The sequence below is a fragment of the Parasteatoda tepidariorum genome, chromosome 7 (genome assembly GCF_982258835.1).
Source record: "Parasteatoda tepidariorum strain Cologne lab strain chromosome 7, Ptep-v5.0, whole genome shotgun sequence".
Lineage (NCBI taxonomy): Eukaryota > Metazoa > Arthropoda > Arachnida > Araneae > Theridiidae > Parasteatoda > Parasteatoda tepidariorum.
Genome location: NC_141761.1, coordinates 35,364,316 through 35,434,517, shown reverse-complemented (window position 1 = coordinate 35,434,517; position 70,202 = coordinate 35,364,316). Strand labels below are relative to the sequence as shown.

The 70,202-nt window shown below is 30.4% G+C and overlaps 2 protein-coding genes across 3 annotated transcripts; both read left to right on the top strand.

Annotated features, from left to right (window-relative positions):
* The first annotated feature begins 14,034 nt into the window (after positions 1-14,034).
* On the top strand, positions 14,035-34,626 carry LOC107445560 (enteropeptidase). 2 transcript variants are annotated; one of them, XM_087167658.1, is made up of 11 exons: positions 14,035-14,192; positions 15,638-15,792; positions 17,277-17,502; positions 18,331-18,441; positions 20,553-20,778; positions 23,119-23,245; positions 24,236-24,392; positions 26,727-26,845; positions 30,624-30,788; positions 32,770-32,850; positions 33,386-34,626. In XM_087167658.1, the coding sequence occupies exons 1-11, from the start codon at positions 14,150-14,152 to the stop codon at positions 33,569-33,571; spliced, it is 1,596 nt and encodes a 531-aa protein (XP_087023784.1). In that variant the 5' UTR covers positions 14,035-14,149; the 3' UTR covers positions 33,572-34,626. The 2 variants fall into 2 exon arrangements, with proteins under 2 accessions (XP_087023784.1, XP_087023785.1); XM_087167659.1 differs by lacking the exon at positions 32,770-32,850.
* A 4,285-nt stretch (positions 34,627-38,911) lies between these two features.
* On the top strand, positions 38,912-59,077 carry LOC107436205 (chymotrypsin B). The gene is made up of 9 exons (XM_016047814.3): positions 38,912-38,978; positions 42,823-42,977; positions 43,640-43,865; positions 45,512-45,622; positions 47,787-48,012; positions 50,370-50,496; positions 52,513-52,669; positions 54,963-55,081; positions 58,835-59,077. Exons 1-9 carry the CDS (start codon positions 38,936-38,938, stop codon positions 59,018-59,020), a joined length of 1,350 nt encoding a protein of 449 aa, XP_015903300.1. The 5' UTR covers positions 38,912-38,935; the 3' UTR covers positions 59,021-59,077.
* Positions 59,078-70,202: the final 11,125 nt, after the last annotated feature.

Here is a 70,202-nt window from a genome sequence, read left to right as displayed (position 1 = left end):
AATTACAAATTGATGGATTCTGATGGCTCAAAATTTTTAATGGAAACATTGAAGGGTTTAATGAAAATTCTGTTTTCCAAAGTCTTTCTGCATTAATTTATTTTTATCATCAGGCCATTTTCAAAAGAAAAGAAGAGGAACAATTTGAAAAAGTGACTGGCTGTCTCATTAATTTTACTCGCCATTTTTTTTTATTGATTCACCACATGTCGAGTTATTATTTTCAGGTCTAACGGTAACTGACTAATCAGACAGTTTGAACTCGACAATCTTGAATGTCTCAAAGTTCACTCCGACTTTTATCTATAAATATATTCAGTTTTATGTCTTTATTGTTTTATATCATTGCAACATTAAGCAATATAGATTCAAACAGGTTTCTTACTGAGGGAAAAAATTGTAAGTATTTTGAATAGATCGGTAAAAAAATTAGCTTTTCTATCTTGCTATAAGGTAATTCCATGTATAGAACAAATACTGATTTACTGTAACGAACAATTCTTTTAGTATAAATGCGAAAAATGATTTGTATACAAACTTTGTATATATATTGTATATACAAAGAATATTACATATACATATTTGACATTTACATACATATACATATACTTTGTATACATATTTGAAATTATATTAGATTTGAATAGATATGCAAAAACAATAAAATTTGACTACAAAATGCTGTTTTTCTTTTTTATTTACAATGCGGCGAGAAGAAAATTTTTCATTAAAAAAAAAGTCACTAAATAGACATTGTTATGAGCAAAAGAAACTGTAAGCACCGTAGTTATTTCAATTCGACTTAGTAATAGTTTACAATCCACCTATATAAAGAGTCCTATATAAAATTTTGATAAAGTTGTGGCCCGCCATTTGACTGGTGTTTTTAATTGTGACCCCCGGCCTCATGTAAGTTGGAAACCCCTGATCTATATAATTCGGGATGCAACAATAAGGAATCATCTGAATTACTTGAAATAATATCATTTATATTGATTATTAATAAATTTTTATCTTTTTCTTGGTAAGTATTTTTTAATTTTGAGAATGATAAATTTAAACTAGAATTCAGTTATTCTGTTTTTAACTTACAAATTGAAATTCATATCGAGATCTTGCAATTATAAAATTTTATTGTGTGGTATGTCATCTTAAAGTAATGGAAGGATAATCTATGTATGTACTATATAAGAATAAAGTTTTCAAATGAAAATATATAATTTTGGAATTCTCTGGATTTGTAAACAGGTACGTGTTGCAATTTTTATAATAAATTGTTTTTTTTTTTATTTGATAGTAATTTTCTTTAGAATGATTTTCTACGTCCGATTATGAATAAAAGTAAAACAAAAAGAAACATTAAAGTTTTTTATTTTAATGTGAGGAATTTTTAGAATCGTTTTTTTTTTGTTTCGTAAACATTGTTTATTTTACGTTTTTTAGTTTCTAAATAATAATTTCTATTGAAATGTAAAATTTTTTGATAAAAATTGTTGTCAAAAAACTTTTTTTGCAAAATTAAGCTATGTAAAATTATGAGCTTATGAGTACTTTTTGCATATTTTAATGTTTGAAGTAATATGATTCTTAAAACTATGGAATGTGAAGTTTAAATAGGCCTTTCATGTTCTATGTTTAAATTTAATAAAACTAATTCTCAGGCATTAGGTTTTAACTCTAATGAGAAGATATATATATTTTTCTGTTTATTTACAAATATTTTTCCGATGTGTTTTGGATGTTCCTTTTCTAAAAAAAAGAGATACCATTTTGTTTTCGCTCGCATAAGAAAGAATCAAACATTTTTCTTTTTTAAATTTAATAAGTCACAATCAAGAAGAAACGTTACATTGCCGCATTGAAAACATTTCCAGAGCAACTGGATGACTGCTCTTATGGAAAGCGCAGGAATTCATCTCGTACAACATTGCCTCCTACATTTCGTTGCGAACGCAAATTCAAGAAATTAACCAATATATGTGATAAACCAATCACGTAGCGGAAAAGAAAGAATGCAGTAACCCGAAGGTGACGTCAAAGAATATCACGGTAGAGCACCTGTAATCAGAAACGGGGTTTCAGCAAAATTATACAAAATTTATCACCAAACCAAGGGGCCGAAGATTCTTTACCTAAGCCTGTATAAACTTACTAACTGACTTACTTCGCTAAGTGGCTGTGAAGAACTTATAACAAATATAGCTTATATTTAGTAGTTGTCACCACGCATCAGAACTTATTACTGAAATTAAGCATCACTGGCGTCAATAGTTTGCAGTAGTAAAAAATATATTTAAGTTACGTACTAAATGCCAGGTCTAATCAATAATATATGCAATGATCTTTATAACACGAAAAATTGGAAAATGCGACAAAATTATGTTAGTTTTATTGTATTCTCCTCTATTACAAATTTTTAATACAGTTGACATGAATTTCAATATTTTATTTGGAAAAAAAATTGCGCTCAAAGTAAAGTGTAAAAGTAATTCGAAGACACGTAGCTCGTAACTTTTAGTTACTTTTACCAGGTGTGTTAACAGTTTTCAAGATGTGTTAACCTTGAATAAAATTATTTTTTAAATAACAACTATTATCAGTTTTAATTCGGGAATTTTTTTTTTTGTTGAATGCCTTGCCTTTCTAATTGATAATTTTTTTTTTTTTTTTTAAATTTTCTATTTTACTAAAGTTTTCACAAAAAAATGTAAAACTAAGCTGCATGCGTTTCTGGGAAATTACATTATATTTATTAATAAAGTTTTAATTAAATTAAAGTTTTAATTTAATTAAATCGGGCCAAATTTAAAAAAAATGAAGCAAAGAAAAAAGGAAAAAAATATTTATATATAATGTTAAAAACTATTTTATTGCTCTTCAGTATTTTCAGCACTCCAAGCGAATATAACGCAACAAAATGAAGAACCCGTGTAAAAATTCAGCGTGTTCAACTTTTTGTAAGAATTTATCTAAACACTTTTTACAAATTCAAAAAAAAAAAAAAAAAAAAAAATCTTACCTATTAGAAAATAAAAATTTTCTATTTTTAATTTTACGATAATTTTGAATATTTATTCACGCAGGTCCACTTTCCTAGAATCGACCAGGTTCGCATTCTAATCTGAGCTGTTGATCTGCCACGTTACCGAACCAGGTCCTCCTCGGTTACCGAACCTCAATTCACTGAGCTTTTTCTTCCCGGTGCTGAAGTATTCATTGTACGAAATGTGATGTCAGAATCCGATGAGCAACTGCAGTAGAAAAGCAGGCTTAAAAACATCAAAATCTGATTGATTAAACAAAATTAACAGCACCTCGATTTATCTAATGAAAAAATTGAATTTTTGTTCTTCAGAAGTACAGATTTCTGCTTTGTAAGTAACAAAAAATTCTTGGAAATAAACACAAATCTGTGTAACCGCTTTGGAAATAGACCTACAAAATTATGAATAAATGAAATAAATATAAAATCAAACGTTTTGCATCCAATATATTAAAAGCAAGAGGAATTAAAAACTATATTCCTATTCTCACGGTTGCAGTAACAGAATTTTAAAGTTTTAAAAGAAGTTGAAAAAAAGCAACTAATACTTTTTTTTCTTCCTTTAAACGTAACCACCACAATTAAAAAAAACTTCAAGAGAAGAAGAAACAATATTTTCAGCATAAAAAAACGTCGGTGCGAAGTGGAGATGAAAAAAAATAAATTCCATACATTTTCAACAGAGAAGCGATTCAGCTTCACTGAAGGTGGTCTGACGCGATGAGAAACAAACCCACGGCGATTGAGTCTTCTTGTCCTTGTTTAGCGTTGTCACTATCCATGCAAAAAATACCGTTCTAATCCCATTTTATGTTCCGTGAGGGATCCACGTTTTTCAATCTGAATATATTACTTAAATTAATTAAAATCATTGGCATCAATAATAATATAGCGATTTTTTTATATTTCTCTTAAACAAACTAAGAGAAATAAATATTTTTTTGATCAAATCGAGCTATAAACTGGCAATTACCACTGATGTTACTTTTGAAATATGTTAAAAATCGAATGGTCTATAGTTAAATTTTAAACAATGGCTAATGCTTAACCAAACAGAATATTCCTTTTCGTTGTTTGCTCATCTTTCTCGAACAGTCCGTCGTAGAATGTTCTAATGTCGACAGTGACCTTCCTCGCATTTTAAACTATTTGTATGCCAAATTTCATCGATTTCTGTTGAATGATTTAGGAGTCTATAAAGAAAACCCTCCACAAACAGACAAACATTCATTTTTTAGAAATATAGTTATTAATCACTAGCCGCCTAAGGCGGCCAGCTGTCCGCCACGCTGAAGGTTTTCACAAATAAAGTTTTTTAAAACGTAGCAGGAAATCTGAAGATTAGTGGACAATTAAAGTGTTCCTGTCCTGCAATTTTGTCTTCATATCCAGTTCTGCTGCAGATGCGTTATAGCTCTTGAGGATGTTTGAAATTATATAGTTACAACGCTTAAGAAAAAAAAAACTAAAATGCTAAATACATGAAAAGAACACGAAAACGAATAAATTTTTTATGGTATCAATTTCTATTTCTATATAATTTTTTATGGTATCAAATTCTATTTCTATATCTGTTACGTCAAGCACTCAGGTATTATAATTTGATCTAGTTGTGCTTGTATAATTTTGATCTAGTTGCGCTTTCTACGTCATTTTGTTAACATCGTTTGGTTTGTTATTTAACATCGTTTGGTTTGTTATTTCTAAGTTAACTTTCAAAAAATTGGCTGGCATCAGCATTTTTATTCTTTGAGTTGCTTATTTTTTCTTTTGGAATTCGTTCCTTTTTAGCAAAATGTTTTTCAACCTTATCGAATTCTTTGCCGACTGTTCACTGTTTATATAAAGAAAATAAAGTAAATATTTTTAAAGTGTTGTGAAAAGAATTTTTAGTTGTACAAAGTACTACAATATCGCTACAAAAATTATCGTCTTCGCTTAAGAAAAAAAAAAATAGAGCGTGGAAAGAAGAAGAAAAACTTATTATAACAATTATGAACAGCGACAAATATATCAAAGCGAAGCGTTCTATTTACGTATCGAATATGTTGCCACATTTTTAATACAAAAGTTAAACTTTTCTCCACTTTAATAAATATAAACTAATGCGAACTTTACAATTAAATTATTAATTCCTTCGTATATCATTGGTTTAAGTTGTCGAAAATTAATATTTCAATTGTAAGGTTCGCATTAGCATACATTTATAAGAGTGGGGAAAAGTATATGCATTTTTTAATAGTTTTTTGAATATGGCTCTTTGAAGACGAAAAAGCAGACGAAAAGCATAGACTTACAAAATGACTGATAACTAAATAACTAATCCAAATTTTTAAAAAAGAAAAAAAATACTTCTTCATTATGTCAAAACACAATTATGTGCCGAGTTTCGTGCCTGGGCGAGGCTTCTGGGGCGATATATTGTGATTACAGACACACACACACACACACACACACACACACACACACACACACACACACACACACACACACACACACACACACACACACACACACACACACACACACACACACACACACACACACACACACACACACACACACACACACACACACACACACACACACACACACAGCCGCTTTTATTATTATGTATAGATTACTTTTAGACTATCAGCTGAAAAAATAATGAAACATTTATTTAATTGAGTTTGCTTATAACAATAATCTTATGAATTATCACGTTCTAATGTCTTGTTTCTAATTGATAATGATGAGTAAATTAATTATCAATTTTTGGAGCTTTTCTTTTCGACCTGAAAGAAATTAAAAGTAGAAAATTGAGGTAAAAAGATTACAAGTCTGTAGCTTTCAAAATATAAGTTTATAGTTTTTTTATTTATGTGAGAAATTTGGACAATATAATTACATAAAATTTGTAAATTATATATAACTCCTTCTAGTGGCTCCTGTTAGCATTCATGACCTCGTGAAGATTTTTATCTTTTTTTTTTATTCTCAATTTGTGCTTTCATTTCGGCCACGTTAATTGAAAATCTTTGCATGGTTTCAATTTCCAGATTTGACATTTTACAACCTAGTATGATACAAATTATTTGAAACACAAAATATGCTTTACAAAGCTTAATCTGACTCTATTGAAATTATTGTTTCATTTCGATAAAATGAATATTTCAACATTAAAATATTAAAATGTGTACTAAAATAAAAATTTAATTTACATCGTAGCTCTTTAATTTATGTACAGTCCGCAAAAAAAAAAAACGAATCACCCTGAATAACTTTCGTTCTAATGATCGGATTTTCACGAACTAAGTGTCAATCTTAATGGTTCCTGAGGGTGACCTCAAATATGCTAATTAATTAGTGCTAACTATTAATTAAGTTACGAAATCAGACACAAAAACGCACTTTCTCTGAATAAACATGCATTTTTTTTCACATATTTGGATTTTTAACCTTCAAAATATAGGGGGTAGCCGCAATCTGGGAAAAATGGTCCCCATAGTTTGGTCAGGAGAGCGATCCAAAGTTCGTACCCCTTAATGTTAATTTAACTTTTTACGTTTTTTGTCATATTTTCAAAACTAATAAAGCAATTCAAATAAAATTGCACCCACTCATAAAACTCATTTACCCAAAAATAATTTCATGAAAAAAATAATTTTTAATGATTATTAATTATTTTTTATTATTTAATTAAAGAGAGGATGAAAAAATTTTGAATTATAAGGTATGAATTTTTTTATACCATATTAATCTACATATTTTTCAATTGAAAAATCTAAAGTTTCAACTGTTTTTATTTATTAGAAGCTGAGAAAAATTAAAATTAATTATTTTTAAAAAATTAATTTGGCGACAATAAAAAAATGATTAAATGGGGCGATTAATATTAAAATGTGATAAACTTGCGAGGAAGTTGACTTCGCGAGCGTAGTGTAAAATTTCATTCATATTTTTTTCGCTAATAATCGTTTGCTAATCTTTTAATTTTTATTGATTTCTAACTATAAAATAGGATGTTTTTTTTTTAGTCGTTTAATAATTTATTTGCAATTTAGTAAAGAAATTTGAATAAAACATTTTGAATAAAAAACACTTTATTCAAGGAATGTCTAGTTTTATAAAATAGGATATGATATGATCTTCTGATAGAATATGATTATACACCAGATTGTGCTTATTTAATGTGATTATTTTTTATTTTCTGATTTTGTTTTTCAATAACTGATACATTTTCAATAATATACATACGTATGCATAGATTTGGAATAATATGTTTATCAATTTCTTGAATATATATTTTATAAATATTAATAAAAATACGTAGTCAACTTTTTTAAGTATCTCTCACAACATCACAAATTTCTCAACATCTTATAGAGTAAATTAACGAATGAAAGAACACTTAAGCTTAGCTTGCCTTTAAGAAAAAATCATAAAAATTTCAAAATTTGTAATTTTAGCTAAATGATGGTGTCGACATATTTGTTATTAAATACAAATTATGTAAAAAAAAATAGATAACTTACATAATATTGTTTTAAGCTTTTGGTGGTTTAAATAATAAGTAGTAAGATAACCAATAAGTAGTAAGATAACCAAGTGAAGGAACAGTTCTTACCAGTGAATAAACACTAAATTTTCCAGTGAATGAACACTTAATTTAGAAAATGTTTGATGCTCGTTAGGAATCCATTGGCCACACAAATGTCTAAAAACAAGATTTTTCTCGGAATTACAACATATAACCACAGTTAACGCAGAAAATGTTACTTTTTTTCCGTCATGGAATGGAAAGTAAAATATGTTTGAATACATAATTTTAAAAAAAAATGTTTTTCATTTTTTTTTTCACAGTTTAATAGTCCGTTCTAAATTATGAATGTTTATCATTGCGTAATCCGATGATGCTTTTATTATTATTATAATTAGATCACTTTTTTGTTTACTCTTTTGATGGTTTATTATCTTTGGTGGTTTATTTTGGTGGGTTTGGTGGTTACATTTTTTAAGCTATTTTTTAATCTTTTTAAGTATTTTTTTTCTCTTTGTCATATTTTCTGCTTTAACTTTTTTTCAGCCCTTTCAATCTCTTTAAATTTTCGTTCTTTTTCTGAAGTTAATGCAAAAAAGTAATTTTTTTCTTTTGATTTAACCCTCCTCTTTTTTCCAAATTTTTGGCCAATGTAAATGTATCTTCGAAATTTCTTCTGATTTTCCAATACCATTTCTAGAATTCCTCACTGGATAATAAATGAGAAAAAGGAGTTTCGAAGTTTGAGTCAAATCCATCTCTCATTGACTTATATCTAGTGGGTCTTCTGCAGTACTTACCATTTATTTATGGAACCAATTATTTTTGCCACTAACAATGCCTCAAGAGGACTTATATCAAAATCAGTTTTCAAGATACTTTCATTATCAATGTTAGTTGTATCAGCTTCAGTGCCAAAATTTGATTAACCAAATGTTCTTTTTGAAATAAATTCTTCAATATTGAGCAAAGCCCAGGCTATTGGATATTTGGGAGATTAAACTTTTCTGTCGTCAATGTTCCTTTAAAAATTTGCAACATAACTTGTGAGATTTCCCTCTCAAGTTTCTGAAGAAATAGTGCATCGTAACTCTCGAAGCATGTATTTTGTTGATAAGTTGTCTTGCTCATTAACTCTTGGTGTCTGTTTTGCATGCATTTGTTAAAGTCAACGTTTTTTACATCGAATGGAAAAATATCGCATTTCATGAAAGCATTTTAATTTCATCAGTTGATTCCTCAAAATCTTATTTAAAAATGGATGTAAAATTTTCTCGGCATATTGCTTTACAATTCTTTTAAGATCTAACGGGAGATTTCCCTGAATTGGGTAGATAACTAAACTAGAAAATTTGTTTTGATGAACATAACTTGCTCAGTTTCAAATTAATATGAGATTTATACCTATCCAAAACGAGCAAAATAGGGAATTTGATAGCATTTTTAATTAGGCGTGGGTAGAAACATTTGCAATATATTTGTGAAATGTTGCTGCGGTCATTGTTTCATTTCATGAATCGCTTTTTCCAATGAAATATATAGCAAGGACTGATTCTGTAATATCTCAAAGAATTCTTCAGTAAGGAAAAACTACCAATCGAGGTACTTTTTCTTTCCTAGGTACTTAAGAATATAAATCCTTATAACTTTTAGAGCCAAGGACTTTTCCCATTTAAGGGCAGTATTCAACTCTTGTTTCGTTCACATTGTAAATGCAATCACTTTCTAAAAGGATGCCAGGGCTACTTCATCTAAAGTTCTTAAAACCAGTATTTCGAATATTATTCTCTAAGGGAAGTTTTGCCTTTTGAAATTATCTTCGCATTGCACTGAGTTATCGGTGGATGTCGCCTTAAAAAAAACTTCTCCCATTTTTCACCTGGATGATTGTCTTTAAATGGATTTTTCCTACCAGTTCCTGTCTGGACGTTAAAGACCGCAATAAGATAATAACTTAGCTAATTATTAGCACAAAGGCCTGCAAAGAAATTTTCTATTCAAGCTTTTATTATTATATTTAGTCAGTGAACATAGCTTATTAAGGTGTCTAAGGTATGATGTAATAACTAATCACTATATTTATAACGATAAATAATTAACATATTATTATTATAATTCTTTAAATAAATTTAGCAATTAAATTTGCATTTTGAAATGAAATTGTTATAGAAACTATTCATACAACATTTAACTGAATTTAAGGTGTTCTCTCACAGAACTACTAATTATCCTTGTAAAATCATATTTCACACATACTGTTCATTCACTGGGAAATCTAATCCCAGTGAAGAAACATGCCTGTTCCTTCACTGGTTAGAAGTTGTTTTTTGTACTCTTAACATAATTTTGATGTATAATATGACTAAAAGTACAGAAAAATTAAAACTTTTCTTTTATTTTCATTAACTTGAAAAAATCCCAATAAAGGAACACTTGTTTATTCATTGGTTTTTCATCGTTTGGTAATCCAGTTAATAAGCACCCCCTAATCTCAGTACTTGCTTATGTTATGATGCTTGAAATAAATACAACGTAACTTCAATAACCATATTTTGAATTCTATTTTTCACAATGAAAAAAAAAGCATTATTATACGCAATTAATTGTACTTTAAACGGATAACTACCACCACTGACCTTATAATTGTGTCAAAGAAACAAGGCGTTGACCAGATACTAACAAATTCAAAACTTTTTCCAGTAAAGACTCTAAGACCAGGTAACTCAATGCGTTGTTAGATGACTTCCTATTGTTAGGTAGTAAGCTACTGTTACCATTCAATCTAAATTAAAACGTTTAAAATCTTATTTCTAAAAAATATCTATGAAATGTTCCTTCACTGGGGTGTGTTCCATCACTGGTTGGTTTACCCTATATCGTCTTAATCTTAAAAGAAATTTTCGGAAGTGTTTCACAAGTGTTTCGCAGAACTAGTTTACCCATTATTTAAGTAAATTTTGACATTTTTAAGAATCTTATTCTTTACCCTTTTACGTTTATTATTTCTTCATTAATATACTAATCAATTTTTTCAGTCCTTTAATTTAGGTTTTCTTTAAAGTAAAGTTCCTTTCTAAATTATAGTCAAGTTTTCTTGAAAAGAATTATTGTCTGCTAGCTAAGAATAAAATCTCGTAATGAAATAAAAAACATTCCGCTGCTTAAAATTATTTAATGCAAAACAGTTGATTATTTACTAAGCATACTATTTTTTTTTGAAAAAAGAGTATAAATTATTGATTGTCTTTCTTTTGTTTCTCGTGACTTCAACATAGATTATCTAAAATAGCGTTGATGTATTTTAAGTCAGTACAAAGAGTATAAAGATACCGAACATAAAAAGCTGTCGAATTCGTAGCCAAAATTTTTAAGTGTCTTAAAATATCTCAGTATCCTAAATGTCGTTCTAACATCTTAGTTGTGAAATTAAATTTTTAATTATTGGACCACGAGTGATTCACTTATTATTTCATTATATATTTTACTCTTTCTTTATGATACGAAGTAGATTTTTTTCCTGATAATATACTAAACTATTTTGTTTTATTTTTTACTTTAGCACGATTCCCGAGATATTATTGTAGTATAATTTGTTATCAGGAAAATGCCTTATTTCGTTAAGCAGGAAATACTAAAAATAGAAATTTGTAAGAAGATTCCGAAGCCGTGCCAATTTTAGAGTAATCTGATTTTAAAAAAATGCTAAGAGAAATACGCAATTTCCGAACTCATTTTAATAAAAATAAATAAAAAAACGTGGTAAGAAGGCGAACATACTTTTTACAGAAACTGTGAAAACTAATTTTTCCCATATTTCGTCAAAAGAGGATAAGAATGATATTGCTCCAAGGGACCTACTCAATAATTTCGCTACTTCCAGAATGAAATCTGTTTGATCGAAACATATTATTCCTTGAAAATTAAAACGAGGAAAAATTAGCTTTTATTATTTATCTAAGCTTATTCCATTTATTTAATGATAGCGGTATTAAGGTTAAGAATATGCGATGGAAGGCCCGTTTTATAATATAAAAGCATTAAATCATGTAGCTTGAATAATTTATTTTAAGCAAATTATTTAATAATTTAAGCAAATAAGGGTGTAAAAATAAACTCGATCAAAATACTCCGAAAGTATAACCTAAAATATATGTAGAATAAACTTTGGCATTGATATATATAAAAAATACCTTTTCAAAACTTATTTTAATATCGAGTGAAATAATTTAATATGTTGTGTAACTAAATGGATAATCCCAAGAAACTGAATCGAAAGTATAAAAATTTCATTGATTTAAAAAAGTAATAGATGGTAATAAAAGTAGACATGTTTTGAGCGTCCAATAATGAAAGTCACAACTTATTCCAGCCTGACAAGTCTTGAGAATGGGCGATTATATTTGAACGCTCAAAGCATGTCGACTTTTACTTCCCTCTTCATACGTTTTGAAGTCAGTTGAGTTTGTATCGTCAATTATGCTGTTTTACATTTGGGTCTTGATCATTATTTTGATAAGGATTTTACACTCGTTAAAGTAAACATATGCATTTTAATATTTAACAGGATTCATGTGGTCTTTAAAAGCGTAAGAGCATCAATATTGTAAAAGTTATATTTAACTTAAAAATTAAAATTTTGAGTTAATGAAATTAAATATTTTATCTTTTAAGTTTTTCAGTATCTTAAGGATCTTACTAGCTCTGTTTAAAAGGAGAGTATCAGATATATATAAGAAAACATAAATAATCAGAGTAGCAGTATTTGGTGGTAAATGTAGCTTATCGTAATTGAAGAATATGCTGTGCAACATTGTATGGTGAATTTGCGAACGTAAGTTTCAGAATGCATCGAAACACGAGGATGCAATTTGCTAATCATCTTTATCCAAAGAAAACCATGTAACCTAAATAGCTAGCAGAATGAAGCGATTTTATAAACAACGAATCATACAATATGCAACATATTATTTCAATATCTTATTCATAAGCATAACATATTTCAATGTCTTTAAAATGCCACTAAACATTCAGCAATTCCAGTTATAGAAAAAAGAAATATCGTAAATTACAGAAAACCTTGTGAATGTGCATTAGAATTACTATACAATCTACATTTTATTTTTCAAGCACTTTTTTTCATCTTCAAACTTTCTTGCCTAGAAGACTCGATTAACCCTTTCGCGCTGACTGTCACAAATACGTGACAGCATAAAACAGTATCTACCAGGGTAAAAAGATAAAACTGGTGAACAATGTAATTCTTTAGCAGTTTATTTGTGGGCGGGGTTATAATTGTTTGATTTATTTAATTCACCATTACTTAGTTCAAAATAAAATTATTTAGTTATACTTTGAACTAGCATTGATTATATATATGATTAAACTAACAATAATTAAATTCAAGGCAGAGTAAGTCCGTGAAATTAGCAAAGCCTGCATTTAAGCTACCGTTTTTTATTTATTTACATCCTGATTCTGATTTTGTACGAATGCTTTCATGAATCACTGGCCCCAAGGGATTAAAGCTGTAAAAATGATTATCCCTAAAATTTTGTATATAGCTGTAATAAGTTATGTCACTTTGATTTTAGTATGAAATACTCGAATAAATTTAGTAAAAACAGCATAATCTAAGCAATATCAGATAAAAAGTTCATGTATTTAAATTCTAACAACTTAGAAAATCATAAATAATTTATAAATCGATTCAAATTTTCTTTTCAAAGGACATTAAAATAATTTTTTTTTGCTTTTTAGACAGAAATCAGCTTAAAAATTGTCTATTGCCTAGAAACTTCGAGAGATTTTCTATTAACAATGAATTAAACCTCTCTGAGCAATCACAAAACATTATTTCAATTTTTTACAGTCATAGTATGGTTGCCTAGCAACCTAGTAAAACTAAGCATTCCTCTTTTGAATTAGTCAATGGGTTATCTTAAAATATTCATTTGCGCAGGCGACTTTATTTGGCGGTTTTCTGGACTATCGCCAAATATATAAACCTTTATTGCTACCCAATTTACCACCCAATATTTTTGAAATTTTGTCTACCCCCCTAATTCAAGTGTCTAGATTCCAAATATGTAAAAAAAAATATATGTTTATTCAGAGAAAGTACGTTTTTGTGTCTGATTTCGTAACTTAATTAATAGTTAGCACTAATTAATTAGCATATTTGAGGTCACCCCCAAGAACCATTAAAATTGACACTTAGTTCGTGAAAATCCGATCATTAGAACGAAAGTTATTCAGGGTGATTCGTTTTTTTTTTGCGGACTGTACGTCATCCTTGAGTATATTAATATATTTTGTACGTTCATTTTGGCAATTCAATTTAGCAATTCGTTAAGCTTGGTATAAGTAATCACTCTTTTTTTAAATCGATTTCACTATAATGTGGCATAAGAATACTTCGGATAAATTATATTTTATATAATGCTTAGATTGGTGCTTTTAACGATAACACTTTTCCTACACAATCTGTTCGAGATATTGTGAGAACATTTTCAGCTGCTTTCAAAGAACAATTAAAGTTCGTTCACAATTTTAAAACAGTTGCTTGATTCCTGGATCTCGTTAAGATGAAGTCGTTAATTTGCATCCTATTTATAAGTTGCTATATAGGTAAGAAAAATTTTTTATAAAGATTTTCAACTATTGGAAGGATAATATACTTTTTAAATGTTTAAACGTAAAAAGAGGTACTTATTTATTTTTTGCTAAATTTTGAAATAGCCTGTTCTAAAATTCACGCAACAAGTAACAGGTTTTTAAGCAAAATTTGAGAATTTTTAATTGATTCGAAAAGTATAAAGCAATATAGAGTTATGCATTGATTATCGGATAAATGACCTCCATGTTTTTGCTGACATATATGCTTTATTTTGGCGAAATTTTCAGTTACCATTTTATACAACAGTGGCAGTGCTCATTTTACAAAATCATATTTTTTTACTTCAGAAATGGATATTTAGTGACTTGTTGGCATAAACATTAGACTTGAGAAAAAAATTCAAAAAAATAGTTTATACAATTTAAAATAGAGAACAACCAGGGATATTTAAAATATTGCACATCAACAAAAGCGCGTTTTTTCCGTGGAAATCCAATTTTATTGAGAGTTGATAATTTACAAATTATCAACTATCTATTTTTGAAGGCACGATTTTATTGAACAAATTTAACGAAACTAAATTCTTGTGTTTATTTTGGGAAACTATTAATGTTTTAGATGAGATGTAAGAATAACTTGAGAAATTAAAGAAAAACAAAGTAAACGATAACAAATAGAGTATATCGTTTTTTGTTGTATTTTTCAATAATTGCTTGATTCTTTTAATTAAGAATATCTACTTTATCAAGAATTATCTGAGATTAAGATAAAGTGAGTAGTGCTAGCAAGATTTTGAATTAGATAACGAACTTTTATTTAATGTATGATTAGTTAACAGTTGTTTTTAACAATTTAATTGTTGAATTTCATACGTTTTCATGCCGTCCTACTCTCTGTACTTCTTTTCTGTATACCTTCTTAGTTTCAAATTTCTAAGTCTAACAGATTTTCTGATGCAAAGCAAAATGCAACGTAAAACGAAAAAAGTGATAAAAAAAATTCGTGAAAAAGCATTTAAAATTACAATTGCTTTCAATTAAATTATAATTTTGAAAAGAAAACTGTGCTAAGTTCAAAAAATAAACTCCTTTTCAGCATACCAAATTTTAACTCTGAAGTTCCATTCCTGTGGCCTGTAGAGCGGTCCGTATGGTGTTTATTCTTACAAGTTTAACAGTTATTAATTTTCGAACTAATTGTTAATGTTAAATTTTTTTATTACACTGTACATTTTTCTTCACTCCTTTGTAATATCAAGTTTTTTACAGTTTTTGCACCACAAAACAAACCACACGGTTAAGTTGAACAACCAAAACAGCGGAGGCCGATCTAGCGATTTTTTAGTATAAAAATGTTTCTCATATTACTACTGAGAAACGGTCTAACAACTTGTTGAGATGAAACACATAAAATGTTGATTTAAATGAGTACTAAAATGATATTTCTTTTGTTACAGCAATTGTTTTGAGCATTCCGTATGATCGACAGTGTCACATACTGTATGAACACGATGCAACTATTAAAGGTGAAGTCATCAGTCCCTTCTATGATGAAGGAGCTTATCCAGATGATTTGTGGTGTGAATACAGGATAAGGGCACCACAAGGACACGTTAGTATATTCGGTATTTTTCCATTATACCGGCGCAAATCTTGCCAAGCAAACTTTTTGGTGACAGCACACAGTTGCCGGAACAAATCACACAAAACAGACTTTAATGGCTACAACACACAGCATACACATGAAAAAAAAACAGTTAATAAGTGGTTGAAAAAAACTTCGGAGGCATAAATACTTTAATGTCGCTTAAAATTTTTTAGAATGGGGCTTCCGTTTGCCTTCTCCACATAAATTACGCAAGATAACTTTCGAGATGGTGCGTCGTTCCTCTGTGTTTCTTAATTCGCCATTTCGCTCTAGCCCACAGTCTCTCTATTTTTTTGCGTGTGTGTTTCAGTTTCCGGATCTACAAGGATTGTATTTATGGTTCACTTTGAAATGTTCGAAACATTCATCGTCCAGCTTACTAGTGCAGTATGATTTCCATGAATCGGAACACCATTTAACTGAAGTTAATTCTTCGCTGCTACAATAAATAAACCACAGACACTTCAAAGAGCTCATTGCCATGTGCTCACCATGTGCCTTTACGGATACTTCTATTGCAGTGACAAGATGAAAGGTTGCAACGCCATTGAATTTCATCTCCCATACACAATTTCATTTCATGATTCTTATCTCAAGTTGCGATTTCAACCAAAACGTCTTTTTCCTGAAAGAATCTGGCCGCTTCTTCCTCTGTTTTGGGCAAATCCCAAATTTTCCTCTCTTTTTCGTTAATTTTTCGTACTAAGAAAAAGACGTGACCGATAAAAAAATGGCCGCGACTTGCTTTGAAAATGTGGTGACAAAAGGTTACCAGCGGAGATATTCAGTTTGGCATTGGTTGCATCATTATTGGAGCCCTTATCGCCTGCGCCGGTATAATGGAAAAGTACCCATTTTACTATATATTATTTAAATAATACAAAACGTTGACGAAAAAATTCGCATTTTAGCAATTTGAAAATAAATATTCAATATGTTGAATAAGAACCTCCTTTAAATATTCATAATTAGAATGCATCAAATATGATATAAAAAAAGTATACACATAAGCGGTCATAAATTAATAATTGTCGGATCGCTAGTGTGGAACGAGGAAATGAAAACTTCTAAACTGTATGTTTGCCGCAAGAAGTTTGATCCCAACTCTCCATACGGCAAAGTTAAAACTTCGTAAATGTCTTCTTCGTATATACAAAATTTGATAACGAATCGTATACGCATAAGAGATCACAAATTAATGTTTGGCGAATCGCTAATGAGAAGAGCGGCAATTCAAAAGCGCCTTCAAAACCAGTTTGATTGCCGTTAGAAGTTTGAGCTCATACTAATTTATCGTTTTCAACACCTCTGTGCTTTTTCTGCAATGTCAAAACTTCTTTAGAGCTTCCCATGTAAGAAATCCTATTGCAAGAACTAAATAATTTGAATGTCATTTTTATTTTAAAACTTTACACTGAAAAATTATTTTTCTTTTTATTTCAACACAGAGAATTAAACTAACCTTTAAGGATCTAGATATTGATCCTACTGGTGACACCTTAGTGGTTTTTTCAAAAGCCAAGGAAAGTATTTTGGCTGAATTTAGCGGAAGCCAACTTCCAAAGCCAGTTCTCTCGAAACCTGATGAAAGTGAGATAATGCTTCTGTTTTTCACTGACTTCATGATTGCAGGCAGAGGATTTATAATTCAATATGAGTCAGCGCCTGACATGGGTAAGTACTAAAAAGAATTTCTATTAATTTTAAACAAAAGAGAAAATAGTTTTTTTTTCCAATTGTAATTCTTTTAATGTTATTTATAAATAAAAAAGCAGCCAATAGCAAAGATAGCATATTTAGTTGTGTCGATTTCTAAGATAAAATGATTTTTATGCTATGAGAACAATTGAGAAAGTATTTTTAGCAATACTGTATGCTATGCTTTGAATACTAAAATCAAAGCTATTTCGTGTCTTTCAGAAAATTAGTCAGTGCAAATATTTTTTAAGGGGATGATAAATTAGCATAATTTAAAACAGATTTTTCATTGAAAGGATTTACATTAAATGTTTCAAGAGATTACTTTTGCACATGTGCGTATCAAGTGTACACATTGATGTGTAAAGAAAATTACAATACTAACAATAAACCATCATCAGATTCTCAATTCTGATACAGTGCATTACGACTCAACATTTCTTGTGGTTTACTTAGACATGCAAAAAACAGATCCAAGAGTTATTGAGGCTAGTTGTGAGGATTAATCTTAATGAACATAAAAGATAAGGAATTTATTGCTTTTGGGAGGACATTACTAAGAGCTTCAGGTTAAGAGAAAATATTGCCCAGTGTATTTTCAGTGTCCAAATAATATTGAAACAGCATCAACTGCACTAATCGTGGAAAATGAACCTGGTCCATCAACTTAATCCAAAAGTGCATGTTCGAAATTAAAATTGCCTTAGGAAATGTGTATAAGATTCCTAACACCATTGGTGAAATGTCTTTTGTACTTGATCTTTTGAAATTAATATTTTCACTGCTATCATTTTTTCTTTTCAGAGCTCTGCAACAAAAATGAAGGAGTTTGCAGGAATCGCAATTGTTACTCTCTATCTAAAAAGTGTGATGGTATCGATGATTGTGGTGATGGGACAGACGAGGAAAAATGCGGTAAATGAGGAAAATTATTTGAAAATATTTCTGACAGGCTTTCTTTCTATCTTTTCTGACAGGAGTAGCAGTTTAGCTATCTTTTCTGACAGGAGTAGCAGTTTAAAGTTTTTAAATAATTGAATTAAAACAGACTCGTTGGAAAAAATTTAATTTTAAAAGTAAGGTAAATTTTAATTTCAAAAATCAAAAAAATTGGAAGCGTTAACCTAAATTGCGATTTTTTAAAATAAAACTTGATTTTCAAAATGATTTAAAATACGCATATGAAAAAAATATTTTCCAATCTTCAGATGTTTTTACTCGTTTTCATCATAATTTTAAATAGTTAAGGAAATTAATTATAAAAATTTAAGCAGTCTTAATGATTCTTAAAATTTTTGTCCAATTTATCTCAAAACTAACTGCTCGTTTACCACTGATGCAATTTTTTTTGGATGAGGAAAATTTCTATTTTACATATTTCCAAATAAATAAGTGATACATTTACAATTATGTCACAGAAAATATTTTAAAAATGCTGCGAAAACGAAGATTTATCCGGATCAAAAGCAAATAAGTCCTAATAAAAGTAAAACTTCTGCAGGCTACGAGATCTACATTAGTTTTATAAGTACATGCTGTTAAACGAAGAAATTTGGATGAAAATTATACTCATATTCGAAATACATTATTTTGAGAAAACGTAATTTAAAATTTGTTCATGTATTGTATTGTAAAACCAACAAAATGCGCAGTATCCATGAATACGTTTGTCGCTTAAATTAAGTTTTAATTTATATGGCTTCAGATTCGAAAATTAGCAGCTGGATCATAGTTGTTGTTCACAGTTAAGTACCATTATTCTAACGGTATAACGAAAGATAACTAATTATTGCAGTGTTGCTTTAATCTTAAAATACGTATGAATATTTTGGGGCAATATAATCAGAAACTGATATTTTTGCATAAACTTTTACTAAGCACCGTTTCTATTTAGCAGTTATTTTACCAATCTGCAAATATTAATTCCATTAGCTATCAGATCAAGATTTATTTTCCTCACGGGAATTCGGTTTTTTATCAATATCACTCCCAAAATATGATCCCCTGAACAATATGAAAATGTAACTTGCTACATATATTGCTCAAGTGCTTCGTATGCAGCGACATTAAAATTTCCTAGTTAATGTAGTATAAAACCAAATCTGATTCAAAAATATTTTCCCCTCCTAACTCTTCATAGGAAGACTTTTTTTTCTTTAATTAAAAACAAGATTATTGAAAATAAATATTTATTGCGTTTGAGGAATACGTGGTATCTGCTCTTGATGTTCACACTCTATGGGTCATTTAAGCCAATGCCAAGTGTCATCTAAGCCTTGTGCCTCTATGTGCCATCGAGGGTATTTTTTACCTGCACGAATATCTTTACGTTGCACAAATGATAATGAAATAATTTAGTGCAGAAATGTTCCAAGAGATATTTTTTTTTTATAAAAGTTTACAATTTTCAAGAAAATGATGAATGAAACGGTTTGAAGGTTTACTCTCAAGAAAATATCTTTCTTTTGATTTACATTACTTAAACACATTGGTTTTGCTGCCAAGTCTTAATATTTTGCAGATCTCAGTGAATAAATATATATAGCAACAATCGTTGAGTGTTTTTGGTAGTGAAGAAGATTCCAAATCCAGGTGACGGTAAAAAGTGAACGATTAACTTGATAAAGCGTTTCTTTTGGTAGCAAATTAAAATGTAAAATATGAATCTTTGTCACGAACAATTCAAGTGAAAGTTATGGTTTTACAGATTTCACTGATTGGAAGCTTGAATTCAGAAAATAAGGACAATGCATTATCTTTATTTGCTATGAGCAACGAGTGAACTTCGAATATATTCTATAATATTTCCCAAAAATAGCACATAGAGTCTTCATTCACTCATGCAACTTCACACTTTTTATGCTCTTATTTATTTTTTCGTATTTAAATACTAATTTTTGTAACCTACACAAATCTTTGATTTCATTTTTACAAAGATTCCTAAAATATTTCTGAAGACAGTCTTTACGAGACACGTTTCATAGGACCAAATTTATTTAATTTATTCTTATTTTCACCAACTACAGGAAAACCAGTAGCTCTACCATCTGAAGAGTGTGGACAAACTCCTATCACCCCCAACACCATGTTCAGTTCTCCTGATAGGCAGGTTGGGGGTATTCCAGTAGTTCCCAACAGTTGGCCCTGGCAAGTTTCATTGCAACACACCTACAAGGAACCCAACGCTCATTTTTGTGGAGGTTCTCTCATTAGTCCGCAATGGGTGCTGACGGCTGCTCACTGTGTGGTTGGGTAAGATAAAACGCAGATTCAGAAAATTTGACTTTGACTTTATTTATGCAAATAATACGATGAAGGATTTATTACTTTACTTGCTTGTTGAATACACTTCATTTTTGTGCAGGTGCTTCAGTACTGGATTTTACATACCGTTTCGGAACGTGTTGAATGAGAATAACGCTATCTTAATATGGTGCTAAGTTGTACCATAATATCGTAATTCTTAAATTTTATTGCATGATATTATATTATTTAGAGTTCAACTTTAACAAATAAGCACAGTTAAATTTATCATCTTATTCATGAAGCAGCAAGTTTGTACGCATTATGGTTCATAGCACCTAATTATGTGATCGCAGTTAATAGAATAATGTCCGTTGTCATTCTAAGTACTATCCGCTGCTGAGGGACATAGATTTCCTGTTGAGAGACATAACAATGATTCAAGAAAGGGGGAAAAAGTGTGCTTTAGTCAATGAATAAATGATGTCATACATAAAAGAATTTATTTCAAAGTTTATTTCCAAATTTCGAATTAAATTTATACTAACTAATTATATAAATTTTGTGAAACCCAACGCCATTAAAACCATTAATAAGTCTTTTTTTAGAATATCTACGATAATTTTACCAATTGTTGTTTTTTTGGAGCAATCCTATTTGCTCCAAAAAATAGCTGTTTAAATGGCATTAATTTAGTTTTCGTAGTAGAAAGTAGGAGTAGAAGTTTTTTTTATAACAACAAAATATTTTCAGAATCTCCAGAGCCCAAGGTCAAGAAAACTGAGTTTAGTTTTTAGATGCCCTATTGAACTCAAAATTTCCCAAAATTCTTAACTTGATATTTCCGAAACTAAACAGATTAAATTCAATAAATAAAAAACTTGCATCTAATGGAAAACACATTAAGTGTATACTTTCAATGAATGCTTCAAGTGAACTGGGTAAATTTAAATGAGTAATTGGGTTTACGAGTATAAAAGCTGGGAGAAATTCAATGAATGCTTCAAGTGAACTGGGTAAATTTAAATGAGTAATTGAATACTCATTTAAATTTACCCAGAATTACCGAGTATAAAAGCTGGGAGAAATCCAATGAATGCTTTAAGTGAACTGGGTAAATTTAACTGAGTAATTGGGTTTACGAGTATAAAAGCTGGGAGAAATTCAATGAATGCTTCAAGTGAACTGGGTAAATTTAAATGAGTAATTGGGTTTACGAGTATAAAAGCTGGGTAAAATTCAATGAATGCTTCAAGTGAACTGGGTAAATTTAAATGAGTAATTGGGTTTACGAGTATAAAAGATGGGAGAAATTTGTTTAAAATTCGCGAAAGCTTACTTTATCCATAGACGCGACATTTGCATAAGAAAAATAAAAATTATTTCATACCTAGATGAATTACTACACATTTTAGTTGTTCTTTTAACATTTATACTCCAGAGATATGTAACAATTAAACACTCCAAGGATGTTCTCAATTAATTAAATATTACTTCGATCGCAATGGTTTCTGAACAAATTGTAATCTCTTTTTTAAAAAACAAATCACCTGCATACGAAATAAGATTACATGGATGTAGGCTAAGTTATAAAAACTACTGATTTCAAGAGCACTAAAATGAAGAAACAAATTTTATATTTACGAAAAAAGTAGGACGCATCAATTTCCTATGCTGTGAGAGGGATGAATTTCGTAGATAATAATTAAGATTTACTAATAGTTAAGATTTACTAATAGTAAAGATTTACTAATAGTTAAGATTTACTAATAGTTCAGATTTACTAATAGTTAAGATTTACTAATAGTTAAGATTTACTACTTAATCTTAATTAAGATAATAATTAAGATTAATAATTAAGATTCACTACGAAAGTGATACGTTTTTCGTCCAAGAAAAATACAATCATTTTCTTCCTTTTAGTGAGCCACAAAAATGTAATTTTTTAAATTTTATTTTATTTTGATATTATTTTGTGCGTATCTTCTTATTTTATCGATTCAAGTAATGTTTAAAGGTATTTTTTTCTTTAACAAATTATTTTGCGTTTTGAAAAGAAAAATATTGTTCCGTTGGAAAAAACATTTTTTTTCACTATATCACGAAGAACACTCGATTGTTGAGCTAACGTAAATGTCAAAAAGGATTATTTTACTCATAAACAACTCTAATTTATTGTAAGTCGAATATTTTTCTAGCACATAAATAAATTTTTTTGTTCTGCTATTTTGATATTTCCAACAGTATCTAATGCGAAGACCACAAGGGAGTTCATATTACTCTCAATTTGTTTTGTCTTTTGATAAAAAAAATAATTTTACTTGAACAATCATTACAATCACTTTTCAGAAAATCACATGACCCTCATGATATGAAGATTGTTCTAGGAAGTCATGGTAAATATAATAAAACGAAGTACGAAGTCGTAAGAGTGGCAGAGAGGATTATATCCTATCCAGATTTAGAGGGAGAACAGGTAAACCATTTAAGTTTCATATGGACTTTTTTCTGAGCTTGAGTTAAAAAAACTTTGTATCCCGAGCTTATTCAAAAATTCTACAAATAAAATGCATTTTTTAAAAATTTAGACTTGTTGAACATGCTATTCTATTTTTTATTTCAGCTGAGATGTATGACATTTACTCAGTTGATGACATTAAGTTACTTTATACTAAGTCATGACATAAGCTAAGTAAATGAAGTTACTTCTTACTAAGTCATGACATCAGCTAAATAAATGAAGTTACGTCATTTACTCTGCTGATGATTTGAAGCATACATGAAGCTACGCCTCTGAATCGCTATAAGCATCAGCAGTAAATATTTTTTGCAGAAATATGTCTGCAAAGATTATTACTGTAAGCTGAAGAACTAGAAAAAAATCGAATTCTTTTTGTACTATTTTATTTTATGATTCAAAGTCATTTTTCCTGATTTTAAGTATAAAATAAAATATCCATTCTAAACATTTGGAGAAATAAACAATGTACAAACATTTGGACAAAATAACAAATAAAATGTACTTTTTAAAAATTTACACATGTCAAACATGTTATTCTATTTTTCATTTCAGCTGAGATATATGACATTTACGCAGAAGATGACATGAAGTTACTTTATACTAAGTCGTGACATAAGCTAAGTAAATGAAGTTACTTCATACTAAGTCATGACATCAGCTAAGTAAATGAAGTTACGTCATTTACTCTGCTGATGATTTGAAGCATACATGAAGCTACGCCTCTGAATCGCTATAAGCATCAGCAGTAAATATTTTTTGCAGAAATATGTCTGGAAAGATTATTACTTTAAATTGAAGAACTAGAAAAAAATCGAATTCTTTTTGCACGATTTTATTTTATGATTCAAAGCCATTTTTTTTCTGATTTTAAGTATAAAATAAAATATCCATTCTAAAAATTTGGACAAATTAAATTATGTTATTCTATTTTTTTAAAAATTTCAGATGAGATACATGACACTTACCCATGACGTAGCTTTAGTGAAATTGAATGCTCCAGTAACTTATAGTGATGGCATTCAACCCGTTTGCTTGCCGAATATCGGTTGGGAAATTAAACCAGGAACGGTATGTTATTCCACTGGATGGGGAGAAACCAGAGGTAATAAAGGTTTTATTTTTCGGTTTAGGTGAGTCTTAACTATTAAACCACGGAACAATCTAGGTCATAAAGTCGATTCTTTTGCTTAACGTAAATTTCACATACATTCTACTTTTTTTTAAGCAAATCTGAAAAGAAATTTGTGCATACAACTTAAATCTAGAGCCACCAAATTATTTTATCATCGGTTTTCAGTAAATATTGCCTATAAATTTTAAAGGAACAACATTGATATTAATTGACCCCTAAATAATTAATTGATTAAAATAAAGGCTACGTAAGATTAAAGTTAACCATTTTAATTCATTTCCTCCTTATCGAATTTCTTTTATAACTTTTTGTATTATAGAATGTCAATTCACGTTCATCTTCCAAATACCGTGAAAAAACTAATGGCGGAAGCATGCAAAACATTTGCAAATATGAAAGCTAAAAATAAAGTAATAACTGCATTTGTCACTGTATTAATAATTTCATATATATAATGTAAAATAAAATGTAAAATGTCAAATATGATGTAAAAAAAAAGATTACATTGTGATTGAATTTTTTCTTTTTATTTAAGTGTAGATTTTTAAAGTGTCATATTGTCATTAAACTCTTTTTTCTAAGTAAAAAATTTTAAAGTACCATTTTTTTTTTCGCTTGTGAAATGGCTGAAAACAGACTAAATGATAAACAGGGTTTCTACTAAATAATATAACACTCCAAAAAATATTGATTAATTTTAATTGTTGGGAGAAACAATTGTTCTCGCATTATTCCCGTGACTGCACTTTCTATAAGTGCAGACGATTTTTGTTTAAAGCAAAATATTTAGAATCAGTTTAAAGATGGAATTGAAAAGGTTGATGTTTGAACAATTTTTCGATCGTGGATTTTCTGCAGGGAGAATCTTTAAGCAGTTAAAATCTTTTAGGTTTAATAGAACATTTATATATAGAACTATAAATCGATTATTAGATACTAATAGCTGTAAAGATTGACCCAGGTCTGGTCATCTATGTTCAGTTCGTACAAAAGAGTGTACATTAAAAGAATTCGTTAAACGATACGACGATATCCACAACGTTTTGTTAATGAAAAAGCTGCAGAAGAGAACGCGAATTGGAGAACTATGAAAGTTATATTAAATGAAGACCTGGGCTTTTGCCCTTATCACAAATGAAAAGTTCAAGGTTGGAAAACTGCACAAAAATTAACAAGGTTACAAAGATGTAAGATATTGTTAAACCAGAGCTGTAACGAAAGTATTGAGAAAATAATTTTTTATGGTAAGAAAACATTTTGCTCAGAGTAAAGTTATAATGCTAAAAGTAATGATATATATTCAGCAACCTTCGGATGTATCTGAAAGTGTTCAAATTGTACAACGCTTTCAGAACAAGAATACCGCAATGCCTTGGGCTGCAGTGTCAAATAACGGAAAATTTCATCTGAAATTCATTAATAAAGGAGTAAAAATCAATGCTGAATATTACAAAAAGAAAGTATTGACTGCGCATTATTGCCACGTGATGACAGATTGTATCCCCAAAAGGATTGGATATTTCAGTAAGATTCTACACCATCACACTGAGCCAAAACAGCACAGGCTTGGCTCCATGTCAATTGCCCGAAGTTCATCAAGCAAGAAGATTGGCCCCTTTCTTCATTGAATCTAAATGCTTTAGACTCTTATATTTGCGGAAGTTTTGAGTTAATGCCAAGCAGCACAGAAGTTAAGACTTTCTCAGTGCTTCTATATTGCATGAATGGGACAAATTACCTATTAAATTGTTAAACTGATTCGTGCTGCCATCGGACAACAGTGTAAGAGATCATCTTGAAAAATCAATAAAGATGGTGGTCAATTCCAATTTTTTTTTAAAATTTTAACTTCCATTTATAGCATTCATCATATTTGCGTATTTATCACTTTCTATTTAATATCTGTACAATAAAGTGATTTGATATTTGTAACAGTATTTTGTAGCCACCACTCTGTAGTTCTAAATTCCTTGGTAATTTTCTTTAAATTTAGATTTTCAATGAGAAAACATTATAATTTTCATCAATATATTGTTATCAGATTGATTTAAAAACAAATCTACATGATTCTAAGCGATGGCAAAGAAAATATAATTTTTAAGCATCTTTTAAGACTTCGTCCTTTCATCTATTTATACCAATATTGCATATAGTTTTCTATTTTTTTTTAAAAACAAGATTACCTAGATGATATAGGCTCTGTTCTCATATGCCTCTATCCTACTGTGTTTCTCTATAAGACTTGATCGAAAAGACTAAAAATTATTTTCCTCAAAATCGTTATGAGTATAACTTATATTTCAGGCTCTGGATTTGCAGCTGTTCTTAAACAAACTGAGCAAATTGTACAGTCAAAAGATAACTGTTCATACGACTTAAAAACACAAGTGTGTGTGTCTAAAACCAACCAATCTCCTTGTCACGTAAGTATGTCATTCCTTCTACAAACAGACTAAACTACTTAGAGAAAAATCTTAGAGAAGTAAATTGCTTAAATATATAGTGCCTATTAAATAAATAAGAAACTGAAGTAGTAAGATATTACCAGATAGAAAGCTTCATGCTCTTCAAAAATATACGAAATTGAAATGACAATCGACATGTTTCAAGAGAATTATTTTAGAAATGGACACCTGCTTTTGATGCATTTGAAACATATCAACTATCATTTCAATTTTGTAAATTTTTAAAGAGCATCAAGTTTTCTATCAGGTAATATAGACCCTAGCTTGCGTTTGCATGTAATATTACAACAATAACGATCAAGTAATCGTTATTCTATAGAATACATAGTTAAATCTTGACATAATCAATAATTTTATAAACTTTAACTAGTTCCATTCATTAAATTCCTAGTTATTCTATGAAATAACTCATTTCACATTTTAACGGTAACATATACATATGAAAATAGTCCAATTCTAAAAGATTTTGGGGTCACAGAAGTTAACCTATCTCATTTAAATGATCCAAACAGTTGGGCGAGAGTTGAATTATTTTTAATGATTCTATTTCTCATTACCATGTACAGGTTTCTAATGATATGATTAAACGAATGTTAAATTAGTTGCATTTATCGTCTGAAGAAAAAAAAATTTTGTTGAGGAAAAAGAGAAAATTTACATTTTATTGGGATGCGATTTAATGTGGAAATTATGTAATGGAAATAAATTAGAACTTTTTATAAGGTTTTATTGTGACGAAACTTTATTCGGTTATTGTATTAGTGGAGTTACGCAATCTATGAATTTAGGAATTCATTCAGTCAATGTATGTATTTTGGTAACGAAAACCGTAACGAACTTTGATGATGATTTAAATATTAGTTTAAGGAAACTTTTGATGTATCTTCTGAAGATAAAAATTGTTGTTCATTGATCGATATTTTAGAGGCAGATTTAAGTCTTAACCCTAATTTGTTAAATCTTTTTTTTTTGCGATTTCGAGAGAATTTTATTGGGATTATAACAGATATAGAGAAGGCATTTTTGCTCATTTCTTTAAATGAAAACGAAAAGAAGTTGCCTGCTCATTCTTTGGTTAAATCAGATGCCGTCAAGTGAGATTAGGAATTTTTGGAACACTAAAGTTACATTCAGGGTTAAGTCTTCGCCATTTCCTTTGTCCGCTACTGTTAAGCACCATATAAAGAAATTTAAAGATAAGATTCATACGAGTTATATAATTAAAGATAAGATTCACTCTATGTTGATGACCTAATTACAAATGTCAATAATCTGGAAGATGCTATTGAGTTGTGTAAGGAAGCAAATAACATTATTATACCAGTCAAAATGGACTTACGTGTTTTTAAAACAAACTGCTTTGAACTTTCGGAATACTGGCAAGAAACGAAATTCCAAGAACCTTCAAACATAGTTTGATTCCTAATAAAGGATTAGGCGTCATATGGGAGGGACTCCATAAAGGATGAACTGAAATTGGATTTATCTTCCAAAAACTTTTTTTTCTCTAGCCCTATTTCAGTGGTTCATGCGATTTTGCAACTATCATGCATAATTTTTGACCCTCTTGGTTTGATAACTACATTCACGATTCGAGCAAAGATATTGTTGCAACTTACTGGGCAAAGAGGACTTGGATGGGAAAATGAGTTGCCTAATGATTTGAAAAGAAAATGGAAGAAATGGACGCTTAAAATACAAAACTGAAACACATTTTCGACTTGAAAACTTCGATTTTCATATACAGATTTTCTGTGTTGCCAATGAATTAGCTTTCGGAACTATAGTCTACCTCAAATACGTCAATAAGTGAGAACTTTGCAAAGTTCGTTTCGTCTTTGCAAAGGCTCGAGTTGCACTTGTTAAGCAAATTTACGTCATCGAAACTAGAGCTTTAATCCGCTACCCTTGGTCCAAGAGTGGTTAACTCCCTACGAAGAGTTTTCACATAGCGAACAATTATATTTATAGAATGATTCTAAGGTGACTTTACACTGGATTGAAGGGTGTGTTAATAATTGGAAATCCTTTGCCAGGAACAGAGTAATGTAAATCCAAGCGAAAACTGAACCAAAAAATTGGAGACATTGTTGTGGTATTGATAATCCATCTGATTCGTTGACACGTGGTTGCAAATCAAGCGAACTGAAAGAAGGCGATATATAATGGCATAGACCAAATTAGTTTAGCATTGAAAATTCAGAATGGTATGGTAGTAAAGGTTTCAATTCTTTGATTAGCGAAAACTTGAACTACGAAATTCTTATTGAGAAATGAATCAAGATCATGAACTTTAATTTGAATGCTTGAAAAGAAGAAAGCCAGTCTAATATGTTGAACGTCATAAATAAAATTTCCTCATAGACTAAATTGCAAAGAGTATTTGCCTGGTGTATAAGATTTGTTGTGAATTGCAAGTTTACACTACTACCGTTAGTGGTTGTTTAACGACTGCAGAGATTCGAAACACTAGTAATTCTGTTGTGAAGATAGTTCAGGAATATGCTTTTAGTACTGAAATGGAATATCTGCGGAAGGAGAAGATACTTCCAATAAATAACATACTTTGTTTGTTACTGCTTTATCTTTGAAATTAAAGCTTGAATGAATGTAAAAACATTTTATGAATCCCTTAAGGATTCACGAGAGGGATGTTTCTGTCTGAAATAATTCTCGATATGAATATAGATGGTAGATCAAAGTCACGTGATTAGGCAATGCTTATTTTTATGTTTTATGCATTTTGTAGTTTAGGCGTCTGTGTCGCAATTATGTGTCTGTGTCGCAATAAAGTTGCCGTTTTTGAAACTGGCATGGAAATTCTCGAAAAATTATTTTCCCGAGAAGGAATCTTTTACAAAGCTGATTGGTAAACATGTTTTTCCGTAACGCCTAATTTAAATACTTGGATGAATAAATTATTAACTAATTTGTAAAAGTCTATTTTCGAAATAGGTGGAAGGACTTCTTAAAAACTTAGGTATTGTATCTTATTAAAACTTTGCACACTTCTCTCTAAATATAATTGATTACTAATTACATGATTGATTTTCGTTTCCCTTAATCACAACTTATTGTACATGGCCATACAGTCTAGGTACCTCCCCCCCAAAAAAAAATCACACTTTCTTGCATATAATTCTATTAGCAGTTCAAACGACATTTAAAAAACCTTCTTCTCATTATGAGCTACACTTTCTCTCTAAAAAGAAATTATTGTTTTTTCTTCTTAATAATAAGCTATCACTAGTTATTCTGTCCAATGTGAGGCTACTTTTATTAAGAAGTATCCGAAAATTAAATTAAGCTATCATGTGTTTTCCTTTCTGTTGCGAGGTTACTTTATTTAAGAAGTATCAGGAAATTAACTGTCAAATTCTAAACTTTTTGTGCGAGAGTTTCATAAAATATCAAGCTTTTAGGCGAAATTAAAGTTTGTATGAAATCTGGTGTTTGGGAATTACACCGGGAATTACTGTATAAAAAATATTGAAATAAAAAAAGCTGTAATAAATATTTCTTAGTAATAACATTTGTAATTTCTTAGAGTTCTGTGAAAATTTAATGAAGCATAAGTCGGAGTCGTACTCAAAAATTTAAATTTACCGACTCCTCAACTCTGAATTTTACATAGACTAGGCTCCAAATTCCAGTTTTTGTTAAAACTTATAACTCCAATTTCATATAGAATTTCACATTATAATAGTAATTAAATTGCAAATATTTTTAATTTCAGGGAGATAGTGGGGGACCACTATCATGCAGATTTGGTACTAAATGGTGGGTGTTTGGAGCTACAAGTTTTGGCACTGACTCCAACATGATGACCAGTCTCTGTGGAACACCCAACGCAAAAGGAGTTTTCTCAAGCATAGCAGATAAAGGCGATTGGATTCGTAAAGTGATAGAGAAGTTAAACTGAATGTTTTAAATAGTGTTATAAATTTACAGATAAAATAAAATAAATTATTGTCTTCTCTGTGTTTTTTTAAATTATAAATTGAAGAGTTTTTTTTCTTTTTTTTTGATGCTAGAGTTTGAGTGCCTGAAACTCTAGCACCCGTATTCACCACCACGAGTTATCTGCGGGTTATACATGGGTACGAGTTAAACCAGGGGTTAAATACGAAACGTTATTCTCCATCCAAAATCCACGGGTAACTCGCGAATTCTATCGTCAAATCTGGCCCGTAGTTTACTTTCCATTTCAGAGGAGTTATCGCCAAGTTAACCACAGATCGAGCTTGTAAAAAAACAAAATGAACAACTGTTATCACTGCTTTCGAGTTAGAAAATATTGAATTTCTTGAAACTGTTGTTAGGAGGAAAATGTATGTCCAGGCTATAAGAAATAATAATTTAGAAGAGTTAAATGACATAGATTTTTTGACAGAAAGAATTTTTCCTCTTTGAAAGAATTAATATTCATATTTCACTGTCAGTCGCAAATCGCTACAGAAATTGTTTTATCTGTTGTTCCTCTTTATTCATTTGGCAATCTATACATAATAATAAACGCGGCTGTGAGTGTGTCTGTCTGTCTGTAATCACAATATATCGCACATGAAACCTCGCCCAGGCACGAAACTCGGCACATAATTGTGTTTTGACATAACGAAGAAGTATTTTTTTTTCTTTTTCAAAAATTGGGATTAGTTTTTTAGTTATCAGTCATTTTGTAAGAAAATCTATGCTTTTTCGTCTTCAAAGAGCCATATTCAAAAAACTATTAAAAAATGCATATATTTTTCTCCACTCTTATAAATGTATGCTAATGCGAACCTTACAATTGAAATATTAATTTTCAACAACTTAAACCAATAATATACGAAGGAATTAATAATTTAATTGTAAGGTTCGCATTAGTTTACATTTATCAAAGTGGAGAAAAGTTTAACTTTTGTATTAAAAATGTGGCAACATATTCGATACGTAAATAGAACTCTTCGCTTTGATATGACAATCGCTTTTCTGCTATGTTTTAAAAAACTTTATTTGTGAAAACCTTTAGCGTGGCGGACAGCTATGAAATAAATATTAAGGATACTCAAATGAGAGATTGTTCTAGCTATCCTATATTATATTTCAATGCATTTTATTTAACAAATCAGTTTAAAAGCATATTTCAAAGTATATTTTATTCAAAATCAAGTTTCAAAGTATATTTCATAATAAAATATAAATGTGATGATTATTAGATTCACAAAGAAAAAGTCGAAGTATCGCCTAGTGTAAAAATCTATTTTTACAAATGCTAATAAAGATGTATTTTTTATGCAACAAGAGCCTTTGGTTTCATTTTTAAAATTGAAAATTTTTATCATTGTATTTATTACAGAAATAAATCTAAACAGATGTAAGATAAGTTCATACTTTTTTGAAAGTTAAATAAGAGATGCATGTATAATAATTTTATTGTAATTATACTTTATTTTATATAATTGGAAATATTGACTTCCTAATGTTCAATAATTTAAATAAATGTGTGTTCTTCATTATAAACTATCAATGGTATTAAATAAATGTATAAGCTTTAAAATAAATTATGATACAACATAATCTTGATTACATTGAAGTAAAATTCCCCAGTTTCTTCAACAAAAAACATCGATTATGTTAGAACGATAAAATATCAAGCACATTGCATGTTAAATTTCGAAAGTAATGTAAAATGCGTTTAAAATCTAAGTTTTTCAAATAAGGAAATAATGATTCTGGCACCAAATATATTTCAAAACACGTTGATAACAGATTTTTGGTGTCGATAGAAATGGGGTACCCAACGATTTTCATATTTGCTATGTCAAAAATAAAATTATTTTCTCCTTTTCAAGTGCACTTGAAAAACTTAGTTCTTAAAGTTTGAATCTCCTTTCTCTTAGAGTCTTAGGCAATCTCATTGTTTTAACGCTTTTGATGTTTTGATACCGAAGAAGGTTCATGCTTATGGAGCCGAAACTGTAGTATGCACATTCATTTGTTCTTTACGTACATTGTTTTTATTGCATTAACTTTTAATTAATATATATTTAGGCGAGTTTAGATTGTTGTAACAGCTTGATTAGATTTTTTTACAACCTAAATTATACGTTTAAAGCTTTCATTTAATTATATTTGAAAAAAATTAACTATACACATGATGCCAAAGTTGTAATTCTTAACATTTTTTCTTATTTTTGCGATTTTTATATTTTTTTTTCTTATATTCATAGATCCTTATATTTCTTAAAAAAAAAAACTTAAAGATGCTTAAATTGTGTAAAACAAAGGTTGCAACTAAAATTTAGAAAACTAAATTTTTTTCCTTTTTAAAAATTTTTTAGTGTTTAAATTATGTCTTTAAATTTCAGTGCAAGTATTGGAATATTTCATTGAAATATCATGCTAGGACGAAAATAAATATGGAAAAAAAAGAATTAAATGAGAAATTTGAAACACGTGTTTTCTGAAATGAGAGTGCTTTAATTAGTGACATAGCTTCAATCGTTATTATTTTAGGGTGACAGTGGCGGACCCCTTTCCTGTAAACTAGGAGATAAATGGTTTTTGATGGGAGCTGTAAGATATGCCAGTGCCACCAATTTCATGAGCGGCCTCTGCGGATTGCCAGAAAATAGAGTTGTGTTTGCTGCAACAGCTGACAAAGCTGATTGGATAAAGAACATTATTAATAAATATAACTAAATACATTTTGTATGTATATCAGACAGTCAAATAAAATATTTTCTTATCTATGCGCATTTTAAAATATATAAGTGGTTTCCCTTTACTAGACTAAACTGTAGACTGCTAAGCTGTAGACACTAATAACTTAGACGTCATATTTTCTTTAAGCCTAATGAGTCTATGACAGATATCGATAGGTTCTTTTAATTTTAAAGCCACACTTAGCAGGTTTTTTTTTGTTGCTTGGAATAAATTATATTTTTAAAAAATCATATTAGAAATAATCTACGGCTATAAAAAGTTAATTAATCAATAAAATATTATGATTAAAAAATTAGTTAGTGCGTCAAAATTTAGTTAATCCGCGAACTTAATTTTAAAATATTTCAGGAGCCATATATACAATTTTTGCAATATGTGAGTAGTTAAGGAATTCTCATTCTACATGAACCTTTCAAATTACAAATTGATGGTTTCTGAAGGATCAAAATTTTTAATGGAAACATTGAAGGGTTTAATGAAAATTCTGTTTTCCAGAGTCCTTCTGCATTGATTTATTTTTATCATTAAGCCATTTTCAGAAGGAAAAAAAAAACGATTGGAAAAAGTGACCTGTTGTCTCATTGATTTACCTCGCCACTTTTTTTTATTGATTCGCCACATGTCGAGTATATTCATGTATTTTCAGGTCTAACGGTAACTAACTAATCAGACAGTTTGAACTCGACAATTTTGAATGTCTCAAAGTTCTCTCCGGCTTTTATCTGTAAATAAATCTAGTTTTATATCCATATTGCTTTATATCATTGCAATCTAAGCAATATTGATTCAAACTGGTTTCTTACTGATGAAAGTTTTTTTAAGTATTTTGAATTCATCGGTACAAAAATGGGCTTTTCTATCTTGTTATAAGGTAATTGCATGTATAGAACAAATACTGATTTACTGTAGCGAGCAATTCCTTTAGTATAAATGCAAAAAATGATTTGAATACAAATATTGCATATTTGTACTTGAAATAATATTACATTTGAATGGATATGTTTTAACAATAAAATTTGACTTCAAAAGGCTGTTTTTCTATTCTATTTACAATGCTACACGAAGAAAACTTTTCATAAAAAAAATAGTCACTAAATAATCAATGTTATGAGCAATGGAAACCGCAAGCACTGTAATTATTTCAATATTACTTAGTAATAGTTTACAATCCACGATTAAGTAATAAATGAATGTATTCAAAAATGAACTAAGAACCAATCACACTGGGAAAAAGAAAGAATGCAGTAAGCTGAAGTTGACGTCAAAGAATATCACGGTAACTAGAAATGGGGTTTCAGCGAAATTATACAAAATTTATCGCCAAACCGAGGGGCCCAAGATTCTTGGTTGTAGCAAACTTGATTGCTTCATTAGATACGGTTTTTCTATCAAAATGCGTGATAAAGCGTTTCACCTTACGAAAAGATAGTATATATTTTTTTATGCAAGAAAGGTCTGAATTATTTTCAAAAAAGGATGAGTGCGTTAAAAAGCATCCAGATAATCAATAATTATTTGGGACATTATTTGAAATTCTTTTGTTGAGTGAGTTACTCAATACACAACAATTTTCAACCTTAATACACTTTATAATAAACTTGTCTGATATTTTTTATGGTTATATTAATTAGTAGTTAAATCTACGCCAGTTTTAGGTTTATATAAACAAATAAGTAAAAATAAGGGGGGGAAATCAACTCTAAGAAGTTCCTGCAAAAGAGATTATCGCCTGCGTTTTATTATTTAATATTATTATGTTGTTTTTTTATTAAAGCTTATGCCTGCATGTCTTTTTTCTGAATCTAACAATTCTCTTATTAGTGGGATTTGTGCTTAAGTTTATCCAGTCAATGAAATTGATCTAGTCGAAAAATTTGCTGACAGCTGACATGAATTTCAATATTTAATTTGGAAAAAAAATTGCGCACAAAATGAGGTGTAAAAGCATTTCGAAGACACGTAGCTCGTAACTTTTACTTACTTTTACCAGATGTGTTAACAGTTTACAAGGTGTGTTAACCTTGAATAAAGTTATTTTTTAAATCACAACTATTATCAGTTTAAATTCGAGAATTTTTTCTGTTGAATATCTTGCCTTTCTAACTGATAAAATAATTTTTTTTTAAAATTTTCTATCTTATTAAAGTTTTCACAAAAAAAATTTAAAACTAAGTTACATGCGTTTCTGGGAAATTACATTACATTTATTAATAAAGTTTTAATTAAATTAAAGTTTTAATTTAATTAAATCGGGCCAAATTAAAAAAAAATAAAACAAGGAAAAAAAGAATGAAAATTTATATATAATGCTAAAAACTATTTTATTGCAGTATATTCAGCATTTTAGCTTCAGTATTTTCAGCACTCCATGCGAATATAACATAACAAAATGAAGAACCCGTGTAAAAATTCAGCGTGTTCAACATTTTGTTAAGAATTTATCTAAGCACTTTTTATAAATTCAGAAAAAAAAAAGAATCTTACCTATTAGAAAATAAAAATTTTCTATTTTTAATTTTATGATAATTTTGAATATTTATTCACGCAGGTCCACTTTTCTAGAATCGACTAGGTTCGCATTCTAATCTGAGCTGTTTATCTGCCACGCTACCGAACCACGTCCTCCTCGGTTACCGAACCTCAATTCACTGAGCTTTTTCTTCCCGGTGCTGAAATATTCATTGTAGGAAATGTGATGTCATAATCCGATGAACAACTGCAGTGAAAAACAGGCTTAAAAACATCAAAATATGATTGATTAAACAAAATTAACAGCATCTCGACTCATCTTATGAAAAAAATTGAATTTTTGTTCTTCAGAAGTACAGTTTTCTGCGTCGTATCTAACAAAAAAATTCGTTGAAATAAACAAAAACACGTGTAAGCGCTTTAGAAACAGACCTACAAAACTATCAATAAATTAAATAAACATAAAATCAAAAGTTTTGCACCCAATATATTAAAAACAAGATGAATTAAAAACTATGTTCCTATTGTTACGGTGGCAGTAACAGAATTTTAAAGTTTTAAAAGAAGTTGAGTAAAAGCAACTAATACTTTTTTTCCTTAAAGCGTAACCACCACTATAAAAAAAACTTTAAAAGACGAAGAAACAGTATTTTTAGTATAAAAAAACGTTGGTGCAAAGTTGAGAAGAAAAAAAAAATTACATACATTTTCCACAGAGAAGCGATTCAGCTTCACTGACGGTGGTCTGACGCGATGAGAAACAAACCCACGACGCTTGAGTCTTCTAGTCTTTGCTTAGCGTTCTAATCCCATTTTATGTTCCGTGAGGGATCCACGTTTTTCAATCTGAATATATTACTTAAATTAATTAAAATCATTGGCATCAATAATAATATGGCAATTTTTTATATTTCTCTTAATTAAACTAAGTGAAATAAATATTTTTTGATCGAATCGAGCTATAAACTGGCAATTATCACTGATGTTACTTTTAAAATATGTGAAAAATTAAATGGTCTATTGTTAAATTTTAAACAATGGCTAATTTTAAACAATGGCTTAACCAATCAGAATATTCCTTTTCGTTTTTTGCTCATCTTACTCGAACAGTCCGTCGTAGAATGTTCTTATGTTGACAGTGACCTTCCTCGTATTTTAAACTATTTGTATGCCAAATTTCATCCATTTCGGTTGAATGATTTAGGAGTCTATAACAGAAATCCCCCCCCCCCCATACAGACAGACATTCATTCTTATAAATATAGTTATTATTAAATACTTTAAGACTATCAGTTGGAAAAATAATAAAACGTTTATTTAATTGAGTTTGCTCTTAAAAATAATCTTTTGAATTATCACGCTCTAATATCTTGTTTCCAATTGATAATGATGAGTAAATCAATTATCAATTTTAGGAGTTTTTCTTTTCGACCTGACAAAAATTAAAAGTAGAAAGCTCAGGTAAAAAGATTACAAGCCTATAGCTTTCAAAATATAAGCTTGCAAATTTTTTTATTTATGTGAGGAAATTTGGACAATATAATTACATATAATTTATAAATTACATATAACTTTCAACTCCCTCTAGTGGCTCCTGTTAGCATTCATGACCTCGTGATGGTTTTTATGTCTTTTTTTTTAAATATCCAATTTGTGCTTTCATTTCGGCCTTGTTAATTAAAAATCTCTGTATAGTTTCAATTTCCAGATAAGACATTTTACAAACTAGCACTATGGGCCAGAAGACCATGATCTTTGGTCAAAAGTCAAAAATTAAATTTTCAACTAAAATATGTGTAGGCTGTTTTAATATAGCCCAAATTAAGTATTCATAATCATTCCAAACATTATAATTTGCTTTTTGGATGGACGAGAGTACAATGTAATGAAAAATATGTTAAATTTTTTTAAATGTAACTTTTAAATTTTTATTTCAGAATTATACATAGAAATTTCACCTTATTGTTACATTTTTATCAGAGTAATTAGTTTGAAATCATAATAAAATTTTTCAATCTGGTGGATTAGTTAATACTCTTGACAAACTTATAGTTTATATATTATCATTTGACATTTCAGAATGTTTGAATGACTTTTGAATTTTAGTTCTAAAAAGTTCCACGAAGTAATTAGCTAAACTTTTTTTGTTGTCTTCTTTAATATTTCTTCCTTCGAAAAAACTTGCCCCATTTTGCTCGCATTTGCAAAGGTGGACTAAATATACCGATAAACAAAAATTATGTTTTTTTTCTTCATGTTTTCATGCTATTTTGAAATTAATTCGCGTTACTTTGTAATATTACTTCGGAAATATAATTTGCTTTTAATTTTTAGTATAAAATTACGAGAATTATTAAATTTCCATTGCTATATTTAATTATTTAAACGTACTATATTATTTTTTTTTTATTTTTGCTCGCCATATTTCAGTCGCCATTTTGTTTTTTTGGGTATTTTTAGTGTATTTCAAAGTAATGTTCCATTTCAATAAAATTAATATTTTAACATTAAAATATTAAAATGTGTACTAAAATAAAAATTTAATTTACATCGTAGCTCTTTAATTTATGTACGTCATCCTTGAGTATATTAATATATTTTGTACGTTCATTTTGGCAATTCAATTTAGCAATTCGTTAAGCTTGGTATAAGTAATCTTTCTTTTTTTAATCTATTTCAATATAATGTGGCATAAGAATACTTCGGATAAATTATATTTTATTTAATGCTTAGATTAGTGCTTTTAACGATAACACTTTTCCTACACAATCTGTTCGAGATATTGTGAGAACATTTTCAGCTGTTTTCAAAGAACAATTAAAGTTCGTTCACAATTTTAAATCAGTTGCTTGATTCCTGGATCTCGTTAAGATGAAGTCGTTATTTTGCATCCTATTTATAAGTTGCTATGTAGGTAAGAAAATTTTTTTATAAAGATTTTCAACTATTGGAAGGATAATATACTTTTTAAATGTTTAAACGTAAAAAGAGGTACTTATTTATTTTTTGCTAAAATTTGAAACAGTCTGTTCTAAAATTCACACAAAAATTTGAGAGTTTTTAATTGATTCGAAAAGTATAAAGCAATATAGAGTTATGTATTGGTTATTGATAAATGACATCAATGATTTTGATGACATATATGCTTTATTTTGGCGAAATTTTCAGTTACCATTTTATACTACAGTGGCAGTGACCATTTTACAAAGTCAATTTTTTTACTTCAGAAATGGATAATTAGTGACTTGTTGGCATAAACATTAGACTTGAGAAAAAAATTCAAAAAAATAGTTTATACAATTTAAAATAGAGAACAACCAGGGATATTTAAAATATTGCACATCAACAAAATCGTGTTTTTTCCATGGAAATCCAATTTTATTGATAGTTGATAATTTACAAATTATTAACTATCTATTTTTGAAGGCACGATTTTATTGAACAAATTTAACGAAACTAAATTCTTGTGTTTATTTTGGGAAACTATTAATGTTTTAGATGAGACGTAAGAATGACTTGAGAAATTAAAGAAAAATAAAATAAACGATAACAAATGGAATATATCGTTTTTTGTTGTATTTTTTCAATAATTGCTTGATTCTTTTAACTAAGAATATCTACTTTATCAAGAATTATCTGAGATTAAGATAAAGTGAGTAGTACTAGCAAGATTTTGAATTAGATAACGTACTTTTATTTAATGTATAATTAGTTAACAACCGTTTTTAAAAATTTAATTGTTGAATTTCATACGTTTTCATACCGACCTACTCTCTGTATTTCTTTTCTGTATACCTTCTTAGTTTCAAACTTCTAAGTCTTATAGATTTTGCGATGCAAAGCAAAATGTAACGTAAAACGAAAAGAGTGATATAAAAATTCGTGAAAAAGCATTTAAAATTGAAATTACTTTCAAACAAATTATAATTTTGAAAACAAATTGTGCTAAGTTCAAAAAATAAATTCCCTTTCAGCATACCAAATTTTAACTCTGAAGTTCCATTCCTGTAGCCTGTAGAGCGGTCCGTACGGTGTTTTTTCTTACAAGTTTAACAGTTATTAATTTTCGAACTAATTGATAATGTTAATTTTTTTTTATGGGAGAATGGAGTCAAATGTAAAAGTTTTTACTTAACTATTTTTAACTAACAATAAATCCAATATATTACTAGTATTAATTGACAGACGAGTAAAATAGACTATCCTCCACTAGAAAAAAAATAAATACCTTATTTTAAATGTTATTATATTAGTTATTAAAAATTTTTGACAGTCGTGCATTTGGACAATTGTCCCCACTTACTTGGTCAATTGTAACAGTTCATAAATTCAACTTAAACATAGTTAATTATACATATTATCATAGTTATGATATATTTTTTTAAGATCAAAATAGCAGTGATATTTTAGGAAAAAAAATAATAATGAGCAGAGAACTAAAGTATTAAACTTTTAACTTTAAGGGGTTAAAAACTTTAATTTACACTACCGGTCAAAAGTTTGCGAAAATTTTGAAATCTACGAAAAAATGGTCCAAATTCAAATGTTCATAGAACTGCGAAAAATCATTCAAATGGCATGAAAATTTGATATGTTCTAAAGTGAACCCTCTACATTTAGTTACATATAATCAAATTGCAATACTTTATTTTTTGCGAACTGAATCCAGCTTTTCATCATGGGTTGTTTCTATGGTGAAAAAAGTTGTTAAGTTTGAACACCTGCCAAACTTGCAAAAAAAAATTTTTATACTTTCTATTAATAGAAAATAGTTATTTCAACCGTTCTATGTAAGCCCTAAAAATTTCAGATCGATTTGATTTTTTTTGACGAAGTTATAGATTTTTGAAAAGCATGAGTACTTTTCTCGATTTTTGAGCATTCCACATATGAGGTCTTTTGGTCTATACATCTTCTACCAGAGAACTTTTTAATTTTAATGTTTTCTATATTTTCAAGTAATTAATATTGATTATAAAACAAATATTCTTATTCATTATTGTAATTACAAAGAATTTATTATGAATATAATTAAAACAATATCTCATAAATGTCACATTTCATCGAAAATTTGTTTGCTCTTGCAAGCGATGCTCTGATATTTCGAATCGAAATCAGTTGTGGGACATTTTACAACAGGAATGGAACTCTATATCACTTGAACTGATTAATGGTTTGTTAGATCGAATGCCACGCATATGTAAGGCTATAATAAAAGCAAAAGGTGGATGGTTCGAGGAATCTAAGATTTAAATGTTAATTAATTACAAAATACGAATAAGAATATGTTAAATATTTGACCTGTTGTAAATAAAATAGTTTAGTAAAAATGCAAATTTTTTATACTATTGATATTATTTTTTTAGAATTATTTAAGTAATTATTGTTATAACTTTTTATTTTAATTTAATGTAAAGTAAAAATATCACAACAAAACTAATACATATAAGCAATAAATATAAACAATAAATATAAGCAATAATAGTTACAACACTGAATAAGAGTATTTGTTTTATAATAAATATTAATTATTTGAAAATATCGAAAACATTAAAATTAAAAAGCTCTTTGGTAGAAGAGGTATAGACCAAAAGACTGCATATGTGGAATGCTCAAAAATCGAGAAAAGTACACATGTTTTTCAAAATTCTATAACTTCGTCAAAACAAATCGAAACGATTTGAAATTTTGAGGGCTTACACAGAACGGTTCAAATAACTATTTTCCATTAACAGAAAGTACAAAAAGATTTTTTTGCAAGTTTGGCAAGTGTTCAAACTTAGCAACTTTTTTCACCATAGAAACAACCCATAAGGAAAAGCTGGATTCAGATCGCAAAAAACAAAGTATTGCAATTTGATCATATGTAACTAAATGTAGAAGATTCACTTTAGAACATATCAAATTTGCATGCAATTTGACTGATTTTTCGCAGTTCTATAAACATTTGAATTTAGACCATTTTTTCGTAGATTTCAAAATTTTCGCAAACTTTTGACCGGTAGTGTATGCTGTGGAAGGTGACAAATAAAATAATGCGCATGAAACATAATATAAATGATATAGGAAACTACTGGTGGTTTTTAAAGAGTTAAGTAATGGTTTGTAAACATAAGATTATTTGTTTTCAGCTGTTACATTCGTCCCTTTACTTATTGTTACAATCGTCCCCAAGACACCATTTATTTGTTAAAACAATGCTAGTTGATTAACAAAACTAATCTTCTTTTAAATATTAATTAAGGTGTCCACATACATATTCAGTTATTAATTTTTATTTGTTTAAACAAAATTACTTTGTTACAGTATAATATTCTAATACCAAAAAAAAGTACTTACGTAGAGTGAAAATATCTTTTGGGATGTAATTCTTTCAAAAGTACATAAAAATGGTTGCCAGCTGGGGTGTACATGTAGACTTATTAAATACACCTCGTGCGCCACCTGGGAACCAAATCTAGAATCTTACACTCGAAATTTTTACTCTGTTACAACCTGTTACAATTGACCCCACTCTCCCCTACACTGTACATTTTTCTACGCTCCTTTGTACTTTCAAGTTTTTTACAGTTTTTGGGCCACAAAGAAAGCCACGCGGTTAAGTTGAACAACCAAACCGCTGAGGCGGCTCTAACGATTTTTGAATGTAAGAAAAGTTTCTCACACTACGACTGATAAACATCCAAACAACTTGTTCTGATGAAATACAAATCATGTTGATTTAAATGAGTACTGAAATGATATTTCTTTTGTTACAGCACTTGTTTTCAGTATCCCGTATGATCGACAGTGTCATATACTGTATGAACACGATGCAACTATTAAAGGTGAAGTCATCAGTCCCTTCTATGATGAAGGAGCTTATCCAGATGGTTTGTGGTGTGAATACAGGATAAGGGCACCACAAGGACATGTTAGTATATTCTTACTGAATTATTGCAAATTGTAAAAAAATAGTTTTGATTTAAATTTCGGTAATAATTCTTTGAGCATGCATCAATCATTTTACTATATAATATTTAAATAATACAAAACTTTAATGGAACGTTAACAATTTGAAAATAAATATGCGAAATGTTCTGTAAGAACCTCCTTTAAATATACATAATTGGAATGCATCAAATATGTTATAAAAAAGTATACACAAATGTGGTCATAAATTAATAATTGTCGGATCGCTAGTGTGGAATGAAAACTTCTAACCAGTATGATTGCCGCATGAAGTTTGAGCCCAACTCTTCATACGGCAATGTCAAAACTTCTTAAATGTCTTCCTCGGATAGATAAAATTTAATTACGAAACGTATACACATAAGAGATCTCAAATTAATATTTGGCGAATCGCTAATGAGGAAAGCGGTAATAAAAAACGTCTTCAAAATCAGTTTGATTGCCGTTAGAAATTTGAGCTTATATTAACTACCGTTTTCAACTCCTTTGTGTTTTTTCTGGCAATGTCAAAAGTTCTTTATAGCTTCTCATGTAAAAATTTCACAAGAACTAAATAATTTGAATGCCATTTTCATTTTGAAACTTTGCACTAAAAAAATTATGTTTCTTTTTATTTCAATACAGAGAATTAAACTAACTTTTAAGGATCTAGATATTGATCCTACTGGCGACAGCTTAGTAGTTTATTCAAAAGCCAAGGAAAGTATTTTGGCTGAATTTAGTGGAAGCCAACTTCCAAAGCCTGTTCTCTCGAAACCTGATGAAAGTGAGATAATGCTTCTGTTTTTCACTGACTTCATGATTGCAGGCAGGGGATTTATAATACAATATGAGTCAGCGCCTGATATGGGTAAGTAATAAAAAAAAATTCTATTAATTTTAAACAAACGCGAAAATAGTTTTTTTTTTCAATTGTAATTTTTTTTATGTCATTTATAAATAAAAAAGCAACCAATAGCAAAGATATCATATTTAGTTGTGTCGATTTCTAAGATAAAATGATTTTTATGCTATGAGAACAATTGAGAAAGTATTTTTAGCAATACTGCATGCTATGCTTTAAATACTGCTATTCAAAGCTACACTCTATGACAAAAAAATCAACGCACCAAGAAGCAATCATCCGATTGCTTTGAAATTTCGTATGCATGAATGTTTTGAACAGATATGGCTGGAATGATGCCGACTGGGGACGTATAGTCTTTAGCGACGAATCCCGCTTCCAAATGCGTCCTGACGATCATCGAAGGCGTGTTTGGAGACTCGCAGGGCAGACGGGGGATCCTGCCCTCGCTATTGCACACCACACCGGCCCTCAACAAGGCATTATGGTCTGGGGTGCCATTTCCTTTGACAGCCGGACCCCTTTGGTCGTCATTAGAGGTACACTTACTGCACAGCGGTACGTCGACGACATCCTAAGACCTGTTTTGCTACCGTTCCTTTGGCAGCGCCCTGGGCTGGTTTTTCAGCAGAACAATGCCAGACCACATACGGCACGTGTTGCTATGAACTGTCTGCAAGCTTGTCAAACTCTTCCTTGGCCCGCCAGATCACCAGATCTCTCTCTCAACGAGCATGTCTGGGAAGGCAATTGCATCTGGCACGGAATGTTGATGACCTCGTTCGACAATTGGATCGAATTTGGCAGGAAATACCGCAAGAGACCATCCGGGAGCTTTATCGGTCTATGCCACGCCGTGTGGCAGCTTGTATCCAGGCTAGAGGCGGGTCAACACCTTATTGAACTTGTTACTGTAACTTTGCAATAAATTATTCAATTGTTCTGAAATTTTAATCATTCACTATTCCGTACATTGTCTTCCTATCCACCAGTTTTCGTTTCAATCGGACAACCCCTTCTTGGTGCGTCGATTTTTTTGTTATAGAGTATATTTCGTGTCTTTCAGGAAATTATTCAGGGCAAATATTTTTTAAGGGGATGATAAATTAGTATAATTTAAAACAAACTTTTCATTGAAAGGATTTGCGTTAAATGTTTCAAGAGATTACTTTTGCACATGTGCGTATCAAGTGTACACATTGATGTGTAAAGAAAATTACAATACTAACAATAAACCATCATCAGATTCTCAATTCTGATGCAGTGCATTACGACTCAACACTTCTTGTGGTTTACTTAGACATGCAAAAAACAGATCCAAGAGTTATTGAGGCTAGTTGTGAGGATTAATCCTAATGAACATAAAAGATAAGGAATTTATTGCTTTTGGGAGGACATTACTAAGAGCTTCAGGTTAAGAGAAAATATTGCCCAGTGTATTTTCAGTGTCCAAATAATATTGAAACAGCATCAACTGCACAAATCGTTAAAAATGAACCTGGTCCGTTCATAAACTTGATCCAAAAGTGCATGTTCGAAATTAAAATTGCTTTAGGAAATGTGTATAAGATTCCTAACACCATTGGTGAAATGTCTTTTGTACTTGTTCTTTTGAAATTAATATTTTCACTGCTATCATTTTTTCTTTTCAGAGCTCTGCAACAAAAATGAAGGAGTTTGCAGGAATCGCAATTGTTACTCTCTATCTAGAAAGTGTGATGGTGTCGATGATTGTGGTGATGGGACAGACGAGGAAAAATGCGGTAAGTGAGGAAATTTATTTGAAAATATTTTTTTTATTAGCTGTCTTTTCTGACAGGAGTAACTGTTTGAAGTTTTTAAATAATTGAACTGAAACAGACTCGTTAGAAAAATTTGAACTTTTAAAGTTAGGTAAATTTAAAATTTAAAAAGCGAGAAATTGGAAGCGTTAACCTCAATTGTGATTTTTTAAAATAAAGCTTGATTTCCAAAATGATTTAAAATACGCATGCGAAAAAAATATTTTCCAATCTTCAGATGATTTTACTCGTTCTCATCATAATTTTAAATAGTTAAGGAAATTAATTATGAAAATTTAAACAGTCTGTCGAGCTATAATTTAGGATTCCTTGCAGTCTTACTTAACAGCTTACTTAATAATTCTTATAATTTTTGTCCAATTTATCTCAAAACTAACTGCTCGTTTACCAGTGATGTAATTTTTTTTGGATGAGGAAAATTTCTATTTTACATATTTCCAAATAAATAAGAGATATATTTACAATTATACCACAGAAAAATATTTTAAAAATGCTGCGAAAACGAAGATTAATCCTGATCAAAAGCAAAGATCACATAAGAAAAGTATAACTTCTGCTCGCAACGAGATCTACATTAGTTTTATAAGTACATACTGTTAAACGAAGAAATTTGGACGAAAATCATACTCATCGAGTGGAGGTATTCGAAATACAGTATTTTGAGAAAACGTATTTTAAAATTTGCTCATGTATTGTGTTGTAAAACCAACATAATGCGCGGTATCCATGAATACTTTTGTCGTTTAAATTAAGTTTTAATTTGTATGGCTTCAGAATTGAAAATTAGCAGCTGGAACCACTATCATAGTTGTTGTTCACAGTTATGTACCATTATTCTAACCGTATAACAAAAGTTAACTAATTTTTGCAGTGTTGTTTAAATCTTAAGATACGTATGAATATTTTGGGACAATATAATTAGAAACTGACATTTTTGCATAAACTTTTACTAAGCACCGTTTCTATTTAACAGTTTTTTTACCAATTTGCAAATATTAATTCCATTAGCTATCAGCTCAAGATTTATTTTCCTCAAGGGAATTCGGTTTTCTTATCAGTATCACTCCCAAAATATGATCCCCTGAACAATATGAAAATGTAACTTGCTACATACATTGCTCCAAGTGCTTCGTGTGCAGCGATATTAAAATTTCTTAGTTAAGGTAGTATAAAACCAAATCTCATTCAAAAATATTTTCACCTCCTGACTCTTCATAAGAAGACTTTTTTTCTTTAAGAAAAAACAAGATTATTGAAAATAAATATATATTACGTTTGAAGAATACGTGGTATCTGCCCCTGATGTTCTCACTCTATGTCTCATCTAAGCCTATGCCCCAAGCGTCATCTAAGCCTCTCACTCTATGTGCCATCGATGGTATTTTTTACCTGTACGAATATCTTTACGTTGCACAAATGAGAAAGGTTCCAACAGACATTTTTTATAAAAGTTTGCAATTCTCAAGAAAATGATGAATGAAATGGTTCAAAACTTTACAATTCTCAAGAAAATGATGAATGAAATGGTTTAAAGGTTTACAATTCTCAGGAAAATATCTTTCTTTTTGTCTTACATTAGTTAAACACATTATTTTTGTTGCCAAGTCTTAAGATTTTGCAGATCTCAATGAATAAATATATATATAGCAACAATGTTTGAGTGTTTTTGGTAGTGAAGAAGATTCCGAATCCAGGTGACGCTAAAATGTGAACGATTAACTTGATAAAGTGCTTTTTCTTGGTAGCAAATTAAAATGCGAAGTCCAACGCTTTGTCACGAAAAATTCGAGTGAAAGTTAAGGTTTTACAGATTTCGCTGATTGGAAGTTTATATACAGAAAATAAGGGTAATGCATTATCTTTATTTGCTATTAGCAACGAGTGAACTTTGAATATATTCTACAATATTTCCCAAAAATATCAGAGTCTTCATTCACGCGTGCAACTTCACAGTCTTCATGCTCTTATTTATTTTTTCGTACTTAAATACTAGTTTTTGTAACCTACACAAATCTTTGATTTCATTTTTACAAAGATTCCTAAAATATTTCTGAAGACAGTCTTTACGAGACACGTTTCATAGGACTAAATTTATTTAATTTATTCTTACTTTTACGAACTACAGGAAAACCAGTAGCTCTACCGTCTGAAGAGTGTGGACAAACTCCTATCACCCCCAACACCATGTTCAGTTCTCCTGATAGACAGGTTGGGGGTATTCCAGTAGTTCCCAACAGTTGGCCCTGGCAAGTTTCATTGCAACACACCTACAAGGAACCCAACGCTCATTTTTGTGGAGGTTCTCTCATTAGTCCGCAATGGGTGCTGACGGCGGCTCACTGTGTGGTTGGGTAAGATAAAACGCAGATTCAGAAAATTTGATTTTGACTTTATTAATGCAAATAATGCTATGAAAAATTTATTACTTTACTTGCTTGTTGAACACACTTCACATGTGGTGGGAGGATGACCCTGGGCGAAATGGGTGAAGTACGTCGGGAGTTTACTCCTGGTAGGGCCACCCAAGGCGTGAAGGCCATTCCATTATGTCCAGCTAAATATCAGTAGGCGAAGGAGCCAAGACAGACTTCTACCTACTGGTGCTCCGGTACTTGGACTAACTGAAGCTGCACATTCCCTCAACCTTCGTCACCTACACAAAGTGCCAAATTCATCAGGCTTCTCCTGAGCACCTCTTGGATTGCATGGGACTCTCTAAGGAGGATCTCTATAGCAATCCTTTCCTAGTCTTCGACTTCCTTTCAGTTAACAAACTCGTGGATCTTGTCTGACTCCGTCAAACTGAGAGGATAAGCAACAACAACAACAACACACTTTATTTTTGTGCAGGTGCTTCAGTACTGAATTTTACATACCATTTTGGAGCGTGTTGAATGAGAATAACGCTATCTTAATATGGTGCTAAGTTGTACCATAGTATCGTACTTCTTGTATTTTATTACATGATATTATATTATTTAGAGTTCAACTTTAACAAATAAGCACTGTTAAATTTAAAATCTTATTCATGAAGCAGCAAGTTTGTACGCATTATGGTTCATAGCATCTAATTATGTGATCGCAGTTAAAAGAATAATGTCCGTTGTCCTTCTAACTACTATCCGCTGCTGAGGGACATAAGTTTCCTGCTGAGAGACATAACAATGATCCAAAAAAGGGGGAGGAAAGTGTGCTTTAGTCAATGAATAAATTGTGTCATACATAAAAGAATTTATTTTAGAATTTATCTACAAATTTCGAATTAAATTTATACTAACTAATCTTATAAATTTTATGAAACCCAACGCCATTAAAACCATTAATAAGTCTTTTTTTAGAATATCTACGATAATTTTACTGATTGTTGTTTTTTTTGGAGCAATCCTATTTGCTCCAAAAAATAGCTGTTTAAATAGTATTAATTTAGTTTTCGTAGTAGAAAGTAGGAGTTTTTTTATAACAACAAAAATCAGAGCTCATGGTCAAGAAAACTGAGATGGGATCAATAGGCCTTTACCCTCTATGGGCTGCCGTGCCACTGAGTTTAGTTTTTAGATGCCCTATTGAACTCAAAATTTCCCCAAAATCTGATCTTAATATTTCTAATACTAAACAGATTAAATGCAATAAATAAAAAAACTTGCATGCAATGGAAAACGCATTAAGTGTATACTTTCAATGAATGCTTCAAGTGAACTGGGTAAAATTTAAATGAGTAATTGGGTTTACGAGTATAAAAGCTGGGAAAAGTTTGCTTAAAATTCGCGAAAGCTTATTTTATCCATAGACGCGACATTTGAATACGAAAAATAAAATTTATTTCTTACCCAGATGAATTACTACACATTTTAGATGTTCTTATAACATACTCTAGAGATATGTAGCAATTAAATACTACAAGGATGTTCTTAATTAATTAAATATTGCTTCGATCGCAAAGATTTCATAACAAATTGTGGTCTCTTTTTTTTAAAAAAAAAATGACCTGCATACGAAATAAACATACATGGAAGCAGGTTAAGTTATAAGACCTACTGATTTCAAGAGCACTAAAATGAAGAAAATAATTCTATATTTATGAAAAAAGTAGGACGCATCAATTTCCTATGCTGTGAGGGGGATGAATTTTGTAGATAATAATTAAGATTTACTAATAGTTAAGATTTACTACTTAATCTTAATTAAGATAATAATTAAGATTAAGATTAATAATTAAGATTCACTACGAAAGTGATACGTTTTTCGTCCAAGAAAAATACAACCATTTTCTTTTTTTTAGTGAGCTACAAAAATGCAATTTTAAAAATTTTATTTTATTTTACTATTATTTTATGCGTATCTTTTTATTTTATCGACTGTTTAAAGGTATTTCCTTTCTTTAATAAATTATTTTGTGTTTTGAAAAGAAAAATATTGTTCCGCTGGACAAACCATTTATTTTTTTTCACTATATCCCGAAGAACACTCGATTGATGAGCTAACGTAAATGTTAAAAAGCATTATTTTACTCATAAACAACTCTAGTTTATTGTAAGTCAAATGATATTTTTCTAGCACATAAATACATTTTTTGTTCTGCTATTTTGATATTTCCAGCAGTATCTAATGCGACGACCACAAGGGAGTTCATATTACTCTCAATTTGTTTTGTCTTTTGATTAAAAAAAATAATAATTTTACTTGAACAATCAATACAATCACTTTTCAGAAAATCCCATGACCCTCATGATATGAAGATTGTTCTAGGAAGTCATGGTAAATATAATAAAACGAAGTACGAAGTCGTAAGAGTGGCAGAGAGAATTATATCCTATCCTGATTTAGAGGGAGAACAGGTAAACCATTTAAGTTTTATATGGACTTTTTTCTGAGCTTGAATTAAAAAAAAAAAACTTTGTATCCCTAGCTTATTCAAAAATTCTTTCTAAGAAAACAGCACAGTAAGAGGTCAAGAATGAAGTTTTTAGGAAAAATTCCTCCATATTTTATCAGAACATCGTTATTATTAGTTAATTCTTTCAAAATATAATTATAGCAGTAGTTCCAAATACGAATTTTAATACGCTTATTTTTTCAAATAGTTCGTTCTCTATAATAGATATTCTGAATTAGATCCATTTTTTTCAAACAATATTCAAAGTTATGTTTATTTTCAGCAATAAGCATTTTGATCTTAGACTGTCTTTTCAAACGCTAAGTTTCGTCCAATTCTTTAACACCCTTCAGAACTGTGATCACGTGCATGTGATCGCGTGATTCTCCTAGTAGGGACCACTAAATCATACATGAAACGAGCCTTTCTCGATGCTGTACTCTCGTATCACATCTCACTAGTACGAATAATATCTACGTTTTAGTACGTATAAACTCGGAGTTTGCGGGCCTGGAGAACTTGGACCGTATTTATCAGATTGCGGCTACGCTATATTTTGGGGATCAAAAACCCATAAAAAAAAAGGACGTTTATTCAGAGAAAGTATGTTTTTGTATCTGATTTAGGAACTTAAAATATCGTCTGCACTGATTAATTACCATATTTAAGGCTACTCCTTCGAATCTCTAAAAATGAGTCCTAGAACGTAAAGATTCGATCATTAGATCAAAAGTTATTAAGGGCAATTTTTATATTGCGCACTTTACATATGAATGCGTGGCCTTTATTCAACGGTAATTTCATGCAAAAGAAATTTTACCAATAATCTATGATTTTTTTAAATTTGGATTTCACTTAATAGAAAAAAAAATGCATCATAAAGTATAAAAATGCTTTACAATCTCAAACAAAGTAATCTTAATTCAGAATCCAAAATTTAAATGAAATTTTTTTAACAGTACCTTAGAAGAAACCAGTAGTTATTTTCAGTCACTTCCAACTTAATTTGTTAAAAAATAAAGTAATAAGATTAAAAACTTAATCAATAATTAAAGTTTTTAACATATTATTTGAAAAAAAATTAGAAGAGAATTCTTGTTCTGTTGCAGAACACTTTCGTTGATTTACTAGATGACTATTTTATAGATACCGGAACAAATCTATTATTTTTAATTTTCAAAGCGCATCCTGTATATTTATTTAATTTATACGTATGGGGTCAGCGTAAAAGTTTTTGATATTTATCTACGTTTTGTTTCTAATTCTTATTTTAATTATCTTTTCGCGGATTAACTTTGAAGTTGCATCACTGAATCGGTATAAGCATCAGCATTAAATATTTTTTTCAGAATTATGATTGCAGAGATTACATTCGAAAGCTGAAGAACTACAAAATCAGAGAAAGAAATCAAGCTTTTTTTTTTTTTGTATTATTTTATTTTAAGATTAAAAGCCATTTTTTGTGATTTTAAATAACAAATAAAATGTACTTTCTAAAAATTTAGACATGTCAAACATGTTATTCTATTTTTTATTTCAGCTGAGATATATGACATTTACTCAGCACATGACATGAAGTTACTTTATACTAAGTCATGACATAAGCTAAGTAAATGAAGTTACTTCATACTAAGTCATGACATAAGCTAAGTAAATGAAGTTACTTCATACTAAGTCATGACATAAGCTAAGTAAATGAAGTTACAGCATTTACTCTGCTGATGATATGAAGCATACATGAAGTTACGCTTCTGAATCGCTATGAGCATCAGCAGTAAATATTTATTCCAGAAATATGTCTGCGAAGATTACTACTGTAAGCTGAAGAACTAGAAAAAAAATCGAATTCTTTTTGTACTATCTTATTTTATGATTCAAAGAAATTTTTTTTTTCTGATTTTGAGTATAAAATAAAATATCCATTCTAAACATTTAGACACGTTAAATAATGTTATTCTATTTTTTTTTTAAATTTCAGTTGAGATACATGACATTTACCCATGACGTAGCTTTAGTGAAATTGAATGCTCCTGTAACTTATAGTGATGGCATTCAACCCGTTTGCTTGCCTAGTATCGGTTGGGAAGTTAAACCAGGAACGGTATGTTATTCCACTGGATGGGGAGAAACCAGAGGTAATTAAGGCTTTATTTTTCGGTTTAGGTGAGTCTTAACTATTAAACCACGGAACAATTTAGGTCATAAAGTCGATTCTTTCGCTTAACGCAAATTTCCTATATATTCTACTTTTCTAAAACAAATCTGAAAAGAAATTTGTGCACACAGCTTAAATCAAGAGCCACCAAATTATTTTATCATCGGCTTTCAGTAAATACTGCCTATAAATTTTAAAGGAATAACATTGATATTAATTTACCCCTATATCGGATCAAAATAAAGACTACGTATTAAAGTTAACCATTTTAATTCATTTCTTCCTTATTGAATTTCTTTTATAAATTTTTGTATTATAGAATGCCAATTCACATTCATCTTCTAAATCCCGTGAAAAAAACTAATGGTGGAAGCATATAACACATTTGCAAATATGAAAGCTAAAAATAAAGTAATAACTGTACTAATAATTTCAGAAATATGATGTAAAATAAAAAGGATTACATTGTGATTGAACTTTTCTTTTTATTTAGATGTAGATTTTTAAAGCGTCATATTGTCATTAAACGCTTTTTTCTAAGTAAAGATTTTTAAAGTACCATTTTCTTACGCTTGTGAAAATTACTGAAAACAGACTAAATGATATACAGGGTTTCTACTAAATACTATAACACTCTAAAATATTGATTAATTTTAATTGTTGGGTGAAACAATTGTTCTCGCATTATTCCTGTGACTGGCACTTTCTATAAGTGCAGACGATTTTTGTTTAAAGCAAAATATTTAGAATCAGTTTAAGGACGGAATCGAAAAGGTTGATGATTAAACAATTTTTGAATCGTGGATTTTATGCAGGTAGAATCTTTAAGCAGTTAAAATCTTTTAGGTTTAATAGAACATTTATATATAGAACTGTAAATAGATTATTAGATACTAATAGCTGTAAAGATCGACCCAGGTCTGGTCATCTATGTTCCGTTCGTACAAAAGAGTGTACATTAAAAGAATTTGTAAAACGATACGAAGATATAACGTTCTGTTAATAAAATGTCTGCAGAAGAGAACGTGAATTAGAGAACTATGAAAGTTATATTAAATGAAGACCTGGGCATTTGCCCTTATCACAAATGAAAAGTTCAAGGTTGGAATACTGCACAAAAATAAAGAAGGTTACAAAGATGTAAGATATTCATGAACCGGAGCGGTAGCAAAATTATTGACAAAATAATTTTTTATGATAAGAAAACATTTTGCTCAGAGCAAAAAGTTATAATGCTAAAAGTAATGATGCTAAAAGTAATGCTAAAAGTAATGATATATTCAGCAGCCTTCGATGATGTACCTGAAAGTGTTCAAATTGTAAAACGCTTTCAGATTAAGAATACTGTAATGTCTTGGGCTGCAGTGTCATATAACGGAAAATTTCATCTGAAATTCATCGATAAAGGAGTAAAAATCAATGCTGAATATTACAAAAAGAAAGTATTGGCTACGCATTATTACCACATGCTGACAGATTGTATCCCAAAAAGGATTGGATATTTCAGTAAGATTCTACACCATCACACTGAGCCAAAACAACACAGGATTGGCTCCATGTCAATTGCTCGAAGTTTACTAAGCAGGAAGATTGGCCCCTTTTTTCACGGGATCTAAATGCTTTAGACTCTCATATTTGCGGGAGTTTTAAGTTAATGCCAAGCAGCACAGAAGTTTAGACTTTCTCAGAGCTTCTATACTGCATGAATGAGACAAATTACCTATTAAATTGTTAAACTGATTCGTGCCGCCATCGGACAACGGTGCAAGAGATCATCTTGAAAAATCAATAAAGATGATGGTCGATTCCAATTTTTTTTTAAATGTTAACTTCCATTTATAGCATTCACCATATTTGCGTATTTATCACTTTCTATTTAATATCTGTACAATAAAGTGATTTGATATTCGTAACAGTATTTTGTAGCCACCCTGCTGTTCTATATTCCTTGGTAATTTTCTTTAAATTGAGATTTTCAATGAGAAAACATTGTAATTTTCATCAATATATTGTTATCAGATTGATTTAAAAACAAATCTACATGATTCTAAACGATGGCAAAGAAAATATAATTTTTAAGTATCTTTTGAGACTTCGTCCTTTCATCTATTTATAACAATATTGCGTACAGTTGCTATTTTTTTAAAGACGAGATTACCTAGATGATATAGGCTCTGTTCACATATGCTCCTTCCTGTGTTTCTATATAAGACTTGATCGATAAGACTAAATTATTTTCCTCTAAATCGTTATAAGTATAACTTATATTTCAGGCTCTGGATTTGCTGCTGTTCTTAAACAAACTGAGCAAATTGTACAGTCAAAAGACAACTGTTCATACGACTTAAAAACACAAGTGTGTGTGTCTAAAACCAAACAATCTCCTTGTCACGTAAGTATGTCATTCCTTCTACAAACAGACTAAACTACTTAGAGAAAAATCTTAGAGAAGTAAACTACTTAGCGAAATATGTAGTCCCTATTAAATAAATAATAGCAAGTAACTGAAGTAGTAAGATATTACCTGATAGAAAGCTTCATGCTCTTCAAAACTATACAAAATGACAATCGATATGTTTAAAGAAAATTTTTTTGGAAATGGACACCTACTTTTGATACATATTAAGTGTCATTTCAATTTTGCATATTTTTAAGGCGTATGAAGTTTTCTATCAGGTAAAATAGACCCTAACTCGCGTTTGTATGTAACATTCCAACAAAAACGATCAAGTAATCATTAGTCTATAGAATACTTAGTTAAATCGTGACATAATCAATAATTTTATATACCTTAACTAGTTATTTCATGAAATACCTATAGTTAGTATTCTATGAAATAACTCATTTCACATTTTAACGGTAACGTATACATTTGAAAATAGTTCAATTCTAAGATATTTTGGGGTCACAGAAGTTAACCTATCTCATTTAAATGATCGATACAGCTGGGCAAAAGTAGAATTATTTTTAATGATTCTATTCCTCATTACCATGTACAAGTTTCGAATGATATGATTAAGCGAATGTTAAATTAATTGCATTCATCGCCTGAAGAAATATTTTTTTTTGAGGAAAAAGCGAAAATTTACATTTTATTGGGATGCGATTTAATATGGAAATTATGTAATGGAAATAAATCAGAACTTTCTAAAAAGTTTCATTGTGACGAAACTTTATTCGGTTATTGAGTGGAGTTGCGCAATCTATGAATTTAGGAATCCATTCAGTCAATGTATGTATTTTGGTAACGAAAAACGTAACGAACTTTGATGATGATTTAAATATTAGTTTAAGGAAACTTTTGATGTATCTTCTGAAGATAAAAATTGTTATTCATTGGACGATAATTTAGAGGCAGGTCCAAGTCTTAACCCTAATTTGTTAAATCTTTTTTTGCGATTTCGAGAGAATTTTATTCAGATTATGAGAGATATAGAGATGGCATATTTGCTCATTTCTTTAAATGAAAACGAAAAGAAGTTGCCAGCGCTTTCTTTGATTAAATCAAATGCTGTTAAGAGTGAGATTAGGATTTTTTGGAACACTAAAGTTACATTCAGGGTTAAGTCTTCGCCATTTCCTTTGTCCGCTACTGTTAAGCACCATATAAGGAAATTTAAAGATTCACGCGAGTTAATATACCTGGCTTTAAATGATTGCCTCTATGTTGATGATCTAATTACAAGAGTCAATAATCTGGAGGATGCTATTGAATTGTGTAAGGACGCAAATGACATTATTATACCAGTCAAAATGGACTTGCGTGTCTTTAAAACAAACTGCATTGAACTTTCGGAATATTGGCAAGAAACGAAATTCAAAAAACCTCTCAAAGATAGTTTGATTCCTAACAAAAGATTAGGCGTCATATGGTACTCCATGAAAGATGAACTGAAATTGGATTTATCTTCCAAAAACTGTTTTTTCTCTAGTCCTATTTTAGTGATACGTGCGATTTTGCTACTATCATTCATAATTTTCGACCCTCTTGGTCTGATAACTGCATTCACGATTCGAGCAAAGATATTGTTGCAACTTACTGGGCAAAGAGGAATTGGCTGGGATAATGAGTTGACTAATGATTTGAAAAGAAAATGGAAGAAATGGAAGAAAGTACAAAACTGAAACACATTCTCGTCTTGAAAACTTCAATTTTCAGATACATATTTTCAGCGATGCCAGTGAATTAGCCTTAGAAACTATAGTCTACTTCAAATACATCAATAAGTAAGAAAGTTCGGTTCGTCTTTGCAAAGGCTCGAGTTGCACTTGTGAAGCAAATTTACGTTACCGAGACTAGAGCTTTAATCCGCTACCCTTGGTCCAAGAGTGGTTAACTCCTTACGAAGCCTTTTCACATAACGAACAATTATATTTATGGAATGATTCTATGATGACTTTACACTGGATTAAAGGGTGTCTTAATAATTGGAAATCTTTTGCCAGGAACAGAGTAAGGAAAATCCAAACGAAAACTGAACCAAAAAATTGGAGACATTGTTGTGGCATTGATAATCCATCTGATTCGTTGACACGTGGTTGCAAATCAAGCGAACTGAAAGAAGGCGATATATAATGGCATAGACCAAATTAGTTTAGCGTTGAAGATTCAGAATGGAATGGTAGTTAAGGTTTCAATTCTTTAATTAGCGAAAACCTGGACTACGAAATTCTTATTGAGAAATGAATCAAGACCATGAACTTTAATTTGAATGTTTGAAAAGAGGATAGCCAGTCTAATATGTTGAACGTCATAGATAAAATTTCCTCGTGGACTAAATTGCAAAGAGTATTTGCCTGGTGTATAAGATTTGTTGTGAATTGCAAGTTTACACTACTAACGTTAGTGGTTGTTTAACGACTGCAGAGATTCAAAACACTAGAAATTCTGTTGTGAAGATAGTTCAGGAATATGCTTTTAGTACTGAAATGGAATATCTGCGGAAGGAGAATATACTTCCAATAAATAACATACTTTGTTTGTTACTGCTTTATCTTTGAAATTAAAGCTTGAATGAATGTAAAAACATTTTATGAATCCCTTAAGGATTCACGAGAGGGATGTTTCTGTCTGAAATAATTCTCGATATGAATATAGATGGTAGATCAAAGTCACGTGATTAGTCAATGCTTATTTTTATGTTTTATGCGTTTTGCAGTTTAGGCGTCTGGGTCACAATTATGTGTCTGTGTCGCAATAAAGTTGTCTTTTTTAAAACTGGCATGGTAATTCTTGAAAAATTATTTTCCCGAGAAGGAATCCTTTACAAAGCTGATTAGTAAACATGTTTTTCCGTAACGCCTAATTTAAATACTTGGATGAATAAATTATTAACTAATTTGTAAATGTCTATTTTCGAAATAGGTGGAAAGACTTCTTAAAAACTTAGGTATAGTATCTTATTAAAACTTTGCACACTTCTCTATAAATATAATTGATTACTGATTACATGATTGATTTTCGTTTCCCTTAATCGCAACTTATTGTACATGGCCATACAGTCTAGGTACCTCCCCCCCCAAGAAAATCACACTTTCTTGCATATAATTCTATTAACAGTTCAAACGACATTTAAAAAACCTTCTTCTCATTATGAGCTGCACTTTCTCTCTAGAAAGAAATTATTGTTTTTTTTTCTTAATAATAAGCTATCACTAGTTATTCTGTCCAATGTGAGGTTACTTTTCTTAAGAAGTATCCGAAAATTAAATTAAGCTATCGTGTGTTATCCTTTCTATTGCGAGGTTACTTTATTTAAGAAGTATCAGGAAATTAACTGTCAAATTCTAAATTTTTTGTGCGAAAGTTTCATAAAGTATCAAGCTTTTAGGCGAAATTAAAGTTTGAATGAAATGTGGTGTTTGGGAATTACACCGGGAATTACTATACAAAAAATATTGAAATAAAAAAAGCTGTAATAAATATTTCTTAGTAATAACATTTGTAATTACTTAGAGTTCTGTGAAAATTTAATGAAGCATAAGTCGGAGTCGTACTCAGAAATTTAAATTTACCGACTCCTCAACTCTGAATTTTACATAGACTGGGCTCCAAATTCCAGTTTTTGTTAAAACTTATAACTCCAATGTCATATAGAATTTTACAATATAATAGTAATTAAATTGCAAATATTTTTAATTTTAGGGAGATAGTGGGGGACCACTATCGTGCAGACTTGGTACTAAATGGTGGGTATTTGGAGCTACAAGTTTTGGCTCTGACTCCAACATGATGACCGGTCTCTGTGGAACACCCAACACAAAAGTAGTTTTCTCAAGCATAGCAGATAAAGGCGATTGGATTCGTAAAGTGATAGAGAAGTTAAACTGAATGTTTTAAATAGTGTTATAAATTTACAGAGCAAATAAAATAAAATAAATTATTGTCTTCTCTGTGTTTTTTTAAATTATAAATTGAAGAGTTTTTTTCTCTTTTTTTTGATGCTATAGTTTGAGTGCCTAAAACTCTAGCACCCGTATTCACCACCACGAGTTATCTGCAAGTTATACATTGGTACGAGTTAAACCAGGGGTGAAATACAAAACGTTATTCTCCTTCCAAAATCCACGAGTAACTCGCGAATTCTATCGTTAAATCTGGACCGTTGTTTAGTTTTTATTTCATAGGAGTTATCCCCAAGTTAACCGCGGATCGAGCTTGTAAACAAACAAAATGAACGACTGTTATCACTGCTTTAGAGTTTGAAAGCATTGAATTTCTTGAAACTGTTGTAAGAAGGATAAGATATGTCCTGGCTATAAGAAATAACGATTTGGAGGAGTTAAATGACATAGATTTTTTGACAGAGAGAATTTTTCCTCCTTGAAAGAATTAATGTTCATATTTCACTGTCAGTCGCAAATCGCTACAGAAATTGTTTTATCTGTTGCTCCTCTTTATTCATTTGGTAATCTATATATATAAAAGTGAATGTGTGTATGTCTGTCTGTCTGTCCTCTATAGACTCCTAAACCATCCGACAGAAAGCTATGAAACTTGGCATACAGATAGTTCAAAGCACGAGGAAGGTTTCTGTCGACATTAGAACATTCTGCGATAAACCGTTCCAGCGATATCAGTGAAAGTCGAAATGGAATTTTCTGATTGGTTAAAAGCTAGCCATTGTTTTAAATTTTGCTATAAACGATTCAATTTTCAAATATCTTGAAGATAACAACAGTGATATTTTCTATCTTATAACTCTATTCATTTAGAAAAGTAAATTAAAGTAAATTGCATGTACTTTAATTTTTAATTCGCGCGTTTCTTTATGTCAGGTGAGCACAAGCAAGTAAAATCAACGAGAATAGATTTCTTAATTGTTGGTCGTATCACGGATTCAGTACTGTGAAAACTGTTTAATAAATATAAAGACAAAAGCAAATGTCATTCAAATTGCACGTTTTCAGAAATATTTATATTTAGTGTTGGGATCTTCCATGTAATTCCAGTGGCGCTAGTATCGCGGTTGTGATGTAACTGCAACTGTGTTTACATTGTATGTTTCAGTTTCGGTTTCCAGTATGTTCTATTGTTGATGTGTTCTATGTATGTATTGTGAATAAAGTTATTGTTATGTTATAAGTTATCAATATGAGTGCTATCATTGTCAATCATCCTAAATACATATCCCATGCCTTATAATAAACGGTCACAACAGTTTTGGCGACGAGGAGAAAAATAAGAAGAAATAATCAATAGAATTTCAAGATCGTTCGAAAAACGAAACTTCAAAATGGATGAAATTTCAAAACGGAAATGTTTCAAGTAATTGAATTCAGGTACTGTAATTAATTTAAATTTTCAACTATTTTTTCAAACTTTCAATAAATAAATAATGAATGCTGAACAATTCCAAACATTTATTGCTGCATTTAATCAGCAACAACAAGCAATGATAGCACAAATCGAAAAACATTTTTCAAAAGAACAGTCTATTGATTCATCAGTAAATCTTGTTAATGTGCATCCTTTTGAAAATTATGATTCAAAACGTGAAAAATTTTCATGCTATTTAGAACGATTTGAAAATTATTGTCCTATGAAGGGTGTTATTGATAAAGATAAAATTGCTCAACTTCTATGTGTATCTATTGGTTCATCACACTATAATAATTTGGCAGCTTTTCTTGGACCAGAGAAACCAGTCAAACAATTATCACATGATAATCTTGTGAAAGCTTTCAAGCAAATGCTAATTCCTAGAAAAAATGTAGTTGTTTCCCAACATTATTTTTTAAATATATATCAAAAGAACATGAATCAATTTCAGAATTTGTAGCTGCTTTGCAACGTGATATAGTTGAATGCGAATTTTCTGTGAAATGTGACTGTGATAAATCAGTAACAATTGCAGATGTTTTTCTCCGGGCTCAGTTCATTCGAGGATTGCGTGATGACTGGTTGCGCGAACAGGTGCTACAATCAGATTTAATAACTTTCGATGATGTCTTGTCAAAGGCGATTGCTCTGGAGGCGTCCAAAATCGAAAGTAAAGAACTCACTCAAAAAGGTTCTCCACGCTCTACTTCTTACGCTTTAAGTGACAATAATAAAGTTTCAAATTTCTCAGCACGTCATAGAAATCGTTCCAGTTCACGATCTAGTTCTCAACGCCAGAAACCAGATTATAGAGCCCTTGGTATTGAAAATCTATGCATCAGATGTGGCGGAAATAATCACCAAGTCAAAGATTGTCGAATTAATAAAACTAAACTAAAATGTGATTCATGCAAAAAAATAGGTCATGTTAGTAAAGTCTGCATTTCAACTTTAATTAAGATGACACGAAAGTCAATGAATTCCAGTCCCAGACCTTCTCTTCATGCTGTTTCAACTGAAGTACATGATCAAAATATTACATTTGGTGTCAACTCTATTCACAGCTCTTCACCATGCTATAAAGTTATAGATTTATTTGAAGTTTGCCATGACTCTGACAAATATATCGTCTCTGTATACCTCAATGGGAAGCTACAACATTTCGAAGTAGATTCTGGAGCAAAGTTTTCCCTACTTTCAGAAACTGATTTTGAACGTTTAAATTTAAATGTGCCCTTGGAAAAATCAAACATTGCTTTTCGTACTTATTCTGGAGATATCATTCAACCCAAGGGGAAAGTGCATGTAAATGTTGCATTTCAAAACAAAAACATTACAGGTGAACTCCATATTGTTCCAGCTGGATGTGCAGCTATTCTAGGCCGTCAATGGATTCGAGCCTTAGAAATCGAACTTTTACAAATAGATGCTAATATATCAAACACTTCAATTCATAAATCACCAGTGTATCAAATCAACCCTCTCAATTCACTTTTGGAAAAATTTTCACCCCTCTTTGAAGAACGAGTTGGTTGCGTCCCTCATTTTCAAGTATCACTTCAACTTATGGATGGAGCAAAAGCCATTTTTACTAGGGAGCGTGACGTTCCTTATGCTCTCCGGGACCGCGTCAATAAAGAATTGGACTCTCTTGAGGCAGATGGAATAATATCCTTAGTGCCTGCGAGTGATTGGGGGTCACCATTGGTTGTCATTCCAAAACCAAACGGTGGAGTTCGATTATGTGTTGATTACAAATGTGGAGTCAATGAACGATTAATTCAATCAAATCATCCAGTAAGAAGGATAGATGATGTGCTTCATAGTCTTCGAAATTCAAGATATTTTTGTAAACTTGATTTATTTAAAGCCTACCTACATTTAAAAGTTGATGAAGATAGTAGCATGATACAGACCATTTCAACACATCGTGGTACGTATCGCATGCATAGGCTTAGTTTTGGAATCAAGACAGCACCATCAGAATTCAATCGCATTCTTTCTCAAATTCTCAAAGGGTTACCAAAAACAGAATCTTACTTTGACGATATTATTATACATGGTGAAACACTTCAAGAATGTACTGAAAATGTAGAAGCTTGCTTACAAAGACTTTCTGACTATGATCTGCACATAAATAAACAAAAGTGTTCCTTCTTTCAAGAGAAAATCGAATATCTTGGACATGTTATTGAATATAATAAGATAAGTAAATCGCCAACAAAAATTCAAGCTGTTCAAGAAATGCCAAGACCATCAAATATTGAAGAAATCAAACGATTTTTGGGACTTGTAACTTACTACTCCCGTTTTACGCCAAATTTTTCAACTATATCATACCCACTTCGACGGTTGCTAAGAAAAAACCAGCCTTGGTTATGGACTGCAAGTTGTGAATCGGCATTCCTGAAACTGAAAAATGAACTTACCAGTGATAGAGTTCTTGTTCCTTTTGATCCTAGTTTACCAATTGTCCTGACCACAGATGCCAGCCCTACGGGAATTGCAGCAGTATTGAGTCACTCTAAACAAGGTGTAGAAAGACCTATTGCTTACGCATCTCGTTCACTTACCAACTCCGAACAAAACTATAGCCAATTAGATCGAGAGGCTTTAGCTATTATTTTTGGTGTTACACAATTCTTCAATTACTTATTTGGTAAACATTTCAAACTTATTACTGACAATGAGCCACTAACCAGAATATTTCATTTTCATAAGGCACTACCACGTATGACTTCAGCACGATTACTTCGCTATGCTTCCTACTTATCAAGTTTTGATTACTCAGTGCAATTCAAAAAGGGATCTGAAAATGAAAATGTCGATTGCCTGTCTAGAGCTCCAATTCAAAAACCCGAAAACTCAGTCGATAAATTTATAGGGGAAGAAGCAAATCAAATATGTGCCGAAAACATTTTCCAGATTTCAAGTGAAAAAATAACATCTTTAACAATCCAGTCTGAAACAAAGAAAGATCCAGAACTCAGCGAAATAATTGAAAGGCTGAACAACAACTCTGAAGATTCAGAATTTACATTGTTTGATGGCATACTTATTCGAAGAGAAAGAGTAGTTATTCCAAAAAGCTTACGTTCAAACATACTAAAGGAACTTCACGAAACTCATCTAGGAATAACTAAAATGAAGCAACTGGCAAGACAGTATGTTTATTGGCCTGCCATTCATCGTGACATTGAAAATTTAGTCAAAGGATGTGAAGGCTGCGCATTGACAAAGTCTAATCCTCCAAAGGTATCTGTCCATCCGTGGGAATCTCCAGCAGATAACTGGGACAGAATTCATATAGATTATGCAGGTCCATTTGAAAATTACTATTTTTTGGTGTGTGTTGATGCTAAGTCCAAATGGGCAGAAGTCGAAGTCATTGAAGATGCCCCAACTAGTTCAAAAACTATCCTTTTGATAGAAAAAATTTGTTCTTTTCATGGCTATCCACAGGTTATTGTATCTGATAATGCTTCAATATTTCAAAGGGAAGAATTCCATTCTTATTGTTCTAATCGAGGAATATTTCAAAAATTCATCGCTCCAGGACATCCTGCCACCAATGGCCTTGCAGAGCGAAACGTCCAAACCTTAAAGCAAAAGTTAAAAGCTTCTTTTCTTGAAAAATCCTCAATCCCAAGTAAAGTTCAAAACATATTATTCCGTTATAGAGCAACACCTCTAGCTTGTGGACAGTCACCTGCTCAATTATACTTACATAGAAAAATCCGCATACGTTTAAACTCAATCTTTCCTTATCATCCAACACCATCAACAGTTTCCAGTACTCCTGTAAGATCTTTTTCAGTGGGGGAGAGAGTCCAGGTGAGGTTGTTCATAAATAACCATAACGTATGGCAGTTTGGCAAAGTCGTGAAAAAGTATGGTACACGTCATTATTTGATTTTACTAGACTCAGGGCGGCAATTAAAGAGACACATAAACCAATTAAGATCAACATTAATTCCAGAGAAAAAAAAGTGTGTGACTTTTGGTCCAACCCAGTCTTTTGACATACCTAGACCATCTGAGATCTCCTCACCTACTCAGTCTAGTATTCCAGAACTTCCAACAAATTCCAAACAGGACGTTGTGACAAAACCAAAAAGAAAGAGACAATTACCTACACGCTTTAGGGACTTCGTAATGTCATAAGCATATTTCAAATCTGTTTTAAGTATTTTCAATTAAGTGTATTTTTCAATTATATATTTAACATATTCAATTTTTAAGTAGCTAATGTTTTCAATTAACTGTTATTTCAATTCTAATTAAGTGGGGGAGACTGTTGGGATCTTCCATGTAATTCCAGTGGCGCTAGTATCGCGGTTGTGATGTAACTGCAACTGTGTTTACATTGTATGTTTCAGTTTCGGTTTCCAGTATGTTCTATTGTTGATGTGTTCTATGTATGTATTGTGAATAAAGTTATTGTTATGTTATAAGTTATCAATATGAGTGCTATCATTGTCAATCATCCTAAATACATATCCCATGCCTTATAATAAACGGTCACAACATTTAGTACGTAATTTTAGGTTAGCACAATTAAATATAGTTTTCGAAGATTTCAGTGCTGTGACAGTTGTCATTTGAAAACTATTTGTTTGTTTATTTATGCAAAGTTTTCGAATTCATCCATTTTATTTCTTTCATTTATAAAATTGATTTTTGTTTTAAATCTTATAATTTTCATATTTCTTATTCATCTCATTTTTATTGCTCTTTTTATTATTTAAAATATGTATGCGATATTTCGATTTAGCAAATTTGCGACCACTGTCAACTTTTACATTTCTTTTTCTTTGTCAGAAAGAATATTTGCAAAAATATGCTGCCTAAGCAAATCGCTCTTAGTCGGTCGACATCTCAAGCGCGCAAAAAGAGAACTACCCGTGTTTCAGAAACATCGGAGCAACGGGAAAAAGACTTGAAACTAATCGAGAACAGAATGCTTTTGCCCGTTCCTTAGAAACTGTCAACTACGAATCAACTACGAACTACACAAGCCCGTTCGTCGGAAACATCAGAGCAACGGGAAGCAAGAATGAAAACCGACCGAGAACGCATTTCGCTATTCAGACGCTGCCAATACTCTGATTTGAATTTCAGTGCATTTCACTATGATCCGACAACAAACTATAGTCTTCCCCCAAGTGCCATCATCGGAGTAAATTATGTATGTTTTGTAATGCTCTCAAATTTAAAAATGAAACAGCTGAAACTGCAAGATTTTACGTCACCTGCCGAGACATTATCAACCTTCGTATCAGGTCAAACAAACCAATCAAAACATTTTTTGGCGCATATACGCCGGTACAATTCGTGTTTCTTAATTACTTTATTCGGTGCTACACGTATCGTGAACGAGAATTACATCCCAACATTCAAAGTGCAAGGCCAAATTTATCATCGTGCAGGATCACTTCTTTCAATGCCTAACGCAGATCATAAATTTCTACAAATTTATTTCATGGATAACACAAATGATCAAGTCAATCAACGTTGTCAGGTAAACAATGGCACTAAACGAAAAATTGTTACCGTATTACAAAAATTTTCCGATCAACATAATCAGTTAATTAGGCTGTTCACAATTGCCCTTGACTAAATGTCATCCGATATTTACAAAGTTGTTATTAGAGCTGAAAAAACACCTGTAGGCCACCACAAAGAAAAATACAATGCGCCAACATTGGATGAAGTGGCTATTGTTATAGTTGGCGAAGAATTTACCTCCCGCGATACAGTTCTTCATTGCAGAAATCGTGACGTTCAAAGAGTTCTCAGAAACTTATCGATCATATGATGCATTGCAATATCCTATTTTATTTTGGTGAGGAGAGGAGGGATATTATTTTAACATAAAATTAATAATTCCGCAAACAGGCGAGAAAACCAATAAGAAAGCAAGTGCAATAAGTTTTTATGCATATAGATTAATGATTGCCAAAACGCTGATAATCATACTTTAAAATGTCGACAATTAGTTCATCAATACATTATCGATGTGTATGCGAAAATTGAAACTGAACGCCTACTGTATATTAAATTAAATCAAACCAAATTACGTTCAGAAGAATGCATTCATTTACGGGATGCAATAATTAATGATGGTAACGTTAATCCTAATGATGTGGGGGAAATGATTATATTGCCGACTACATTTGCAGGGAGAAAAACTTGGACTCCCTGCAAATGTAGTATTCATGCATGTCTGAGTATTCATACATGTGCCTTGGACTCCAAGGCACATGTATGAATACTCACAGGATGCAATGACATATGTTCTCGCATATGGGCTCCTAGATTTATTTATTACATTTACGTGCAATTCTGCTTGGGTTGAAATTAGAGATATTTTGTTACCAGGACAATCATCATCGGATCGTCATGATATTACAGCACGTGTGTTCAAACAAAAATGATAATCTTAACTTGATTTCATTGTGAAGCGTCATGTTTTTAGAGAGACACGGTGTTGGGTGTACTCTATTGAATGGCGAAAACGAGGATTGCCACAGGCACACATTCTGATTTGGCTTATTGAAAAAAACCCACCATGCCAAACTGATCAGATATCAGCAGAAATTCTTGATGTCACCATAGATCCAGTCTTATTTCAGATCATTGTCCAAAATATGTTTCATGCTCCGTGTGCATCACCATACATGTCTGTTTGAAAATGCACTAATGACATCCTAGAGAATTAACTGCTGAGACTATCACTGGTTTTTTTCACCATTAAATAAAATTTGCATTTCAAATCATAATCGCAAATGTCATTTACACACTTAAATACAAAATTCAAATTCAAATTGAAAGCGTTGCAACGCACGCAGGGTACAGCTAGTCTATATATATAAAAGTGAATGTGTGTCTGTCTGTTTGTCCTCTATAGACTCCTAAACCATCCGACAGAAAGCTATGAAACTTGGCATACAGATAGTTCAAAGCGCGAGGAAGGTTTCTGTCGACATTAGAACATTCCGCGACAAGCCGTTCCAGCGGTATCAGCGAAAATCGAAATGGAATATTCTGATTGGTTAAAAGTTAGACATTGTTTTAAATTTTGCTATAAACGATTCAGTTGTCAAATATCTTGAAGATAACAAAAGTGATATTTTCTATATTATAGCTCTATTCTTTTCGAAAATTAAATTACATATACTGTAATATTTAATTACAATTCGCGCGAGTTTCTTTATATCAGGTGAGCACAAGCAAGTAAGATTTCTTAATTATTGGTCGTATCACGGATTTAGTATTCGCGATCGCAACGAACTATAGGGGGCGTTGTTGTATGAGACTAATACCTGCGATTTCTATATGAACAGTCATTCAGTTACTCTAGAGACGTCGTTAATGTAGCACGTAGCATTGCAACGTTCCTTCTTTATTGTGGCTAATTAAATTTAAAAAAGAAAAATGCTTGATATTCTTTCTTAATGCAAACGAAAACAAAATGGTATTTCTTTTTATTAGAGAAGGAATATCCAAAACACATCGGAAAAATATTTGTACATTAACAGAAAAAAATATGTATATTCTTATAAGAGTTAAAACCCTAATGCCCGAGAAATAGTTTTACTAAATTTAATGATATAACATGAAAGGCCCATTTAAACTTTACATTCGTTAGTTTTAAGAATCATATTACTTCAAAAATTAAAATGAACAAAAAGTATACATAAGCCTCATAATTTTATGAAATTTAATTTTGTAAGCAAAGTTTTTTGACAACAATTTTTATAAAAAAATTTCAAGTTTCAATAAAAATCGTTATTTAGAAACTAAGAAACGTAAAATAAAGAATGCTGACGAAACAAAAACAAAAAACAATTCTTTTTTGTCGCCATTTTTAGTGCTACAAAAATTCGTCTTTGGGATTTGCCAAAAACAAAACAAGATGCAATTGTATTTTTTTAGGAGGGAAATATTTTACCGAAAAAGCGAAAATGTACCAATTCCCACAACATAAAACTTTATCTTGGTAAACGTACGTTTTGAAAATGTTATTTCATTTGGAATCTTTTTTATCAGAGTTTATATGGCGATATTATTGTTTTGAATCTGTGCTAAACTCTATATCGGCTCATTTTCCACCGAAATCCGATTGACTATTTTTATTTTAAATAAAGTGTTTTATTTCATGAATTGTCTCAAAAATTTTAAGTGTAGATTAGCGGCACTTAAAACCCGCCAAATCTGTAGCGGCGGTGGCGTTAATACGTAAGTACCGAATTTTTATTCCATACTTTTTTGAATCATATTACTTCAAACATTGGAATATACAAGAAGTATACATAAACACATAATGTTATACCATTTAATTTTTCAAAAAAAGTATTTTCAGAACAATTTTTATCAGAAAATTATAAACTAAAAAACTGAAAATAAAGAATTCTTAGGATAAAAAAACGATTTTGAGAATTCTTTACATTGAAATAAAAACTTTCATAGTGTTTCTTTTTTTATTATTCTTATAGTTCTTAATCAGACGTAAAAAGCCATTCTATAGAGAACCATCATCAAATGAAAAAAAATATTTACAACCAAATTTTTTATTGTAAAAATCATTGCACTTACCTGATTTATAATTCCCGGAGAATTCCAAAATGATAAGTTCCTTGTTTGAAAACTTTATTCTCAAATAATAGATACATAGTTTATCCCTTCATTACTTTTAGATAACATACTACACAGCAAAATTTTATAATTGATATTAGTTTGAATATGTAGCTAAAAACAGAATAGCTGAATTCTAGTTGAACTTATTCTTTCAAAACTAAAAAATACTTGCCAAGAAAACGATTAAAATTAATTAAGAATCAGCACAAATGGCACTATTTCAAGTAACTCAGATAATTTTTTATTGTTGCTTTCCGAATTATATGGATACAGAAATATATACTATTCTATAACGAAGAAGAATATGCTATAACTATTACAATTCTGTATGTTCTGAATTCATATTTATTCACTGGAATGACGAAAGCAATGTTGACTTCACTTTAATTCGTAATGAATTAAAGACAGAAGAAATACATTTTACCTTAACACACACATCTGTAACAGTATCCGAAATCGGAAGTCATCAGTTGCAAGTTTGTTGATAATAGAAATTAAAAAATATTGAGGAATTTTTCTTAAAATGTTTGGCGTGTTCTGCTCCTGAAATATTTACTAATATTCTGGAGATTTTTTTCAAGTTCTTCGGCCTTTTCCTTAGGGAAATTTTGCTTATTTGCTGCTAAAAAATGGCGTCTGATTCTGTCAATGATTTCGATGGAACTAAATGAAAACGTGATAAATTAATGTCTGATATTTACAGGCTCCCGCTAGATGGCGTACTCGAGCGTTGCGATCGCGAATTGTGAAAACTGTTTAATAAATATCAAGGCAAAAGCAAATTTTTCGAGCAAATCAACAGACGGTGTCAACTGAATATGAGTACTAAACGAGAGATTGTCGCTGAATTACAAAATTTGTTGGAACAACATAGTGAATTAATTAAATTATTTTAAACCGCCATTGAACAAATGCCATCTGACGATTACAAAGTAATAATAGAAGCAGATAAAACACCTGTTGGTCAACATCGAAGAAAATTCAACGCACCAACGATTGATGAAGCGGCAATTGTCATAGTTGGTGAAGAATTTACTTCTCGCGACATAAT

Bases quoted from the DNA above. Each gene is read 5' to 3' on its own strand.
- LOC107445560 (XM_087167658.1), top strand. From the start codon at position 14,150: ATGAAGTCGTTAATTTGCATCCTATTTATAAGTTGCTATATAG. The intron at 17,503-18,330 runs GTAAGTACTAAA...TTTTCTTTTCAG, and splicing joins TGAGTCAGCGCCTGACATGG to AGCTCTGCAACAAAAATGAA. The intron at 30,789-32,769 runs GTGATAGAGAAG...CCTTTCTCTTAG, and splicing joins AAGGCGATTGGATTCGTAAA to AGTCTTAGGCAATCTCATTG.
- LOC107436205 (XM_016047814.3), top strand. From the start codon at position 38,936: ATGAAGTCGTTATTTTGCATCCTATTTATAAGTTGCTATGTAG. The intron at 38,979-42,822 runs GTAAGAAAATTT...CTTTTGTTACAG, and splicing joins ATTTATAAGTTGCTATGTAG to CACTTGTTTTCAGTATCCCG. The intron at 55,082-58,834 runs GTAAGTATGTCA...TTTTAATTTTAG, and splicing joins CCAAACAATCTCCTTGTCAC to GGAGATAGTGGGGGACCACT.